Source organism: Zalophus californianus, chromosome 12 (assembly GCF_009762305.2).
Source record: "Zalophus californianus isolate mZalCal1 chromosome 12, mZalCal1.pri.v2, whole genome shotgun sequence".
In the NCBI taxonomy this organism is placed as follows: Eukaryota; Metazoa; Chordata; class Mammalia; order Carnivora; family Otariidae; genus Zalophus; species Zalophus californianus.
The window spans coordinates 8,091,823-8,163,911 of record NC_045606.1 but is presented as its reverse complement, the minus strand read 5'-3'; the positions used below and the strand labels follow the sequence as shown (position 1 = coordinate 8,163,911).

Sequence of the window (72,089 nt, the reverse complement as noted above, 5' to 3'; positions counted from 1 at the left end):
GTCCTCCATTGTACAACTATTTTGCTTCCATTAATGTGCTCAATACCATCCTCAGCTTTATTAATTATAATATCTGAAACTTATCGCTTTGTCCCTTTTCACCGTGAATTTTCTCCTCAAGGGGTGTGGTGTGGTATCTCTTTTTGTAACTTTTCAGGAAGTTTTTGTTGTTGTTGTTTTGTTTTGTGTTTTTTTGTTTTTTGCTTGTTTTACCTTTTATTTTTTCCCTTAGGAGGGTGCTCTAGCTTGTATGTTCTGAGTTTACCTTATCTTTGCCTTCTGATGCCTTTTTTCCTCAAGTAATATTTATTTGGTTTTATAATTATAGAGCCACAACAAATCTCAAATCTCTGTGCAGGGATTTTAGTGCGATTTGTGTTAGGCATATTATTTTCCTGAATTTAATTTTATTCACTCATACATTCATTTGACAAATATTTGTATTTAAATTTTTTTAAGATTTTATTTATTTATTTGACAGAGAGATAGAGAGAGAGCACAAATAGACAGAGGGCAGGCAGAGGGAGAAGCAGACTCCCCACTGAGCAGGGAGCCCGATGCGGGGCTCGATCCCAGGGCCCTAGGATCATGACCTGAGCTGAAGGCAGATGCTCAACCAACTGAGCCATGCAGGCACCCTGACAAATATTTATATTTATTGGGTATCTACTGTTGCCAGGCACTATGTTGTTCTGGCAATATGATGGAGAACAAAACTGACACTATATTTTCTGATAATGTGTTTTTTAAGATTTTTTTCTTCACTCTTGAACTTGACAATTTTCACCAAGTTTTGTATATTCTGATTAGTATACTTGGATTAATATTCACTGTTCTTTTTCAAATGTGAGTAGTTTCTTCCTACTCTGTAAAGGTTGTACTTTTTCCATCTTTTTATTTTTTTTATTTTTTTTTTAAATTTTTTTTAATAGATTTTATTTATTTATTTGAGAGAGAGAATGAGATAGAGAGAGAGCACGAGAGGGAAGAGGGTCAGAGGGAGAAGCAGACTCCCTGCTGAGCAGGGAGCCCGATGCGGGACTCGATCCCGGGATTCCAGGATCATGACCTGAGCCGAAGGCAGTCGCTTAACCAACTGAGCCACCCAGGCGCCCTCTCCATCTTTTTAAATTATACTTATATTTTATACAGATTAAGACTTCTTTATTTTTTTTACCTATCTTCTCATTATTGTTTTCTTCTGACATCTTTAACTTTTACATTTTTTTCTCTGACATATGTTTCTTTAGCATCCAGCCTGATGTCCAATCACCCTATATAGGTTTCTCCATAACCATTGTGTAACTTCCTTGTCTTTGTATTGTTTCTTTTACATGATAGTTTACTCTTCCTCATTATGGCAACATTTTCTAAAAATTTCTTATTTTTTTAAAAATAAATTGTTATAAATAAGAGTTTGGTTTGATTTCTTAAAGTGATATAGTATTCTAAACTGCAATCTCTTTATGTATGACTACTTTCTCTTCCATCTCACCTTTACGCAAAATCACTTGTTTTTATCCCATATTTAATATTGAGATGTTCTTTCCACACCATTTCAAAGGTGTGAGTCTAGGGGAAGGGGATATGAAGACATGAAGAATATTTTTAATTTACTCTTGTTCTTTACTGCCTCATAGATATAGCAGTCTAGGCGCTTGTGGAAGAAATTCCATACCCAATCAAGAAAGTCACTGGAAGGGTATATGCCAAGGAGTATTCCTGCATATTTGATGTGGCACTCAGAATTGATGTGACAAACTTCATCGTCTCATTTTAAAAAATTGCCACAGCCACCTTGACCTTCAACAACCACCACCCTGATCAATCAGCAGCCCTCAACATGAAAGGAAGACCCTCTATCAGCAAAAAGATTATGACTCACCAAAAGCTTAGATGATGGTTAGCATTTTTTACCAAAGTATTTTTTAATAATAATAATAACAAATAGCCAAGGCAGTGTTAATCTCTGGCTAAAACATTTTCATATCACTTATTCATCAGATATAATTTTAACCCAATGTTTATTTGAAAGTCCTTAAACTTTTAAAATAAATATAATGAATCCTCTCTTAGTTGTAACAATATAAACAAAAAGCCGGAAGTTAAAAATAAAATAAGAAGACTATTTAGAATGTGTCCTTAAATTGGATTTGGCTAAAAACATTTTTAGTATAGCTACAGCCTGAATTACCAACAACCTTGAAATTCGAAATATGAAAAGGTCATCCAGATAAGAAGCAACATGGAGTCGTGTCCTCAAATGCTCAATTTGAATGTCAGGCAATGCCTACCAATTGTCTCTTTTGTAGAAATAAGTAGCTCATTCACACGGAATTATAAGGGATCGCAAATAGCCAAAATAATATCGAAAAACACAAAGTTGGAAGACACATTTTCTGATTTTAAAATTTACTACAAAGCTAGGGTAATCAGAACAGTGTGTAATGGCATAAGGATAGACATATAGACCAATAGGATAGAATTGAGAGTTCAGAAATAAACCCAAATATATATAGCCAATTGATTTTCCATAAGGGTGCCAGGACTATTCAATGGGAGATAGAATACAAAAGGATGAAACTGAACTCTTAACCCCATTTCATATGCAAAAATTAACTCAAAATTGATCAATGATCTAAATATAAGAGCTAGGATTATAAAACTGTTAAAAGAAAACATGAGTAAATCTTCTCAATCTCAGATTTGTCAATGGATTCTTAAATTTGATATCAAATGTATGAACAATAAAAGAAAAATATAGTTAAATTGGACTTCATAAAAATGAAAAGCTGTTGGGCATTATCAAGAAATTGAAAAGAAAACCTGCAGAATGGCAGAAAATATTTGAAAGTCATGTAACGGATAAGGGTTAGTATCCACAATAAATAAAGAACTTTAACAACTCAAAAACAAAAAGACAAACAATTTGATTTAAAAAAAGAAAAATGTCTTGAATAGACTTATCTATAAAGAAAATATCCAAATGGCCAACAGGCACATGAAAGGATTTTTAACATTATTGGTGATTAAGGAATTGCAAGTCAAAACTACAGTGAGGCACCGCCTCACACCTCCTAGGATGGCTATAATTAAAACAGTGTAAAATAACAATATTGACAAGAACGTGGAGAAATAGGAACCCTTATGCACTGCTGTTGAGAATGCAAAATGGCTCAGCCACTGTGGAAGACATATGGACAATTCTTCAAAAAGTTAGATGTAGAATCACCATATAACTCAGCAATTCCACTCCTAGGTATATACCAATGAGAAATGAAACCTTCTGACCGTACAGACACAAATGAATATACATATACACAAATGTTCGAGCAGCATTATCCATAACAGCCAGACAGTTCTAGATATCCATCAACAGATGGATGGATAAACAAATTGTGGTATACAAATATAATGAAAAATTATTCAGCCACAAAAATGGAATGAGGTACTGATACATGCTACAACTTGGATAATCCTCGAAAACATTAAGTTAAGTGAAAGAAACTTTACACAAAAGGTCCCATATTACATGATTCTGTTTATATGAGCTATCCAGGGTAGGCAAATCCACAGACAAAAAGCATATTATAGGTTGCCAGGCAGCAGGGGAGGGGAGAGGAGTGTGTGATCATTTAATGGATACAGGGTATTCTTCTGGAGTGATGAAAGCATTTGGAAACTCAAGAGAAGAGTAAATGCACTAAATGCCACTGCATTATAAATTTTAAAAAGGTTAATTTTGTGTCATGTAAATTTTGTGTCACATTTCAAAAAGTGTTAAGAGACCAAAAAAAAAAAAGTTTCAAAATTTGTTTTCTTCTAATCTCCCTTGGTACCTATATATCCTGACATATTGAGCATCATTAGTTTTCAAAGAGAAACTGATTTCTTTCAATGCAATGACTATCATCACAATAAAAGACTTTGCTATTAATAGTAATATACTTCTCAGGCATTTTTATTTTTTATTTTTAAATCACTTTTAAAGCAATAAATTAATTTGTTAACATAATTTCTCTCTCAAATAAGAGCTTTACTCTGTACAAATACTTCTGATTGTTATTACCTATCAATATTTATAGTTTTAATATGTGAGATGCTTTAATGATGCAAAAGTAATAGCAAATTTTTCTCCTGTTTTCAATATAGAGTAAAATTAGAGAAACCAAACTCTTAAAGTAGTTTTAATTAAAGAAAAACCTGGTATGGAAGTGCCCATTAGTTACAGCTAAAAATATTCTTGCCCACTAAAAATGACAGTGAATATGTCAAGCAATATAAAATCATCCAATTGAATTATTCTTCTGAATCCCCCACACAATGTGGGAAGGCACTTGGAACAGTGCAAAACAAAAATTAAAAAAAAAACTGTTGGTATTTTTTAGAATACAAGAAAATTCAATTCTCTCAGCTCTGACTAGAATTACTTCGAATATACACTGCCTAACAGAATATTCCCTTTGACAGAATTCTACTTATTCAGTCCTTTGCAATTAAGGGATTCTCCTGGTATTCGATCAAAGAGAAAGAACAGAATGTAGTACTATTATCTGCTATGGATGATTGTGAACCTAGCAGCCTTTGGGAAGTTTTAGAAAGGAAGCTATTGTAGATGAGCTCCTTTGTGGACTTATTTTGAACTGTGATTTTACATAGAGTACATACTTTATCTCAGATACAAATAAAACAAATGTATTCAATGAATAATGAGGTAAAGTTTTAGTTATATTATTTACCTTTATTTCTTAAAAATAAGGTCAGGAAAAGTAGCTCATTTCAAGGTTATTTTTGGAAACTTGTTTGCAAGTATATATGAGATAATACTATAAAAATAAAAAATAAAGTATATTATGGCCTCAAATGATTTAAAGTTTTTCTAGTAAAAGTGTGTACCTTTTATAATCATCTTTTTTGGGAGGTTGGGAAAGTCCCTTCATTATAGTGTCGGAAGTCTTTTGACCTTGAAAATAAAGTCACCTTATTGAAAGTAATTTAATCAACAGACATATTGAAGCACTTGAAAATGAATTTCGTCCTTTAATTTGTGAAACATTTCCCTTTTGCTGTTAAATCTTATCAAATGACATTTGCAAGAAAATCAATTGTAGTTTCTTAGAGGTGACTTTGAACAAGATTCATTTGAATAACTGTGTATCAGTATATAAGCCACAAATGTTATTTTCATCAAAACTTATGTGTATTAAAAAAAAACACATGGCTCTTAATTCTACAAACAAATGTATCTTATTTTTTTTAGAAAGGACATCTGAAAAATTTAATGAACTTGCCCATACAAATATTCCAGGATAATGACATATGGTGCAAGTATTTTTACATAATCGGTCCTAAAATAGGATTAGCTAGTCATGTGTAACCAACAGATGTGTGCTTACAATGAACATACTTTGAGAACTATTGCCTCTCTGTTAGATGCACATGGATTAAATATTTCTAGACACTTGGCTTGAATTCATAATGCCACTCAAGATTACAAACATGGTAGATGGAATGTTTTTGAAGAACTTAATCTCTGTTAAATGTCAAACTTGCTTTCTTATACTTTTAGCAGATATATTCCTACTTAGTACAATATTTAAGTGGTTAAATAGAATCAAATAAGAACTAAGATTCCAACGTAAAATTTGTTGTCAGGATCATACCCTCTGCTTATTGGGAAGTGTTATCAATGTCTGCTCAGTTGTCAACTTTGACCTTAATCTGGCAGCAATGGCAAATCCGACAGATATTCGAAATAAGCAATTGCTTGACATATTAGAGAAACATTTTGATTTGACAGAAAGGAACAAAAAACATTTTCTTTAATAATGTGAGCTGTCAGTGAACACAGAGCAATACTGACCCCTGAGGATTCATCGTTCATTCGAGATGGTTTAGGGCAGTTCTGGGTTCTGGCAGAAGCTATACTTTTATAAGTCAACTACTCAGATTTAAATAATAGAACTGGTATATTTGCTAGAAAAAAATAAAAACTAGCATTGTAATGTATAAAATGTCAGGCAGGTTATTGACTGATGGATATCTCAGGATGGCTCATACATACAAACTATATCCATGCAAATTTTCCAGTTTTACCTAATACAACAAATGAGAAGTGGCTACTTCTGTTAAAAGGGCCTAACTATCCTCCCGCTGCCCCTTTTGGCCACACCATGGGTAGCTGAGCACACAGGTGAAGCACAGCTGCCAAAGACAAGGCAGTCTCTTGTGCTCTAGTCTTATACACAGAGCAGTGCATCAATATCTAAATATTTTCTCAGTCATGGGGGTGCCTGGGTGGCTCAGTCGGTTAAGCGGCTGCCTTCTGCTCAGGTCATGATCCCAGGGTCCTGGGATCGAGCCCCATGTCCGGCTCCCTGCTCAGCAGAGAGCCTGCTTCTCCCTCTCCCTCTGCCTGCCACTCTGCCTACTTGTGCTCTCTCTGTCAAATAAATAAATAAAATCTGTAAAAAAAAATAAAAAAATAAATATTTTCTTGGTCATGAAGAAAAACAGAATTGCCTGACACTGTAAATAAGGCTCCTGACAGAAGTAACTTCTATCCCAATTTCATCTGAGGAACTAGAAAAGAAAGAAATTCAGACTGAGCATGATTCTAGCCACTGTATTGAAGAAATAGCATTAGTTCGTTAATGAGAAGGAACTAAAGACACACATTTCAGTCCACTTTGAATCCTGTACAGTTCGTCTTATGAGTCTTTATAACAAATTGTCTGGAGTATTCATCACAGGATGTTCAGTCATTCTCTACTTGTTTTTATAAAATTCTAAGTTAAAGAACCCTCATATGTTATGTCAGTATAGATGGATAGATACTGGAGAAGACATATCTTAATAGATAAAGTAGAATCACACTGTGCAAAATCAGGAAGTACCTTTTCATTATTAATCATTTATGGTAGTCCCTGAGCCCAGTGACAGCCTCATCTCATCGTGTATGTCAAGATACCAAATTTGTTTATTTGTCCACTTACTTGTGTTTTTTTTTTTTTTTTTTTTAGATTTACTTATTTATTTTAGGGGAGGGGCAAGGAGAAGGGCAGAGGGAGAGGGAGAGAAATCCTCAAGCAGACTCCCTGCTGAGCACAGAGCCCAAAGTGGGGCATGATCCCAAGACCCTGAGATCATGACCCGAGATGAAACCATGAATTGGATGCCTGACTAAGCCACCCAAGTGCCCTTACCCATTTGTTTGTTTTGATCAAACCACCAGTGAGCTGAAGGAAATACAATATCCCCCCTCCCCTTACCCAGGGTTTTACTTTCCAGAGTTTCAGTACCCCTGGTGAATAGTGGTCCAGAAGCACAGAATCCTTCTGATGTTTCATCAGATGATCAGTAGTAGTCTAATGCTATGTCACAACACTTAAATCAGTCACCTTTCTTCATCTCATTACATAGACATTTTATCACAAGAGGGTAAGTACAATACAATAAGGTTTTTTGACAGATCACATAGTCACCTAACTTTTATTACAGTATATTATTGTAACTATTCTATTTTATTATTAGCCATTGTTGTTAGTCTCTGACTGTGCCTAATTTATAAATTATCATAGATATGTATGTATAGGAAAAAAACAGTATATAGTGTTTGGTACTATCCATGGTTTCAGGCATTCACTGGGAGTCTTGGAATGTATCCCCCACTGATAAGGGGAGGCTACTATATGAGTGAATATTTTCTTATGTCTAAAAGTACCATTAAAAACACAGAATGCATTAAAATGAATATTATTTTTATCATACCATAAAGATAGCACTTATGCAGAGAGAAAAATGGTTGATTCAAACAGTAGTTCTATGTTAAAAGGCTGCTTAGAAAAAAATAAGCAAAAATAGGCAAGGCACTCCATGTTTCAAAATATAGAAAATGAGTTAAAAGCCAGTAACAGTAAACCATACCTAGTAAAGTAAGATGCCAATAAATACTTCTATGGATTTGAAGCTAAAAAAAAGACTTCCCTAAGACCATATATAGGGTATGTCAGAAATTGCCATTAGCACAACATGAAGTCATGTGACGGCTTTGGGAGAATGCAGCACGTGTAGCAAAGATGGTGTCCTTAATGACATTCTCACAAATCACTGCAGGAAAGACAAACACCGCAACAAAACACAGGCAGAGACATTAGCAAGTCATGCACTACAGAAGCACATTGGCTAGTAAATTTTTTTCAAATAAATATTCAAATTCTGTTGTAACTAAAGAAAAGCAACTTCAAACAGCAATTAAATTCTATTTAAGGTCTCTTAAATTAGCAAACACACATAAGAAAATATCCAGTATTGACAAAGTGGATTTTCATACACTGCTATTGGCCTTGAAGATTTGTGAATTTTTCCACAGTTACACTGCAACAGGTACAAAAATATTCTCATAAGTCACTTCTAAGAATTCATCTTAATGTACTCCTGTAGATATTTGTAGTTTAGTAAATCTTGGTACATCCAGATAATTGAATAATTCCTTACTGGAAACATGTATAAGATTACAATCATCGTTGTTTTACAATAATAATAGTTGTTTACTTCTGGGACTAACAATAATTTTTATCTTTTTCTTTATCTATAACTAAGAATTTATCTCAATAACCTCGATTGTGAACACAAGCTTCCATGTAAAAGCTTCAACTTTTTACAATACATCATTAATATAAAGTGTGCTCACACATTCATGCACACATACTCACATATAGATAAATATTATAAAGAGAAAGAGGGCTGCCTGGGTGGCTCAGTTGGTTAAGTGTCCCACTCTTCGTTTTGGCTCAGGTCTTGATCTGGTGGGTTGTGGGATGGAGCCCCACATCTTGCTCTGTGTTCAGTGGGGAGTCTGCTTGAAGATTGTCTCCCTCTATCCTCTCTTTCTAAAATAATAAATAAACAAACAAATAAATAAATCTTAAAAAATAAAGAGAAAGAGTCTGAAATATACAGCATATTTTTAGCTGGGGATGTTTTTGATATATTTGTGTACATATATATATATATTTCAACATTTCTCTCTACTTTAAGCACTTTCTGAAATTCATACAATAAACTTTTATACATAAAAATGTTCTCCTCCCCCAAAATATGTATAGATACTTTTTTTAATGTTGCATTTAATGTATACATTATTAGGCAAAGTTTGAAAAACACACGGCAGTTCTTTCTGTACAATCTACTCAAATTTATATATAATTTCATATGCAGATTAAAATATAGCATAATTAGGGGCATCTGGATGCTCAATCAGTTAAGGGGCTGCCTTTGGCTCAGGTCATGACCTCAGGGTCCTAGGATCAGCACGGCGTCAGGCTCCCTGCTCAGCAGGAAGCCAGTTTCTCCCTCTCCCTCTGCCCTCCCCACTGCTTATACTCTCTATCAAATAAATAAATAAAATCTTTTAAAAAGAAAAAATATAGCATAATTAAAGAAAAATTAATTTCTTTATATTTTTTAATTGTCTACATTATTAATTTAAAATTAGGAAGATGCTATGAAATGAAATTCATAAGAAAACTTTTTTTAAATTACTTAGAGTTAAAACTCAATGTAAATAGTCTATGTTTTATCTGAAGTCCATAAAATATTTCACTGTCACCACATTCATTTGAAAGTAGATACATAAGGGATTTTTTGATGCTTTGGAAGCATTGCCAGATATTGATTTTCAGGGTCACGTGATGACAGATCTTGCTGACATGATTTTTATTTTTTTATGACAAGAAGATCATTATTCAGATCCTTGACATTTAGAATTAGTAACATTTATATTGGACTGTCCATTACATATTTACAGTGTTTCAGGGATTTGTTGAAAATATAAAGCAGTGGAAACCAAACAACATATTATATCTGACAGTATTGTCTGATTATTTAATGGAAATAAAGCCTACAAATTTCAAATATAAAAGTGACTCATTAGCCATGCTAACATTCAGACTGGTCTGCCTTAGTTTACTCTAGTTCTGTGTACATACAGTGCTAATGGAACAACCGGTCCTCAGCTTAGTTACCAGGTTTTTGGTGGATTACCACCTTCTTGTGTCATTGGACAAATCAAATTAGCATATTTAAAACACACATAGTACTCATTAGGCGCCGTACCATTATTCAGTCTTGATGACTTTGTACAGGATTGCATATAGCTTCATTTGGAATAGCAATAAAGATTTTTTTCCCTGAAATTCTGAAGCAGAGATCCAATGATATGAAACTAGAAGAATACATTAAACTTTATTTCTTTGTAATTTTTTCTTAAACAATAGTGTTTTTTTCTTCTGCATTATTTTTTTCTGAGTTAACCTATATCAGTTGTGGTGAAAAGCATACAAAACTTTAAAGCAAGTTATGACACATCACATTACAGCTTTCCTTGCTTTCTTCATTTTATTTCAGACTATATGAATTATTTATGTAATAATTTCTTGTTGAGAAGATTTGTAGATAACGTATTCTTTCAAAAACATTTGACGTGGGTCATACAATTCTTGAAAGCTTTATGTGATTATCACCAAAATGAAGAAATCAAGAAATATTTTTGAATTTTGAAACAAATCTTTTTCTGTTCAAATTTTTACGCTTTTAACAATTATTCATGCTTTTATTTAAAGTAAGCTATTGGTAAATCTGCCAGTTTTCCTCATAAAAAACTCATTATTAAAAGTTGGCAGATATCATTCATATTCTCTTCCTTTTGGCATATATGTATTAAGATGTGTTGGTGAAGCATGGGGAAAAGTAACAGTTACAATTGTTTATTTAAAGAGTATTATTTCCTGTGTGTTTGATTGACCTGTATGAGAAAGCAGGCTTTCTGTGTAGACTGACTTGGTTTATGTGACAATCATAACTCCTGGTGGGGTCGGGAGCTTTGACACCTTCCAATTTCACTGCGGTAATAAAGCACTGTGCTGATATTCAGCCCTTATGAGATCAACACTTGTCTGAGGTAGCCAAACTCAAACTTTTTATTTCAAAGATATTTTCTTATACTCAGTACCTATTATTTAGTGGAAAATATGGAATTTAAACATAATTTTACTAAGATAGCTGGCTAATCAGGTGGGGGAAGTACTCTATTTCAATATTAAAGTTTAGAATAAACTACAGATCAATTTTATTAGGTTTAAAGAGTATTTGCTGATATAAAGGAAAACAGTTAATTTTTGCATATTTATCCTATAATTTACCATCTTAATGGACTCTTATTTATGCTATTATTTTATTTTATTTTTTGGTATTTGGCTATGCAATCATATCATGAATAAAAAATGAAAAAAAATTCTCCTCTGTTTTTGATTAATATACCTCTTCTATTTTGGTCATATTGCTTTGCTAGAACTCCCAGAAAAAAGCATTTAAACTATAAACGAATCCAGGCATGCTTTTCTTAACCTTTAGTTTAGAAAAAATCTTTGGGAAATTTTGGGGTTAAATGTAAGGCCAATGGTAGTTTTAAATTTGTGTTTTATAATTAAAGAAGACATACTTTAAATTATTGGAAACTAAGTGTGCTTTGGTTAGAAATTGATTTGGAATTTTAGTTGCGTATCAAAATTTTGAATAATTCTATTCTAAACAAAATGCTTTTTTTGAATGTTTGTTTGTTTATTTATTTATTTATTTATTTATTTATTTATTTAAGTAATCTCTATACCCAACATGGGGCTCAAACTCATGGCCCTAAGATCAAGGGTTCCATGCTTTACTGACTAAGCCAGCCAGGCAGGTCTTAACAAAATGCTTTTATTTCTGATTTTAACATTAATTCATGTTCATCGGAAAACAAATAAAATATTACAAAAAAAATTAGGAGGGGGGCGCCTGGTTGGCTCAGTCATTAAGCGCCTGCCTTTGGATCAGGTCATGATTCTGGGGTCCTGGGATCGAGCCCCACGTTGGGCTCCCTGCTCGGCGGGAAGCCTGCTTCTCCCTCCCCCACTCCCCCTGCTTGTGTTTCCTCTCTGGCTGTGTCTGTCTCTGTCAAATAAATAAATAAAATCTTAAAAAAAAAAAAATAGGAGGAAGCAATACTACTTATAAGCTCACTTAGAAACAAATTGACATGATATTGTATAGATTTTAATTCTCTTCTATGAAATGTTCATATACACAAGACTTTCTAAATATGGGATTTTAATATTCAAGTTTTTTATGCACTGTTGTTTTAATATCACTATATATTGTAGATCCATATCTATACAAATAAGATACAGACTTACATCATTATTTAATTACTAAATAGCTTTCATTTATGTGGCTATAACCTGTTTATTTTTTAAGTTCCACATTTAAATATTTATGTGGTTTCAAATTTGGCTTTGGTTCCTAGAAAATGTATTTATATTTCCTTTCCATTTTCTCTGTCTATGTCTTTCTCCAGACAAGGCTGCATGTGTGCCCGCATGCACAAACACACAGAATGAAAAGGAAATCCCCAAAGTTTAGAAAGAACACAAACGAGAGTAATAGCTTGATTGTTTACTACGATGACCAGGGTGGGGCAGAGGCTGAGATTTACTACCCACGTAAACTGCAAGGAAAAAAACTCATGAATTCATGTGAGATACAAGAGAGAGTAATGGTTGAATTTGACCTGGAGCAAATGAGTATATTTAGCAATAATAAAATATAATTAATCAGCCTAATGCCTGAGATTTATCTCAATCTGTATATATCTAAAAGACATAGGGTTACCTTTTAAAATTATGGCTACAATCCCTCTACTTTTTGTACAGTGAAAAATATTTGCATGATCGTAGATCTTAAATTCAGCTTATTTGGTTTGAACTTATTGGAAAAAGTATTGAAGGATTCAATAAGTTCTAGAACAGAATATATATATTATGATCTTTATGTTGTGAAATTACTACTCTATAACTAAAACAAGTAAAATAAATTCGGATGATTGGGGTTGGGGAGAAGAGAGAATAAGGAAGACTTTTTTCACCAGATATTTATTAAAACCAGTCTTAGATCATAGTGGTAAATGTAAAGACATAGCGGAGAATAAAACAAAAAGACCATTAAGGAATAAAATGTGTGGATGAGCACAGGGCAATCAGAGAAAAATTAATTCTGTGATGCCATCATTGAATAGGAAGGAAAATAAAACAACTTGAGGCTGAGTTTATGGTAATATAAATAGAAGAAAAAGTAAACTTATGTAAAGAAAGAGAAATTCAACCATTTATTATGTAGAGTGTTTTAGATTTCCTATAGTACTCAGGTGGATTCTACTACTGATCAAGGATCCAACAGTGAGCAAAACAGACAATAGGCACAGAGTCTTCCCCATGGAACTTAGAGTCCGGTGGAAACACATGATTAGCACATATCCTATAACATATTCAGTGATGATGATGCTACGGAGAAAACAAAGCAAGAGAAAAAGGTAGGGAGAGCTATGGGGTGGAGTATAAAGAGAAGGAGTGGCTAGTTTTCACAGGATGGTCAGAGAAGTCTTCTGCTAAGGTGACGGCTGAGTAGGAATCTGAAGAAAGTGAGGGTCACGCTGAGAGAGTTCAAGTAAAATGCAAAGAGCCTGGGATGAAAGAATGCTTGAAGTGTTTGTGGCACAGTTGGGAGACCAGCGTGGCTAAAGAGTGGTAGCCAGTGGGGATAGGGTTGAGAAATGGGTCAGAGAAGTTGTGGCCCTTGGAAACCACTGGTGGTATCTCTGACATGCCTTTGACTAGACGTGATTCCTAACCTTGGCTACACACTGGAATCCTCTGAGGAGTTTATAAAACTATAGATGTCTTGGTCTCACTTTCAGAAATGGGTCTCAGGTGTGGGCTGGGCATGGAGAATAAAGGAAAAAATCCCCAGATGATTATCATTGACAGCCAATGAAGGACTACTGGATAGAAGTAAGGAAAATAAAAGGTATCCAATAAAGGGAAGAAAGGTGAAATAAAAGAAAAATCAAGAGAGAGTGATGTTCTGGAAGTCAAGATAAGAAAGTGACTTGAAAAAGGAGAAGAATTAGTTTTGCCAAATGCTGCCTTTCTTGGGTCCACAAAGTAAAAGCTGACTCAACTATTGGGATTGGCATTGTAGGGATCATTAGAGATTCTAAAGGTTGTTTGCTTGAGTTGTGGTGATGAAATCCTGACTGGCATGGCTTCAAAAGATAAACTGAAGACAGAGAAAGTGGACATGCTCAGTATACATAACTCTTTCAAAGACTTTTCCTATGGAGCTGAGGAGAAGAATGTCCCGTTTCTAAAGCAAGATTTGTGCTTGAGAGATACTAATTGGAAATCAGGCCATGCTTTCTAATAGAAATAATTTAGCAAAGAAAAAATTCTGATAATTAAATGAGTTAATAATTATAAAGCATTTTGTAACAGTGCCTAACAATCACATAGTAAATGTGATATAAATCCTTGTTTAATGAATGAAGGATTCAAGAGAATGGATTGCACGGGGTAGGGGGCGGGGAGGACTTAGCAGAGGAAAATCGGTGAGGAGCCTGAGACAGGTGACTTAGCTCAATGATGGGGAACGTCATGTCCTCAAATGGTTGCTCAGAGTCTTTCTATATGGTAGACTGTTAGTTATGTGATTAGATTTGGTGGAAAGAGTATAAAGATGTTTTATTCAGAATTTCTTAATCTAAGTGAAATAAAAAGCAAAGTCATCTGTTGAAAGTAAGGGGGTAGGAAGTGTTCGAGTTTGGGGAGCCTAGAGACTGAGACAGTGAATGATTTGAAGTTTTGGTCAGGAAGTTAATGTAAGACCACCCAGTAAGGTTGCATACCTCCCGCATTAGACACTGATCTGTATGTTTTGTTTTGTTTTTACAAATACATACATACATAGAGTTCTTCCCAATTCCATCCTAACAATCTACATAACACTTCATGCTAATCTGGGTACACTTCATGTATGAAAATGTATTCCACTCTATCAAATGTAGATAATTGAACTGTTTCCAGTATTTTGATATCAAAACTATGAATAAAACTAATAGTTTTATACATATGTTATTTCATATTTTGCTAGAGTTTATTTGAGAGCTTGTTGGTCACACAGCACATTCTCCAGATGGGAAGATCTTGCTACTGTATCTACAACCCCCATCCACCTGCATCCCCCCTTCTTCTTTTTAAATATAATGGGAGAGGTATACCTCCTCCAAATAAAGTCTGGTCTTTATATCCCTTTTACTTTATCGGAAACCACTCATTATTGATTCTCTCTCCAGTATGTGGAGTCAGTTTCATTAGCATGTAAATTTCTTGAGTTTTCTACATCCTGAAAACACTCTCCATTCTTGACTTCTATGATACCACATTCTTACTGTTATCTTACCACTTTGGGGTCCTCTGAGTACTCTATGTAAGCTTCTTTTCCTCTACTAGGCCATTATTTTTAGGGACCAACTCTCCTCTCTTTTCATTTTGTGATTTCTCCTGGGGCAAATTCATCAATATCCGCAGCCTCATGTAATGCCTAACACTCACTGATGGTACCTAAGACTGAACATTCACTTTGCTAGGTCCCCGATGGCCTTCTCTTCACTCCACATACCTATATTCATTAAGACCACTGCCCATTTTCCTATTTTTCAGGAGTTGAGAATGGTTTTTTAAATCTTTTTAAAGAATTACAAATATAGGAAGGGGCGGAGCAAGATGGCGGAGGAGTAGGAGACCTGGATTTCGTCTGGTCTCAGGAATTCAGCTGAATAGGGATCAAACCATTCTGAACACCTACGAACTCAACAGGAGACTGAAGAGGAGAGTAGCAACAACTCTCTGAACAGAGAAGCGACCACTTACTGGAAGGTAGGACGTGCGGAGAAGTGAATCCGAGGCGATATTCGGGAGGATAGACGGCGGGGGAGGGGGCCTCGGTCAGCCGCTTCTGGCAAGTGCTAGAGCCGCGGAGCACAAAATCGGAACTTCTAGAAGTCCGCTCCACTGAGGGACGTCGCTTCAGTGGCTAAGCGGGGGGTGGAACCCTGTCGGGACAGTGTGGTCTCAGGACCCTCGGGGTCACAGAAAGACCGGGGGTGCCTGAGTGCGGCAGAGCTCCCAGGGATCGGAGCGGGGAAGCCGGCTGCAGAGACGGAGCCGAGGCGCAGGCTCTCAGCTCGGGGTGGCCATAAACTGTGATCCGCGGCCCAGTCGGGCCACTGCTCCTCCAGCAGGGACCCAACAAGCGGCAGAGCCGGGGAGACTCCCCTTCCTCCCCCGGGAGGAGCGGCGCGGGAGCGCACCGCAGGGATCTGCTGGGTTTGGAGACTCCACACGGGGTCGGGTGCCAGAGATAGAAACGCTCGGTCACAGGCCGGGTGAGCACGGAGTGCGGCCGGAGACCGGGGACACGGGAGTGACTGCTTTTCTCTGGGGGCGCACTGAGGAGCGGGGCCCTGAGTTCTCACCTCCTCTGGGCAGAGATTGGGAGGCCGCCATTTTCACTGTCGTCCTCCAAAGCTGTGCCGAGAGCTTGCAGGGAACAAAAGCTCCTGAGAGCAAACCCGAGCAGCTTGCTTAGCCCCGACCGACAAGGGCGGGGCAATTCAGCCTCCGGCAAAGACATTTGGGAACCACGGCAACAGGCCCCTCCCCCAGAAGATCAGCACGAACAGCCAGCAAGCCAAGACCAAGTTTACCGATCAAGGAGAAAGGGGGAAACTCTAGCGCTAGGGGAATACTGCACATAGAATTCATGGCTTTTTTTTACCATGATTCATTAGTTTTTCAAAGTTAATTTTTTAACTGTTTTTTAAATTTCTCTTTTTCCCTTTTTCAACCAACATCTTATCAATCCCTTTTTTTAAAAAAACATTTTTTATTTTTCATTTTTAGAGTCATATTTTATCCCTTCATAGTAGTTACCCTTATTTTTGGCATATATATATATAAGTTGTTCTCTCTTTAAAATTTTGAGATACAGTTTCTTCTAACAGATCCAAATATACCCTAAATCACTAGTGTATGGCTTTGTTCTAGTCTCCTGCCTGATCACATTCTCTTTTCTTTTTTAAATCTTCTTTCGTTTTTCAAACAACTTCTTATCGTATCAATTCCTTTTATAAAACCTTTTATAATTTTCATCTTTACAGTCATCTTCCATCCCTTCATTGTATCAACCCTTACTTTGCACATATATGTCTTTCTTCTTTTAAAATTTTAGGAGGCACTTCTTTCTAACAGACCAAAATATGCCCAAAATCTAATGTGTGGCACTGATCTATCCACTAGCCTGATCATATTTGATCATATTCGGTTTTTTTTTTTGTATTGTTCTGTTTTTGTTTTTAAACTTTTTCTTTTTTTTTTTCTCTCTTTCTTTTCTCTTTCTTTTTCTTTCTTTCCCTTTCTTTTCCCCTGGTTTCAGGTCTTTTCTGATTTGTATAGAGTATATTTGCTGGGGACGTTGTTAACCTGTTAGCATTTTGTTCTCTCATTCATCTATTCTCCTCTGGACAAAATGACAAGACAAAAAAAAAATCACCTCAGCAAAAAGAACAAGAGGTAGTACCGTCAGCCAGGGACCTACTCAATACGGACATTAGTACGATGTCAGAGTAAGAGTTCAGAATCATGACTTTAAAGATACTAGCTGGGCTTGAAAAAAACGTGGAAGTTATTAGAGAAACCCTTTCTGGAGAAATAAAAGAACTAAAATGTAACCAAGTCGAAATCAAAAAGGCTGTTAATGAGGTGCTATCAAAAATGGGGGCACTAGCTACTAGGATAAATGAGGCAGAAGAGAGAATCAGCGATATAGAAGACCAAATGATGGAAAATAAAGAGGCTGAGAAAAAGAGAGAAACAACTACAGGATCACGAGGGCAGAATTTGAGAGATAAGCGGCACGATAAGACGAAACAACATTAGAATAATTGGGATCCCAGAAGAAGAAGAAAGAGAGAGGGGGGCAGAAGGTATATTGGAGCAAATAATAGCAGAGAACTTCCCTAATGTGAGGAAGGAAACAGGCATCAAAATCCAGGAGGCACTGAGAACCCCTCTCAAAATCAATAAAAATAGGTCAACACCCTGACATGTAATAGTAAAACGTACGAGTCTCAGAGACAAAGAGAACATCCTGAAAGCAGCTTGGGAGAAGAGATATCTAACCTACAATGGTAGAAATATTAGATTGGCAACAGACCTATCCACAGAGACCTGACAGGCCAGAAAGGACTGGCATGAGACCTTCAGAGCACTAAACGAGAAAAATATGCAGCCAAGAATACTATATCCAGCTAGGCTCTCATTGAAAATTGAAGGAGAGATAAAAAGCTTCCAGGACAAACAAAAACTAAAGGAATTTGCAAACACGAAACCAGCCCTCCAAGAAATATTGAAAGGGGTCCTCTAAGCAAAGAGAGAGTCTAAAAGCAGCATAGATCAGAAAGGAACAGAGAAAATATACAGTAACAGTCACCTTACAGGCAATATAATGGCACTAAATTCATACCTTCCAATAGTTACCCTGAATGTAAATGGGCTAAATGCCCCAATCAAAAGACACAGGATATCAGATTGGATTAAAAAAGAAGACCCATCGATATGCTATCTGCAAGAGACTCATTTTAGATCCAAAGACACCCCCAGATTGAAAGTGAGGGGGTGGAAAACAATTTACTATGCAAATGGACACCAAAAGAAAGCTGAGGTGGCAATCCTTATAGCAGACAAATTAGATTTTAAACCAAAGACTGTAATAAGAGATGAGGAAGGACACTCTATCCTACTTAAAGGGCCTATCCAACAAGAAGATCTAACAATTGTAAATATCTATGCCCCCTAACATGGCAGCAGCCAATTATATAAGGCAATTAATAACAAAAGCGAAGAAACACATTGACAGCAATACAATAATAGTGGGGGACTTTAACACCCCCGTGACTGAAATGGACAGATCATCTAAGCAAAAGATCAACAAGGAAATAAAGACTTTAAGTGACACACTGGACCAAATGGACTTCACAGACATATTCAGAACATTCATCCCAAAAAACGGAATACACATTCTTCTCTAGTGCCCATGGAACAGTCTCCAGAATTGATCACATCCTAGGTCACAAATCAGGTCTCAACCGGTACCAAAAGATTGGGATTATTCCCTGCATATTTTCAGACCACAATGCTTTGAAACTAGAACTCAATCAGAAGAGGAAAGTCGGAAAGAACTCAAATACATGGAGGCTAAAGAGCATCCTACTAAGGAATGAATGGGTCCACCAGGAAATTAAAGAAGAATTAAAAAAATTCATGGAAAGCAATGAAAATGAAAACACAACAGTTCAAAAGCTTTGGGATACAGCAAAGGCAGTCCTAAGAGGAAAGTATACAGCAATACAAGCCTTTCTCAAGAAACAAGAAAGGTCTCAAAACACAACCTAACCCTACACCTAAAGGAACTGGAGAAAGAACAGCAAATAAAGCCTAAACCCAGCAGGAGAAGAGAAAGAATAAAGATCAGAGCAGAAATCAATGAAATAGAAACCAAAAGAATAGTAGAACAGATCAACGAGACTAGGAGTTGGTTCTTTGAATAATTGGACAAGATCGATAAACCCCTGGCCAGACTTATCCAAAAGAAAAGAGAAATGACCCAAATCAACAAAATCATGAATGAAAGAGGAGAGATCACAACCAACACCAAAGAAATACAAACAATTATAAGAGCATATTATGAACAACTCTATGCCAGCAAATTAGATAACCTGGAAGAAATGGGTGCATTCCTAGAGATGTATCAACTACCAAAACTGAACCAGGAAGAAATAGAACACCTGAACAGACCTATAACCACGAAGGTAATTGAAGCAGTCATCAAAAATCTCCCAACAAACAAAAGCCCAGGGCCAGATGGCTTCCCAGGGGAATTCTATCAGACATTTAAAGAAGAATTAATACCTATTCTCCTGAAACTGTTCCAAAAAATAGAAATGGAAGGAAAACGTCCAAACTCGTTTTATGAGGCCACCATTACCTTGATCCCAAAACCAAAGACCCCATCAAAAAGGAGAACTACAGACCAATATCCTTGATGAACATGGATGCAAAAATTCTCACCAAAATACTAGCCAATAGTTTCCAACAGTACATTAAAAGGATTATTCACCATGACCAAGTGGGATTTATCCCTGGGCTGCAAGGCTGGTTCAACATTCGCAAATCAATCAACGTGATACAATACATTAACAAAAGAAAGAACAAGAATCATATGATCCTCTCAATAGATGCAGAAAAAGCATTTGACAAAGTACAGCATCCTTTCTTGATCAAAACTCTTCAGAGTATAGGGATAGAGGGTACATACCTCAATATTATAAAAGCCATCTATGAGAAATCTATAGCGAATATCATTCTCAATGGGGAAAAGCTGAGAGCTTTTCCCCTAAGGTCAGGAACGCGGCAGGGATGTCCACTCTCACCACTATTATTCAACATAACATTAGAAGTCCTAGCCACAGCAATCAGACAAGGAATAGAAATCAAAGGCATCCAAATCTGCAAAGAGGAAATAAAACTCTCACTCTTTGCAGATGATATGATACTGTATGTGGAAAACCCAAAAGACTCCACCCAAAACTGCTAGAACTCATACAGGAATTCAGTCAAGTGGCAGGATATAAAATCAATGCACAGAAATCAGTGGCGTTCCTATACACCAACAACAAGACAGAAGAGAGAGAAATAAGGAGTCGATCCCATTTACAATTGCACCCAAAACCATAAGATACTTAGGAATAAATTTAACCAAAGAGGCAAAGGATCTGTACTCAGAAAACTATAAAATACTCATGAAAGAAATTGAAGAAGACACAAAGAAATGGAACAACGTTCCATGCTCATGGATTGGAAGAACAAACATTGTGAAGATCTCAATGCTACCTAGAGCAATATACACATTCAATGCAATCCCCATCAAAATACCATCCACGTTTTTCAAAGAAAAGGAACAAATAATCCTAAAATTTGTATGGAACTAGAAGAGACCCCAAATATCCAGAGGAATGTTGAAATAGAAAAGCAAAGCTGGCGGCATCACAATTCCAGACTTCCAGCTCTATTACAAAGCTGTCCTCATGAAGACAGTATGGTACTGGCACAAAAACAGACACATAGATCAATGGAACAGAATCGAGAGCCCAGAAATGGACCCTCAACTCTATGGTCAACTCATCTTTGACAAAGCAGGAAAGAATGGCCAATGGGAAAAAGACAGTCTCTTCAACAAATTTTTGGGAAAATTGGACAGCCACATGCAGAAGAATGAAACTGGACCATTTCCTTACACCACACACAAATATAGACTCCAAATGGTTGAAAGACCTAAACGTGAGACAGGAGTCCATCAAAATCCTAAAGGAGAACACAGGTAGCAACCTCTTCGACCTCAGCCGCAGCAGCTTCTTCCTAGAAACATCGCCAAAGGCAAGGGAAGTAAGGGCAAAAATGAACTCTTGGGATTTCATCAAGATAAAAAGCTTTTGCACAGCAAAAGGAACAGTCCACAAAACCAAAAGACAACCAACAGAATGGGAGAAAATATTTGCAAATGACACATCAGATAAAGGGCTAGTATCCAAATCTATAAAGAACTTATCAAACTCAACACCCAAAGAACAAATAATCCAATCAAGAAATGGGCAGAAGACATGAACAGACATTTTCCAAAGAAGACATCCAAATGGCCAGCAGACACATGAAAAAGTGCTCAACATCGCTCGGCATCAGGGAAATCCAAATCAAAACCTCAATGAGAGACCACCTCACACCAGTCAGAATGGCTAAAATTAACAAGTCAGGAAATGACAGATGTTGGCGCGGATGTGGAGAAAGGGAACCCTCCTACACTCTTGGTGGGAATGCAAGCTGCTGCAACCACTGTGGAAAACAGCATGGAGGTTCCTCAAACATTGAAAATAGAGCTACCATATGATCCAGCATTTGCACTACTGGGTATTTACTACAAAGATACAAATGTAGGGATCCGAAGGGGTACGTGCACCCCAATGTTTATAGCAGCATTGTCCACAATAGCCAAACTGTGGAAAGAGACAAGATGTCCCTCGACAGATGAATGGATAAAGAAGTGGTATATACACACAATGGAATATTATGCAGCCATCAAAAGGAATGAGATCTTGCCATTTGCAACGACGTGGATGGAACTGGAGGGTGTTATGCTGAGTGAAATAAGTCAATCAGAGAAAGACATGTATGATATCACCTCACTGATATGAGGAATTCTTAATCTCAGGTAACAAACTGATGGTTGCTGGAGTGGTGTGGGGTGGGAGGGATGGGGTGGCTGGGTGATAGACATTGGGTAGTGTATGTGCTATGGTGAGCGCTGGGAATTGTGCAAGACTGTTGAATCACAGAACTGTACTTCTGAAACAAATAATGCAACATATTTTAAGAAAAAAGAAAAAGAAGAAGATAGCAGGAGGGGAAGAATGAAGGGGAGTAAGTCGGAGGGGGAGAGGACTCATGAGAGATGATGGCCTCTGAAAAACAAACTGAGGGTTCTAGAGGGGAGGGGGGTGGGTGGATGTGTTAGCCTGGTGATGGGTATTAAGGAGGGCACGTTCTGCATGGAGCACTGGGTGTTATGCACAAACAATGAATCATGGAACACTATATCAAGAACTAATGAGGTAATGTATGATGATTATCATAACAATAAAAAAATAAAAAAAAAAGAATTACAAATATACAAAAAGCAAGTAATTAAATAGAAGAATATATACTAGGAACTGTATGTGGCCTGCAGAACCCCAAATATTTACTCTTTTGCCCCTCACAGACAAAATGTGTTAACTGCTATTTTAGATGTTTCAAAGTCCTTTAAAATTCCATAGACTAAGACAGAATTCCACATTACTAAACAGTGTTTCCTCAGTGAATGACATCATTATTCACTCATGCAGATACATCTCAAACCTAGTGCTTATGATTGTACACTTTTACCTCTCATGTCCAATCTGTTATTATGCTTTATGTTCTAAAGCATTCTAAAGTCAATCTACTAGCTTTTAGTTCCATATTATCATCCTGGCCCAATATAGTATCATCTTGCACCTACGCTCTCCTCTGTCTAGCCGACCCTTCCACTGCCCCTCATATTACTAGAATCACTTTCCTTAGTAAATTGCTAACTATTTAACTCCTAAGTAATACTCTTCAATGATTTCTGGATGACTTTAGGATTATAAAGACTCATTACATTGTCCTCTAGGGTCTGCATGGTTTGACTCCCATCCTGTTCACTAGCCTTACCCCAAACCACCCTGTCCTTCCCTTTCCCGGTCCAGCCACATTAGCTTTCTTTCCACAGTTTAGTGAGGCCAGCTCCCTCTAAATACACGGCATTTCTACAGGTGGTTCCCTATGCCTGGAACCTTCCTTTGCTTATTTAATTTAATCCTACTTATCCCTAGACTGCACCTCAACATCACTTCTTTGGAGAAGACTTCCTTCATACCCTATTTAGGTCAGGTTCCATTTTAATATGCTCTCCTCCAATACCCCTTTGTGTGATACTTGGCTAACACATCTTGCCCCTCCATATGATAAAGATCATGAGAGGAGATCTGTCTGTTGTTTGCAATAGTGTTTCCTAAACTTGTCCTTGTGCCTGATAACTATAGCACTGGAAATAAATATGTCATCGATGAATGGATTGAGTCTCTGATATAAAAATTTATTATATAAAATCAGGGGAGAAATGGTATATTAACTCAATAAATAATTAGGTACAATGGACTAATTATTTTTAAAACAAAATTAGGTACTTACCTCACATTATTAATCAAAATAAATCCAGGAAGTTAAATTATTTTATGTAGAAAGAAGCAATGCATTTATGGATGACTTTTTAAGCATAATCCCAAAGGTTGGAATAAAAAAGGAAAAAATGAAAAGATTTGACTGCATTAAAGAATAAAAAAGTCAACACATATCCACATTTAAAAAGTCTTCATGGAAAAGATTAAAACCAATTTTAAAAATGGAAATTAGAAAAATAATCTATAAGGCAGATCATTTCTAGTCTGCAATCATGTGAAATTCACTCCATTGCCATTGTTTGTCACATGCATTTCAGGTGGAATCTAGTAATACAGTGTAAATCTAGTAATAGGTGTAAATACAGATTGCTATGTTTATCTCTATAGCTTCTTGCCTATCCAGCATTCATTTGGACCTCATTTATAATAAATTTATCAATGAATTGTTAAGAATGTAATGAGTGATACACAGTAGTTGTCATCACTGTGAGAGGAATTTAAGACTACTTTCTCAGCTCCCACAGGAGTGCATTATTATTTCTGAGAGAAAGGACTGACAGCAGGCAGAAATAGAAAAATTTTACTCCACTCAGTGGCAATATTCTACTAAGACTCCTTACAATACTTCAAGAAACACACCTCACGGGGCCTGTGTGTTTTATTTCCTAAGAGACTCTTCTTTTCCTACCAAGTAATGATCCCATCTTTTGAGCTTTAGATCATTAAATTTTCTGTGTTCTGTATCTTAAATTCACTAAAGAATTTCATTTCTTCCCCCTCCTTGTGTGTAAATGACTCTATATTGATTGGTTGAAAAGTGAAAACTCCCGTCATTCCTTTAAACATTTTTCATGCAATTTAAACATGAATTGACAGTTCAGTATTTTGTAGGTATAAACAAACACATTGATTTGAACATGAAATAACTATATTATGAAAAGGATGAAATATGCTATTCTTCTTCCATAAATATAAGCAGATTTAAGATTAAGACAGATTTTGAGAATAGCCTTTCCTTGTGCCATAGTAACATTTTTTAAAAAAGAAATGATAGGAGCCATATTTCTTTTGTTTAGTGATTGGCACTTAAATTTTATTATTATGGTGCTTATTTGTAGCATTTTACTTTTTAAAATTTTTAAATCAAAGCAAAACTGAATGTAGTACCAAAAACCATAGGGAAAGTCATGAGCATTGAAATAAATTTCTTGGATTCTTATTGCCAAAATTTAATATGATATTGGGACTTTGGAGATCTATGTGATAGCCTCTTCTTACCTGTGATTATTAAAAAAAAAAACAACTTAGGCCCTCTTGAATTGAGTCCATGTTTTGTTGGCCACATTAGGTTTAGGAAACATGTTATAGAAGTTGAAACCTATCATCATTTCATTTAAATTAATAATGTGAACTGTAATTTGAAAAATAGGGAATTGAATAAAATAGTCCAGAGGCAGGTAGATGGACAAATAAGACCCAGCACAAAATTATGAAGCGTATTAGGAAAGATGCTTATTAAGTAGTTAGGGGAATAGGCTCCTCTTATTGCCTTTCTTCCTTCTATTTAAATAAAAGCTTTCTGGTTAAGAACTCCCTCCTCATCAGAAATTGTATATGACTCAATGTAACAACAAAACAACAATAAAAATTACATTCTAATTACTGCGAAAAACCCACAGCAAACAGGCAGGGAAATGGTTTCTATTATTGCTTAATTTAAAACATGTATCTGCAACAGACTCTGTTGTACTAAGTTCAAATCACAAGTCAATGCGTCATGGAAATCTTAGTGGAGGTTAAAGACCTGGTGTTTTGGTTTCATCAACTCAGTTGAATGGCCAGCTTAACTTTAGCACTGTCTGTTACCTATGATATCTTCCCAGTCAGTCTCAAGTTAGCAATCTCCCTTCTAAATCTAAATGGGTAGATCAACAATCTAGTTGACAATTTTTCACTGTTAGAAATGGCAATTTCATATGGTTTAACCTAATAATGAGAATGCAGACAGTAGAGGAATTTCTTTCTCTCTCTCTCTTTTTTGAAGATTTCATTTATTTATTTATTTTAGGGGGGATAGGGGGAGGGGCAGAAAGAGAGGGAGAGGGAGAATCTCAAGCAGACTCTGCATTGAGTGCAGAGCCTGATGCAGGGCTCGATTTCAGGGCCCTGAGACCAAGAGTTGGACATTTAACTGGCTGAGCCACTCAGGTGCCCCAGAGGAATTTCTTTCTTAAATGTTGTCATTCTGATAGATATAAATACATCCATTAGACAAATTCACATAGGATACTGGGTTTTCCTTGAATTTCCTTATCTTTCTAAATGACTGGGTTTACAAAGTACTGATTACAAAATTTGAGGTACAAAGAGCCTTGGAAAATATATACTTTACAAAATGCTTCTGCATAAAATATCTCCTTTAATTTTTGTAAAAACCCTATGATCTCAGTATTATCATTATCTGCATTTTCTAGCTGAACTAAGATCCAACTTTTTTCAGATTTCTTTGTCCATGCTCTTCACAGCTGAACTGTACTGCTACCATCTGCCAACCCATTGAGATAGACTTCTAATGTTAACTTCATTTTTCTAGATGAAAAAAACTAAAATCAAAAGAGGGTATGCCCTTAACCCAGGTCACATTTTCTACTCTGCTCCAGTTCTGTTCACAGCTGGGTCTAAAATAGATTTAATTGTCAGAGCAGTGTTCTTTCCCATAAATACATATTTAACTCAAAATAGTCTTCTATTTATTGTTTCAATCACATCAGATGATAGTATCTTAATTATATGCAATTTTGCAATTCCTATTTGTCAACTAGGGCTTTTTAATGTTACAAGTAGTCAAAAGAAATAAAAAAAAAAACAATGCAAATAGGTTTAAATAAACAAAAAAATTGAATTGAATCACAAGTAGTCAAAAGAAATAAAAAAAAAACAATGCAAATAGGTTTAAATAAACAAAAAAATTGAATTGAATCACTCATAAAATTGTGACGTCCACAGATAGGACAAGCTCTGGGTTTGTCTTGATTTAGTGGTTACAGGTAGACAAAGACCTGATTTCTTTCTCTCTCCAAGTGTGGTAGTTTTTTTATTTGTTTTTGTTTGTTTTGTTTCTCCTAAGGCTGGATTCTCACCTATGGTTACAATTCCAGGCTTTAAATTCATGACTTCTAGTAGCTCTTTCAGATGATCAAGGAATATTATTTTACTAGAGTCTCAGCAAATCTTCTTTCATGGTTCAGTTTAATTGGGTCGATGCCAATTCCTGATCAATTCTTATAGCCATAGGAACTCTGTATGTTTAATGGCTTAGTGCTGATTAGGTTAGTTCAGATTTTAACTAAAGGTGTTACTGTGATCTGATCGAAACAATCAGTGTTCAGCCAGGGAACTGGGTCAATGCTATTCCCATCCCCACCCACCAAAGAAACAAAACCAAAGACTGATACTTAGGAGAGGAACAGGAGGATTGCTGTTGAGATATAAAATGCCAGCGGGGCGCCTGGGTGGCTCAGTTGGTTAAGCGACTGCCTTCGGCTCAGGTCATGATCCTGGAGTCCCGGGATCGAGTCCCACATTGGGCTCCCTGCTCAGCAGGGAGTCTGCTTCTCCCTCTGACCCTCTTCCCTCTTGTGCTCTCTGTCTCTCATTCTCTCCCTCTCAAATAAATAAATAAAATCTTTAAAAAAAATAAAAAATAAAAAAATAAAATGCCAGCAAATCTATGGCCCAGGAAATTCAAAATGTGACAGTGATTCTTTACTAAGGATGCACCCTGGGTACCTTCTGGAATCTTTGTGTTATTGTTTTTATGTCTTAGCCCTTTAATTGTGAAATTTAATTTACACACTGAAAAGTCCATTAAATATAAATGCATGACATCATTAATCATTGTAAGTAGAACCTCGGTATAATCTTTATCTAGGTCAAATAAAAGCACATTGTCAGACCTGAAGAAGCTTCCCAGGTACACCCTCATAATCACAATCCCTTCTGACTTCCTTGAAGGTTACAGTTATTACCTGTTATGGTAACCACGTCCTTTCTTTACTAAACCCTTCTACTGCCTACCACCTCAGTGTGAATCCCTAAGCATTATAACTTAGTTTTTCCCATTTGTAGCACTTTGCAGAAATTTAATTGTACAGTGTGGGGGCTGGCTCTAAAAGTCCGTAAAATTCTTTCATGTTGTTGTGTGTGTGTTCGCATCCCACTCAGTGAAACTACCACACTTTATTTTTACATTTTACTGTTATTGACCGTTTGTGTTAACTACCATGAACATTCTTGAATATGTCTCTTGGTACACACGTGACTTTATTTCTGTCAGATATATGCCTCTAGATTCGTTGGGTCATGGGAAATACATCTGTTTAGCGTGTTAGATACTGCCAAAGGGTTTCCCAAAGTAATCTAACCATTTTATTGTCCTGCTAGTAGTTGGAGAGTTTCTCTTCTTCCATTCCCATTGCTAAATCATGCCACTGTCAGGTGGGCTTCAGACATTCTGGTGGATATCCACCAGGGATCTCTCATTGCAGCTTTACTTTGCACAGTCCTAGTTAGAAATAAGATCTGCTGGTCTTTTCTATGTTCTTCTTTGTTAAATGACTGTTGAAGTCCTTTGCACTTTTTTTTTAATCTAATTGATTATCTGATTTCTTTTGCACTTAGAGGTTTCATATATTCTGTTATGAGCTACTTGACAATTATTTTTGTATTGCAAATATCTTCTGCCACTCTAACTTCATTTTCACTTTCTTAATACTTCCTTTGACAAAGAGTTCTTAATAATGTAGCCAAATCTACCAGTCTTTTAATTTATACCTACTGATTTTTGTGTTCTACAAAACTATCTACGATCAAAAACTCTTTCTAAATTATTTGTTTTATTGTTTTATTTTTTCTTTGATATATACAGTTACAACAAACTTAGAATTGCTACTTGTGAATGGTATGTGATATTATTTTATGTATCATTTTATATTTATCTTTACATATAATCTCCAGTGTCACAGCACCAGTTTATGGGGAAAAAAAAAAATCTGTTTTGGCTATTGTAGATAATGCTGCAACAAACATGCAGGTTCTCTTCAAACTAATGATTTTATTTCTTTTGAAAATATAATGAAAAGTGGAATTGTTGGATCATATGGTAGTTCTATTTTTAATTTTTTGAGCAAAGTCCATGTTTTCCATAATGACTGTACCAATTTATATTCTCACTAAAAGTGCACAAAGGGTCCTTTTCTCCATCCTTGCCAACACCTATTTCTTGTCTTTTTCATAATAGCTCTTCTAACATGTGTGAGGTGACATCTTATTGTGGTTTTGATTTGCATTTCCCTGGTGATGAGTGATGTTGAGCATCTTCCCATGTACCTCCTGGGCATTTAAATATCTTCTTTGAAATAATGCCTACTCAAGTTCATTGCAGCATTATTTACAATAACCAAGACATGGAAACAACCTAAGTGTCCAGTGATGGATGAATTGATGAAGAAAATGTGGTATGTATATATACCATGGAATATTTTTCAGCCATAAAAAGTAGGGACATCCTGCCAATTGTGGCAACATGGATGGAACTTGAAGGCCCTGTGAGTCAGACAAAGAGAGACCAAATAATGTACGATCTCACTTATATGTGAGGTTTAAAACAAAAACAAAAACAAAAAGAACTCATTCTAACAGAGAACAGATTGGTGGTTGCCAGAGTTGGGGGAACTGGGCGAGGATGGAATGGGTAAAGGCGGTCAAAAAGCTCAAACTTTCATGGGGTGCTTGGGTGGCTCAGTCAGTTAAGTGTTAGACTCTTGATTTTGGCTCAGGTCATGATCTCAGGGTTGTGAGATCAAGCTCCTGAGGGCCCCACAGTGGGTGTGGAGCCTGCTCGGGATTCTGTCTCTCCCTCTCCCTCTGCCCCTCCCCTCCTGCTCTCTTGTTCTCCATCTCTCTCTGAACCGGGGGGGGGGGGGGGGTGGGGAGGGGTGGGGGGGCCCCCGAGCACAAAATTCCATTCCTAAGATAATTAAGTTCTGGGACTTTAATGCACAGCATGGTGACTATAGTTAACAATACTGTGTTGTATATTTGAAAATTGCTAAGAGATTAGATCTTAAAAGACCTCATCCCAAAAGAAAAAACTTTTGTAACCATGTAAGGTGATAAATGGATGTCACCTAAACCTAACTGTGGTAACTATAGTTATAGCTATATATACAATGTTATATGTCAGATGTATTTCTATAAAACTGAAAAAGAGGGGTGCCTGGGTGGCTCAGTCATTAAGCGTCTGCCTTCGACTCAGGTTATGATCCCAGGGTCCTGGGATCAAGCCCCGCATCGGGCTCCCTGCTCAGCGGGAAGCCTGCTTCTCCCTCTCCCTCTGCCCCTCCAACTGATGTTCTCCCTCTCCCTCTCTCTCTCTCAAATAAATAAAATCTTAAAAAAAAAAAAAAACCCTTTCCAATCTTTTGCACTGCTAATAGTTCCCAAATCTATATTCATATATGTGTGGATCTGTTGGAGATCCTCAATTCTGTCTTGTTAGTTCGTCTGTTTCTCCTTGGTTTGTCAGTTGACAACTTTAAAGACTGCAATTGTATAATATGATTTGATACTGGAAACACCGAGTCTTCTTCGAGTCTTCGAGAGTCTTCGTATCTAAGTTTCCACCAAAAGTAACTTAGCTCTTCTTGGCCCAGAGTATTTTCACCACAGTTTGTAATCAGCTCATAAGAGTCTACCATAAAACTTCTAACGAGTGAAGATACATTGAATCTATAGGTCACTTTGGGGAACATTTTCTTCATTGTAATATTCAAACTTCCACTGCATGAATGTGGTCCATTTTTTTTTTCCTTTTTCTTGGGTCTTCTTTAATTTGAAAGAATTCAATGTTATTTAGTAGTTTCCTTCATATTTTGTACCCAACTTAAAAAAATGTTAGTATGTTTTTGATACATTGAAGCTATTGGAATGGTATGTTTCTTGAATCCTCATTTTTACATTTTGCTGCTAACATATCAGTATGATTTATAAATTGTATCCAGTAGTTTTGTAAAACTCACTAATTCTATTCACTCATCTGTAGATGATTTTGTCAGTGCACCAAATGTGCCTCTTTAGGAATTTCACAATTTTTTTTTCCTGTGGAAGAAGTCAGAGAGATGATTGCCTGATTTTTTCCCTTTCAATATTCATTCATCTATCCATTCACTCATTCATTCATTCATTGTTTTATTGTACTGGCAAAATCCTCAAACACAACATGGAGCTCAAGTATTGTAGCCAAACATCTTTGTCTTGTTCTATGTCTCAAATGAAAAGTTTTCAACACTTCACCGTTAAGGAAGATAACTGTTTTAGGTATTTCTATGTATGTTTATCACATTAAGAATGTTCCTCGCTAGTCCCAAACTGCTAAGGTATTTTACTATGAATGGATGTTTATTTTTACCAAATACATTTTATGCCTCTATTAGATGATCACAAGATTGTTCTTTTTATTTTGTTTATGTGAAGAATTACACTATTTGATTTGCTACTTTTCTTTAGGTGGATATCCTCTTTACTGGATTTTTCCTCCCCCCGAGGTAATAATCAAAATAGTAAACAACTGACACAACAGAGGCACCAATAAATCAGAATGGACAAAGTCTACTCACGTAGGACAGCAGTTGCTTGTTCCACACCTCCACCTGTTAAAGTACATAACCTGTACCTGGGCCTGTGGTCAGGCCTCTTTGTTTCCTTGTTTCTCGTTGATTCCCTTTCTTTCTTTCTTTGCTTTTTTTTTTTTTTTTTTTTTTTTTGCGCCTAGTACTTTTAATCCAAACTTTCATGCCAGGTATAGGCTGAACTTCCTTACACTATTTTTTTATTTTTTGCTTATATCTGTTTAGAATTTTTGCACTTAAGTTTATAAGGGTAGACTTGCATTTTTTTAAAATATATACTTTCCTTTTAAAAATTTTGTGAAGCAAAGTGAAGATAATATGAACTGAGGAGTATTTATTTACTTTCCTATTATTAGAGGTGATTGTGCAATTTGAAAATACTTTGCCCTTGAGTGTTTGTAGAACTATCTAGGGAAGCCACTGGAAACTAGAAATTTTGTGTGGGGTGTGTGTGTGTGCAAAGGTTTTTGATGCCTAATTCAAATGAACAATTATAAGCAAATTCAAGTTTGCTAAGTTTTCCCAAGCCCAGTCTTGGTCTTGATAAATTACACATTTAAAGAAATTTGCATATTTCATAAATATTTTAATTCACTGGAATAAAAGCATAAGTTTGTCTATATTTTCATCTTATGTTATGATGGCTGCGTGATCTGAAGTGATGTACTCGTATTCATTTCAGACATTGTTTATTTGGACCTCATTCTACTTTCTTTGGGTTTTTTTCCCCCCTAACTTTTTGATTTTTGCAGCTTGTTTTTTATTCTAATACATGTGTATAAGGTTATAAATTTCCCTCTAAATGCTGTTTAGCTCTACCAGTCCTTTTGATGGTGACATTTCTCTTAGTATTCAGTTTAATTTTTTTGACCTGAGGTTTATTTAGAGTTATACATTTTAATTTTAAAACACTTGTATTTTTCATGTTATTTATTTCTAATTTAATTAAATTGTCATCAGAGAAGTTACTGCTATGGTTTCAATCTTTTCAATATTTTGAAACGAATTTTATACTTTAATAAGATATTCAAATATTTTACATGTGCTTGAATAGAATGTATATATAAAATATAAGTTCATTTGTGTGTTCATAAACATCTATATACATTTTTATTAGGGGAAGTTGATGGTATTGCTTAAATTTTATATATTTCAGCACTATTTTTGATCGTTTACTTAATCAGGTGCTAAAAGAGGGAAAATAAATCACTGATATGATTGTGGATTTGTCTTTACCTGCTTGTATTTGGTCAATGTTTTGTTTTATATAGTTTGAGGCCATGTTTTTAGGTGCATACTACTTTAGAATTGCAAAATGCTTCTGCTGAATGCATTCTGATAAATAAAACAATTTCATTTTTAATCTCTGGTATGCTTTCAGCTTTATTTATTTATTTTTTTCTGAACTAATATTTGTACTTTCCTGTGGTTGGAGTTTAAATGATGTATATATTTTATTCTCTGACTTTCAAGCTTCCTGCTATCTTATGATTTAGGCATATTTCATTAAAATAGCATAGAAAAGTTTATTTATTTTTTGTTTTTTTTATTTAGTCTAACACCTTCCTTTTCGTTAGAACTTTGAGTCCACTCAAACATTCAATTTAAATGTTTAGATACTTTATTTTAAATCTACCATTTTACTCTCCATCTCTGCTTATCTCTTCTGAGTTTCTTTTTTTCTCTTTTTTATTTTTTCTTCTTTTTCTATTGACTTCTTTTGGCTTATTTTTTTCTTTCCGTTTTTAAAATTTAAAATCAATTTAATTAACATTTACTGTATTGTTAGTCTCATAAGTAGAGTTTAGTGATTCATCACTTACATATAACACCCAGGGCTCACTACATCAAGTGCCCTCCTTAATGTCCATCACCCAGTTACCCCTTCCTCCACCCACCTCCCCTGCCAGCAACCTTCAGTTTGTTTCCTACAGTTAAGAGTCTCTTATGGTTTGTCTTCCTCTCTGATTTCATCTTATTTTATTTTTTCTTCCCTTCCCCTATGTTCATCTGTTTTGTTTCTTGAATTTCACATGAGTGAAATCATATGCTGTTTGTCTTTCTCTGACGTATTTTGCTTAGCATAATACTCTTTAGCTTTATCCATGTCATTGCAAATGGCAAGATTTCATTCTTTCTGGTGGCTGAGTAATATTCCATTGTGCATATATATATATATATATATATATATATATATATAACATCTTCATTATCCTTTCACCTGTCTACAGACATCTGGGTTCTTTCCATATTTTGGCTATTGTGGACATTGCTGCTATAAACATTGGTGTCCATATGTTCCTTCAAATCACTATGTTTGTATCCTTTGGATAAATACTTAGTAGTGTGATTGCTGGGTCATAGGTAGTTCTCTTTAACTTTTTGAGGACCCTCCATACTGTTTTCCAGATTGGTTGCACCAGTTTGCATTCCCAAGTATAAGAGGGTTCCCCTTTCTCTGGATCCTTGCCAACAACTGTTGTTTCCTGAGTTGTTGATTTCAGCCATTCTGACTCGTGTGAGGTGATATCTCATTGTGGTTTTGGTTTGTATTTCCCTGATGCCGGGTGATGTTGATCTTTTGGCCAATTTTTGTATTTTGATGTCTCCTCTTACAGTTTGTGAGTTATAGATTATTATTTCCAGAGATTTCAATATATATCAAAATTTAGATAATATTAATTGGTACTATTCCCTTCTCCTCGATCAATGCAAAGGCCTTAGAAAGTGTTAACTCTATTTACCTCCTCCTGATATTAATTTTATTTTTATTTTATTAATTTCATTTATTCTCTCTACACACACACACACACACACACACACACACACACACACACAGTAGGACCAGTGGAAAAAAGAAGGCTTCACCTTTGTATTGGGATGCAATATGTAAAGGAATGGACCTTCAGTGATACCATCCCCTCTCTTCACCTGACCCCTCCCTTCCCAGGGTGATCCCTCTGCCCAGGTGAAGGCCCTGTTCTGGATAATTGGAGGAATCCTCAGGCAAGGGGGCAACATGAGAAACTCCCTCCCTCAGGAAGCAGGGATTGGACTTAAAGATTGTCTCTTCCTCTTAGTCCCAACTTGCAGGGGGCCAGGGCAACGTCTGCCCCATCTTTCCTTCCTAAGTGAGTGGCATGTTTTAGTAAATCTGTTTTCATTTTGGAAAATATTTATGAATAAGTAGTTTTGTGTTAAAAAATAATATAGATAGAGTTAGATTTACAGTTGACCCTAGGACAACATTAGGATGGGAAGTGTTGGCCCGCATGCACTCAAAAATCTGTCTGTAACTTTTGACTCCCCCAAAACTTAACTGCTAATAGCTTACCATTGACCAGAAGCCTTATCAATAGCATAAATGGTTGATTAATACATATTTTGTACATTATGTGTATTCTAACAATAAAGTAAGCTGCAGAAAAAAATGTTAAGAAAATCATAAGGAGGAGAAGATACATTTGTTGTACTATACTTATTTATAGAAATATCACATATAAGTGGACACACACAGTTCAAACCTACATTGTTCAGGGTCAACTCTACATACATCTAAATCTGTATTTATGTCCATCATCTGATATATATCTACATATTCTATATAGTGAGACATAGATATACACACATAAACCCACATATATGTTCATATAAATACACCTATTTCTGTATGCATCCATATAGTTCCTCATAAGATATTTTACTATTCTTGTTAAGTATTTAATCAGTCACAATTTATATATATGTATATATGCACATACATATTTTCAATTACAATCATGTATTTTTCTATTTTGATTATTCTTAATTTCATTCCTGTATTTCTTGCCTTTATTCTGGATTTGTGTTTTTCTGCCTTAAAAATTATGCCTTTGTGTATCTTTTAGTATGAAATGCTAAAATGCTGGTTAAAATTTTCTTAGTGTTTTTTCCCCTGAAAATGTCTTTGTTTTACTTTCATTCGCAAGGTCTATTTTTTCCTGGATATTTATTTCTAGGTTGGCAATTATCTTCTCCACACTTTAAAGATACCATTCACTATACTGTGGCCTCAACTATTTCTGTAGAGAAGTCATTTTTGTTAATGGTTCTTCCTTTTAAGCTCTTCTATGTTTTACTTTTGGCTTCTTTAAAGATTTTTCCTAGTAATTTATGTCTTACAGTTATACTATAAATGTCTCTAGACATGGTTTTTATGTATTTTAATCATGCTGGAGTACTTTGGGCTTCTTGAATCCCTAGAATGGTGTCTTGCGTTATTTCAAATACTGCTTCTCATGTCCACAATAGTCAAGGTATGGAAAGAGCCCAGATGTCCATCGACAGCTGAATGGATAAAGATGTGATATATATATATATAAAGAAAGAATGAGATCTTGCCATTTGCAAAAAAGTGGATGGTACTAGAGGGTATTATGCTAAGTGAAATAAGTCAATCGGAGAAAGACAGTTATCATATGATCTCGCTGATATGTGGAATTTAAGAAACAAAACAGATGAACATAGGGGAAGGGAAAGAAAAATAAAACAGATGAAATCAGAGAGGGAGGAAATTTATGAGATTCTTAACTATAAGAAACAAATTGAGGGTTGCTGGGGGGGATGTGGGTGGGGGCTGGGGTAACTGGGTGATGAGCATTAAGGAGGGCACTTGTGATGAGCACTGGGTGTTATATGCAAATGATGAATCACTAAATTCTACCTGTGAAACTAACAAGACGGTATATGTTAATTAAAGAATTCAAATAAAAACTTAAACAAAAAACAAGACCCAACAAATGCTGCTTCTCCCCCATTCTCTCTGGTCTCCCAGTGGGACTCAGTCAATGAAAAAAGAAGTTAGTTTTTCTCATCTTTTTCCTTTTCTTGGTCCTTTTACAGTCAATCATCTTTTTTTTTCTATCAGTCCTTCTGTCTGAATAGGTTTTTTATCTATTTAGTTATTAATTTTCAGCTAACTTTTCTAATCTGCAGTCAACCCTACATTTTGAAATTATAGTTTAAATTATTGCAAATTTTTTGTAGACCTTTTAAAATTTAGATTTGCCTGTTCTTGTGCTCTTTTCCAATGAATTATTTTAATTTTTTCTATATTTAAATTTATAGTAGCAATAATAAATTTAATATAAAAATGTACAGGTAACGTAGTTTGCCTAATTATTTATTTATTTACTTATTTCTTTTTTATATGAAATATTTAACATTTTATTATAAAATAGAATTTGTGTTAAATGATTTTGCCCAACTATAGGCTAATACAAGTGTCTGAGCACATTTAACTTTGGCTAGGCTAAGTTATGATGTTCGGTAAGTTAGATGTATTACATGCATTTTAGAGTTACAATATTTTTAATTTATGATGGGTTTATTGGGTTGTAACCCTCTCAAAAGTCAAGGAGATATATATTATCGAATTTTGTTCTCCACTTTTAAAATTGTGCTGAAAATTGTAATTCTTTTGTATTTCTCATGTAAATTATAGAATAAGCTTGTCAATTTGTACCAAAAAAACTCACTGGGATTGTGACTGGGATGCATGAAATCTGTAGATCCATTTAGGGACTTTAAAATCCCCAAAATGTTGTCTTCCAATCCCTGAACTTATAAATCTTTCTATTTATTTCAGCCTTTTGGAATTCCTTTACCAGTGTTTTGTACTTTTCAGCATGAGATTTATAGCTAAGTATTTCATATTTTTGGTGCTGTTATAAATCTTATTATTTCTTAAATTTCAATTTCCAGTTTTTCATTGCTATTATGTAGTAACATAATTGATTTTTTGTATATTGACCTTGTATATATTGATCTCATTAAGCTCACTTAACATTTCTAACCACAATTTTTGTAGATTTTTTGGGTTTCTCTATGTAGATAATCATATTGTCTGTGAATAAAAAGTTTTATTTTTAAGATTTTATTTATTTGACAGAGACACAGTGAGAGAGGGAACACAAGCGGGGGGGCGGGAATGGGAGAGGGAGAAGCAGGCTTCCCGCGGAGCAGGGGAGCCCGATGTGGGGCTCGATCCCAGGACCCTGGGATCATGACCTGAGCCAAAGGCAGACGCTTAATGACTGAGCCACCCAGGCGCCCCTGCCTAATTATTTAAAATTCTATTCTTTAGAACTCCAATAGGAGAGGCTTTGTTGGTCTATTTCAATGGCAGATCCATTTCTGTTGATTGGCATTTGTCTCTCTTTGTGTGCTGGTTATTTTTAATTGTGTGCCCATTTATATAAGTTGCTTATAGAAATTGTTTGTAGAAGTAACTTAAGGCCTAGTTTGATGTTATTATTTTCTTTCAAAGAGAAATTCTGCATTTCTTCTAGGTTTATGGTTATGAAGACATTAAGTAAAACTTTATTTCATTTTTAGGCATTGATGGAGCTTTTCTGGGTTAGTCACATGATTTGAAGCTTGAATGTAGTCTGGGCAAATAATTGCTTCATTTTTAGTTCTTCCTTATCATATTATTCAAACCTTTGGCATTGTACTACACAGTTCCTCAGGTGCCTTTATGGAAAAATAGCCCTTTCCAGATGCTGTGCTCACCATTCTGAAGCTTGTTTTCTCTTGCATCTTGATTCAGTGGTTCATCCCTAATTTGCTAACTGCCTGATGCCTTTGATCCTTCTGTGCACATCTTATTTTTATTTGTTCAGTATATTAACTTGAACCAATAAGATATATACTATAGCAATTGGTTCACATGATTATGGATGTGAGAAATCCCAAATCTGCCATCGGCAAGCTGGAGACCCAGAAGAGTTGATGGTGTAAGTTTCAGTCCAAGTCTGAGTCCCAAGGCAGAAGAGGACTGACGTCCCAACTCTAAAACAAGCAGAGAGAACGAATTCTTTGCTAACCTTTTATTCTATTCTGGCTGCCAATGAATTAGATGAGGCCCATCCACCTGCTTTACTAGGTCTACTGATTTAAATGCTAATCTCATCCAGAAACACTCATAGACACACCCAAGAAGAATGTTTGTTTATTTATTTATTTATTTATTTATTTATTTAAGATTTTATTTATTTATTTGAGAGAGAGAATGAGAGAGAGAGAGAGAGAGCACATGAGAGAGGGGAGGGTCAGAGGGAGAAGCAGACTCCCTGCCAAGCAGGGAACCTGATGCTGGACTTGATCCTGGGACTCCAGGATCATGACCTGAGCCAAAGGCAGTCGCCTAACCAACTGAGCTACCCAGGTATCCCCCAAAAATAATGTTTAAAGAAATATCCAGGCATTCCATGGCCCAGCCATGCTGACACATAAAGTTAACCATCATACCAAGGTTTCCAAACTCCTGAGGGGGAGTTTGTCTAAATTACCTTGTCTGTCATTATTGGAATTAGAAGTCTTCACAGAATCTTTTAAAAATATGGATACACTCAGGCGTGACTGGGTGGCTCCAGTCATTAAGCGTTGGACTCTTGATTTTGGATCAGGTCATGATCCCTGGGTCCTGGCATAGAGCCCCACATGGGGTTCCCTGCTCAGTGGGGAGTCTGCTTCTCCTTCTTCCTCTGACCGCCCCCGCTCGTGCTCTCTCTCTCTTAAATAAATGAATAAATAAATAAATAAATTAATTAATTAATTAATAAAATATGGATACACTCTGTCTTCAGGAATTTGTTTTCTTATGACTGAGAGATACTGATACAGCCATGGCAATCTCCAAATATCCAATATAAATGAAATAAAAATGTCATTGAATTCTATCTTTTAAATGTTCCATGAAATAAACATCTTTTTCTCTTTCAACGCTCCACTGAGACTAAAGAATTCTCAAACTATGTGCTATAAATCTTCTTTGCAACATTTATGCTTAAACAGGTCATTATTACTTCATAATCTTGGAAGGCTGACAGTCAGGCAGAGTTCCTTATAAAATAAGAAGTATATTTCAGTACAAATTTTTTCCTTAAAAATATATTATCCTTTTAAGTTTCATTACCTAATAATGTTTCTAACAAAAATATGTGATTTTGATGTACTTTATTCAGAGGTAACATTGTCTTTTAACGACTAACTTAAAAAATACTTTGCCCTTTGATCTCAGATGCCGCAGTCCTTGATCTTGACCTATCAGTTATTATTAACATCCACTGTTATTATCACTTACCACCTAAATCCTTCTTACTCTCCCTTCTGTGCCTATGCACTTAGAAACTTTGAAAAGTAAGTCAAATTTAGAGTCATTAAGTTACAGTTAAAGTTTATCACTAATGATGAGACTGTAAATAGATGTCCAATTTACATTCCTTAAATATTAACGTGTAGTGGAACTAAGTTCTATAGCTTTAAAATGAATAATAAATCATCTTTCATATAATATTTTAGTCAACCTTTGTAAAATATCTCATCATGTAATTATAAACTAATAGTTATGTAACACTTATTATAATTTACCATGGGAATACTTCTTCCTTGAGTGTCATTTTAGGGATTTAGAAAAAAGTATACTATCAAGAAATAAATTTTTACATATATTTGAAATATGTACATAAACATTTAAAAATTATATATTTATGTATTCCCAGATATATACACATCTTCAATATAAAATATATATTTTAAATAATATTCTGCAGGAGTATTTTCCCTTCAGTATGCTTTATCAGTAATTTGCAATGGGAGGAAGGTAGTATTTGCCTTTGAGAATCACTGCCATATGGCACCACTGTATGTTGGTATGTGTGGTTCCTATTCCTCACTTTTTTTAAGTGCTGGTAAAGAAAAACAAAAAAAGATTTTGGACCATTGTTCTATAATTGCACTGTTACATTCCTGAGGACTTAAGTCCCAAAGTTTGAGTTGATCAAGAGGTGTTTCATTTAAAATCAGTTAGATCACAATCTGATTTGAGTGTACAAAGTCACACATATATATATGGGTACTCATTTTCTTGAATCATTTCAACAGTACATGAAAAATGAAATAATGTTTCAAGGTCACAGGAACTGGTTGCAAGCAGCAGCTATCCTTATGACCTGGCTAATCTTCAGTGCAGAAGCAAGTGTGTAGGCTGAAGAGATTGAGTGACATGCCACCTCACCTTGCTGATCAGAAAAATCCCTTGGTAATTGCTACACTGACTCTGTAACCCCCAGCTAAGTTTACCTCAAATGGAAATTTTTTTCTGGAAGTGTTGGTTCACCCTTAAATTTCATCACAGGAATCAAACTGATCTAAGCTATACCATTTGGGACAAGCTACCTTGCTTCACTTACTGCATTTCTAATTGAATTATTGATGGTGATTTATAAAGATATCAGGAACTTTAGTGGGAAACTTCTTTGTGTAGTAAACGCCACTTTTATTCTATGGGAAACACTGATTTAATTCTTAGTGGGAAAAGAAGACCCTAGAAATGTCAGGATGTTACCTTGAGGTAAAATATTTGTTTCCATTTCTTCTAGATTACTGCCTCATGGATTTCTCACCTAGAAAATCTGTACCTGTGCATTATGTACCCATTTACCATGTGTGGGTTTGTTTGTGTACATTTTGAAGATATTTCTGAATATGTCCTATTTATGTAATCTGTATTTTTATTCTCTGAGGATTATTCATTGTTTCCATTCACCTTTAGGTAACCGGTAAATGATTGCTAAGTAGTACACTGATATTTCATTAGTTTTAATTAAAATGATTTGATAAAACCATGAAAAAGTGCCTAATAAAATTCTTTAATAAAGATGGCTCCATGCTTTCACCTGTAAAGAACATTCCTAACAACCATTCCCATCACCCACCCTCACTCCCTAATAATCAATAAATTAGCCATCAAATATAGCTGTGCCCAGGAACCAGATATATCTTTATGAAGTAGAAGCTTAGGCCTGGAGTTACAGGCCACCTGGACACTGGGGCTGACATAGGAATTATAAGAACAGTTCGCCTCTTTGGAGGAAATAGGTTGCAAAATGGGGAAGAGAATCAGAAATCCCTGTGTAAAGAAGGAAGCTGGAGCAGATCCTTCTGCCTATGAATGAAGGCTGGAGATGATGGTGACCACAGTTTGGCACACCCCTTGAGGAGAAGCCACTATCCTGAAAGTGGTATAGGACAGGGAAGAGCTAGACAGCCCTCAGATTGGCAATTAGGCCAATTCAGTGGGTGAGAGCTCTCTGCTGCCATCATGATATCTGGTGCTTAACTGGGGGTTCTGAAAGCCTGAATAAAGGTAACGCAAAATTCCAAGAAATGAAGACATGAACAAGAAAAGAGAAGTTCCACTCAAGATTATATCCAAGTAAAAATTTAGAGACAAAACCATATATATAAAAGTCATATATATATATATTAGTTATATATATATATATTAGGTATATATTTCATATAGAAATCATATTTATATCTATTTTATATGCAAAATCCAAACCAAGAGAAATTGTTCCCTAGGAAAGAAAACTAAGGGATATAGAAAATGACTCTAAAATCATGTTTACAATCTTTAAGAAAATCAAGGCAAGAGCAACTTCCATTAAAAATGGGAAAAAAAAGGACAATGGAGTGGCAACAACATAGTTTTAAAATCTTTCCAGATCCCTGCACACTCTATTAGGCAGGACACCTTCACTATGTACAGTATAGGAAAGCCAAAGACCCAGGAATGCCACCTACAATAGTATGTGGTGTTAGGGTAGCCTTGTGTTCCCCAAATCACAGGAAGGTGGAGACAAACCTGGGACAACTGCATGAATCATTTCTGCAAGTATGAGCAGAGAAGTGGACGGAAAGTAAAGTGACTTCTAATGTCCCTGTGAGCCAGAAGACATAATATTCATTAACAGTTAATGTCCAAAGGTGAAACATGGAAAGCTGAGGAAGGCAACAAAATTGGCCGTGAAATCTGCAAGCTCCAGTTTGCAGGTGAGTGAAGGATTCTATAGAGAAAGTTGGTGCTGGGGATGTCTGGGCCCTAAAAGCTCTGAATTAATCAACTTAAAGATCCCACCAAGGAAAAGCCCATGGGGAGGTGAAATTTCTGTGAATGGAATCCACATAAGAGGGACAGAGACAGTAGGGGCAAAAAAGAAAAAATGGATCCTGACCAAAGTTGGGAGAGATAACTTTCAAAAAAGTTTAAAACCCTATTTTTGGGCACTGTATTGTAACAATAAAAGGAAGTTCCAGAATCTAGAGCTCGTGGTGAAGCTAAAAAAGTTACCAAGATCCACCTCCTCTTCTAAGAATAGAGGAAAAGTCACCTCCTTTAAACTTGAACAAGAGAAAACATTACAGTTCGACCCCATAAAAGTTTCATCTAAAATATAGGATGAATAAAGAGTATAAGAGTTCTAAAAATGACAATGCTTTACCAGAAAGAGAAGACTTCAAAGCAGACGCAATCTGTCAAAGTGAGTTAGAATAAATTATAAAACCAATAACATTTATGAAAGCAAAGTCCATCTTAGAATTAGAAATACCCAGAAATAAGAAGATTGAAGAAAAGAGAGATTTGAAAAAACTAAGGAAGAATTGCTAATGAAATGAGTAAAAACCGTTTTTGAATAAAGATTAAACTAGATGGAACAGAAGAGTGAGTTAACACCAGAGTTAATGCCATAAGATAAATAAAACGTGGATAAAAATGATTTGACAGAAAGCAATAGCTACACAAGAGAGCATTTGAGTGAAGGGACACACTAAGAAGAGAACCGAAGCAACAGAATGGAACAAGAGGCAAAAGCTATAACCCAAGGAAAGTTTCCTGACATAGAGATGACTTGAAAGTAAGTGTGTGTTGAAAGAACACACACATCATACTTGGGAAAATCAACTCTGAGTGGCCAATGCTTGGGAACTCTTTTTAGGAAAAATATTTCAGGAAAATTTTGAATTCTAAAGTAAAAGAGAGGAAAAAATATCCTCGGAGTATCCCAGGAAAAAGTCTAAATTGCTTTTAATTCGAGTGACCAGATAATTTATTATCCAGCCCAGGAGACTGGAGAAAGGAATGAAAGCACAGGGCAACTGTTGTAAAGCAGGAATATCCTGGCAGAAAGGAACATTTGATCCTCCTATTTAGAAAAGAAAGAAAATCGAATCGACATCAACCTTTATGACATCCGTAGTTTTTGCCTGGAGACAATGAAGTAGTGAATTTAAGTCCATCAAGGAAATAAAATAAGAACTAAAGATTTCATATTCAGCCGGATTGACTTCAAAATGCCAGGAGGTCTATAATAAAACATGCAAAAACTCAGGAAGTATTTTTCCCTTGACTCACTTCTGATATACCAAAAGATCTATACAGAGGAAGAGATAAAACAAATAAAATAGCTCACATAGACTACAATCTAATAAATTAAAAAAAAATAGAACCAAAACCAACCATTTGATCAGATAAACATGGATTTTGCTTATTTAAGTCACCAATTACAAAGATTTTCAGATAACTAACAAAGTAAAATCTGACATTTTACCATGTATAAGAGACACCCATCTTATAAAACAGTATTTAGGAAGTTTAAAAATAAAAGGACAAATATAAACCAAGAATAGGTAAATGAAAAGTAGAAGAGGAGTCTCATACTTGATATTAGAATTCAGACCAGGAAGCACTGAAAAAGCAAAGGTCACTTTATAAAGCTGAAAGGTTCACAACGAAAATATAACAATTACTCTCATTATTTATTATCGCTCCCAGACCTTACTGCAACACCGTTCTTAACGGAGAGAATACAGAGCTACAGATGCTTGGAGGAATAGAATCAAACTAATAGTCGGAGAAATTAACACATGCCTCTCAATGCAATACAGATCAAGGAATATAGCCCTAAACAACATAACAGACAATGCGGATTTTACAGGTAGGTATCAAAGTTGCAATACAAATAGCAGAGAATATCTGTTCTTTCTAAGTTTATGTGAAACATTACCCTAGTTTTGACTGCAAAGAAAACCTTCATGAATTATAAAGGATGCAAATAATCCAAAGAGCATTCTCTGACCAACATACAGTATCATAATCAATTTTAAATAAAAGGCTTTTTTCTTAGAAATTAAGGGAACAAAACTAACAAAATACATTCTGGGAGAGCTCCCACCTCACAGGCACGCCGCAGGCTGCGCTGCTATGCCCCAGCCACAGTCTGTCCACGGGCGAGGCGCAGGGACCCTAGAGACGGTCCCAGGGTCCCGCAGCGTCCCGGGGAGCGGGGAGGGGAGAGGCTGCGAGCCCTGTGCCCTCCCGCCGCCGGCGCCCCAGCCTGGCCAGGAGCAGCAGGAGGAGAACTGCCCGCAGGCTCCCCAGATGGAGGTGTCACTGAAGGGTTACCCACACCTCAAAGCACTTCTAGCGCTGATGCTCGTGCAGATGATGAAGATCGACTGGAAAATGTTTAGTATCCCCTACCCACTCTACATTGCTCCTTCTGCCCGCAGTACGGATCCACCAGGCCCACAGGGTCCAGACAGACCCTTTCAGTGTCCAACCTGTGGGGTAAGACACAGCGGTATTCAGAACCTAAGAGAAGCACGTGCTCATCCGTTCAGGAATTAAACCATTTCAGTGTGACCGCTGTGGGGGTAAGTTCGCCAGGGCTTACTCGCTGAAGGTGCGTGGCCTCAAGCTTGAAGGCCGACGCAGTTTCCAGCGTCAGATTCGTGCCATCACTTCCTTCAGCGATGTAAACGCCACGTGAGGGCTTCCCAGCATGTTATCCGCAAGCCTTGGATTTACCGGTGCAAGACACGCGGCGCCCTGTTCGTGCACCTAAGGAGTCCGGACCGTGAAGCAAGCTACTTCCAGAGCCCTGATTTCCTAGTAGTGGACTGTTTCGACCAGGAGCAAGAACAGGCTCTTGTTGTTCTGTGTAATCTTGGAGAGCACAGTTTTGAAAGCAACTGCTCTGTTCAAATGCCTGTAATTTGCCAGGTCTCCTCGACCCAGAATTGTGAAAGCACTTTCCCCTTGGGGTCTGTTGGAGGGCTGGCAGAAAAAGAGGAAGAAGAGCCAGGGCAACCAAAGACCAGGGCTTGTGCCAAGGCAACCAGAGAAGACCCCCCATCCCCGCCCCCCCCCCCCCCCATCAGAGCTGTCTTCTGTAAGCATTGAGTGATTTCACAGTTTGGCTTCATTTTTCGTTTTGGAAAGTGCCTGTGCTTGGTCTTGTACATTTAATTTAAATTAAATTTTTTAAACAAACAAACAAAAGTTTGGGAAAGAATTTTTCATGACTGAGAGACTGCTTCGGTGAGTTGACAATAACATATTGTTGAAACATAATTGAAACTATGAGACTTAAGGAAAACCAGTTGACTTAACCCATAGATCAGTTTCTTCTTCCATTGTTAAAAGTAAGCTAAGGAGATCAGTAGATAAAGGGGAATTCAGATGATTATTGACCTTCCTGAGGTGAAAGAGTTCAACAGAACAAATTACTGAACAGAATTCGCCAGATAGCCTAAATAGATGTTTACTCCCATACACAGGACATTGTACAATATTTTATAAAGCCTGATGGTTTTGGAAATATTTACAGTAAACTTTCTTAAAAACTATTAGGGTAGGTACTTCTGAAACCCAGTGTATTTTTTTTTTTTTAACTTTGTCATTTCTATTATTTCTCATGGTGAAAATTTGCTGTTGGGATAGGCATTTCCTGAACTTTTTTAGTACCGCTCCAAATAATCTTTCTTCTACTTTCTCTGCTTTGCAGAGACTCATGATTTAGAATAGTCAGGCTGTGCATGAAATGTGATGAGTGGAAAATGAAGTACATACATCTTAGTTTTACAGGAACTCTTGCAATACTGACTAAAACTGTGGTTTACCTGGTCTTTGAATGTTAATGCCTAGCTAATTAGGTCATTGCCCAAATCATTTTTTCTCTTGCCCCATGAACAATACTTTCTCTTACATATATTGGAATGTCGTATGAAGGAAAATTATTGGAGATTTTCTATATTTTATGGAAAGTTTTATGTATTGTCGGAGATGTTTTAATTGTGCTGATTTGGACAAAATAAAAAATTCTCTGTTAAGGAGAACACAAATCCAAAATATATTCTAGGGGAAATAGAATTCAATTATCACAGAGGAAATAGAGAAAATGTTTAAAGAGCTCCTTCATAAAACCCAGCATGATTCAGTTGCTTTCACACGGAAATATTTTATATGGATTTTCCTCATATATGTGGTAGATGTACTGCTGGGAAAATGAACTGGTTTCTCTTCAACGTACTATTAGTCCTGGACAGTACCTAGCATTGTGTCCTGTGTTTAATAATTGCCAGTTCTTTTGTTTTATATTGAAAAATTTAACTTTTGTGATTTCTGTTTTTATGAATTTATTTAAGCTATGATTCTCTAAGTGGCCATGTCTCTACAGTAAAATTTGGAAATTACTCAACTCTTCAGTGTCTCAATGACTGAAAGGTATAAATATGTTTAGTGTATGGATGTGAGGTTCTAGATGGCCCATGATCTTTGAGAAAATCTTTTCTGTAAAAGAATTTTCATGCATCCTGTGTAACAGTAAAATGTCTCCAGAACATTCATGTATGTAAAAAAACTGTCCATGATTATCCATTTTTGATATCAATAAAATATGTTTTGAAGTATTTATTATATAATGAATTGTCCAGGTATGCATATAGATATGTTTTGCTTGGAACTTTTCCAAGAATTTACTATTTTGGAAAATTATGTCAATAACTAAGTATTTGAGCCACTAACTCAAGAAATCCACGTCAGTCTTCATTTTTTGTTGTCACATTTGTGATTATTCTCTACATAACCATATTTTTGAAAACTTCTTTCATAAAGTTTAAGAATGATATTCTATGAATAATTGAATTTATTTTTATATCTTTGTGCACAGTTCTTTCTATGCCAAAACATTGTTTTTAATTAAGCAAGGAAACTGTCAAGATTAGGTAAATATTTTGCCCACATTTACCGAAAAATTTTGAAAAGACTTATCTTACTTCTGACTTACAGAGGGAAACTGTTGAATATTATCTTTGAAATGTTTAAAAGTCTTCTAATCAGCAAGACAAAAGCATCAATTTTACGTAAAAAATAGCAAGAAGTAATAACCCTGATAAGCCATGGAATATTGGAGGAAAGTTAATCTTACTAAATGTGAAAAGGATTATTAATACACTGATAAAAAATTCAAATGAAGTTATATCTCTGTCCAATCAAGCAATGATACTGTTTTTAAGAATCAATGAGATGTTAAAACATTTTACAAATAACCATGTAACAGACTATAGTACAACAAATTTTTATTACAATTCATTGAAATCATCCTATGTTACAAATGAAGTTTAACTAATAGCATATATGAGTTGTTTAAGGAATGAAAAAGTCATAGAGGAAATGCTATTTTAACATAGTTATTTATGATGGATACAATGGCGTTGCTAGTATACACACTCCTTAAAGATTATTTCATAGAAAAAATAATTCCTTTTACCAATGTCATCGTTTCTATAACAGAGGAAACCACAGTTATAATTGGTCCACAACATGGATTTACAGCACTTTGGGAGATAACATCAAATATTTTACTTATTTATTCCATTATTACTGATAATGTTTATTTATTAAAAGATCTTAGTAAAATACTTGACAAATCATGGGATGACATGACATGACTGCTATCAATTAATATAACATCAGTCCTTTAAATGACAGATTATTTGGTAAATTCTAACAACAATGAGGAAGATGTTAACATCTTATCTTACATAGAAGTAAGATGGGTCTCTAAAGGAAATTGTTTAAATATATAATGTTAATAAATTATAATAATGACATTTTGTGTCATTAGTTAAAAATTAAGGATACTATTTTCACTTCTAGTTAGAATGTAGTAAAATGTTAACGATTGTCACTTTTAACAAAAAGAGACAGAAAGATTAATGGATAAAATAAAATCATACATTTCTATGACACTGCTAAAAAGCAGTGGGTACAAGAAAGGTTTGGTTGATTAAATAGAGAGAAGCACAAATCCTTCACATGTTAGCAGAGAACCATGGCATCATCTATAGATTAGGTATGCAGAAAAGTAGGTCTGTCATTGACTGGAGACTGGAAAATTTGCAGGACTGAGAAGACATAAATCAAGCTTTGAGTGTCAGCACAAGCTAGAGGGATGGGTTGATATCTAGAGAACCCCAAAAGGGAGAATAAAGCTTAATCACAAAGTTTCTCTGCCACCCTCTCATCAGACTGTAACCAAGGAAGCAGTAGTGAAGAGGTAGTAAGTCAGAAAGAATTTATGTAATGTCATGTATTCTCGATGTGCTTGGATTCTGGGTCCTGACAAAATTGAATACAAAGTTGAAGAAAAACTATCTGAAACTGGGACAATACCCTCTTGGCTCAAACCATGTAAGATCAAAAGTTTAGCCTTTTGGTGATGCTGGCATAGAGTTTAAAGACTGAGTTCACTTTAAATGTACTCAATAAAAGTGTGGTCCAGTTCCAGATCAGATCAATCATGGAGGAATCAAAATATCTCCTCATCATAACTGCCAGCTACAGAATAAGGCTTGTGATTTCTGTGAAAATAATTAGTGAAATTTAAAAATATACTCAATTCTGCACTTTTTAAATCTTTAAATCATATTTGAAATAAAAAATTAAAATAAACAGAAAGAAAGAAGAAAATGCAACTCAAATAAAGAGGGGGAAAAAAAGCCGATAAGCAAATTCTGAGTACCTGGTCATTGGAATGACTGTAAAGGACTTTAAAACAAGTATTAACTTTCTTTAAATATAGGAAGGAATGGGTGAAGAAATACAGAATTTTATAAGAGAAATGAAAACCCTAAAAAGGATCAAATAGAAGCCAGAAAATAATAAAATATCTAAAATAAAAATGTTGGATAGGCTTAACAGCAGATTGTACACTACAGAAGAAAGGATCAGTGTAGTTAAAAGCAGATTAAGAAATGGTCAATTAGAAAGTACCCAACTTCAAGTTCACGGAGAAAAACAACTGAAAAGTCAAAGTAGAGTCTGTGACCTGTGAGCCAATACCAAGCAGTCTAAATTATGTGTAGTTTGAGCCCCCAAAAGAAAAGAGAGAGCCTGGGGCAACAACCTTTTTTTTTGAAAAATGATAGGTATAATTTATACAACTATGATGAAAAACACCAAACCCAGATCCAGAATCCCAGTGAAGCCCGAAAATAATAATTAGAAAGAAAATATCACTTAGGGACACTAGAGTCAAACTGATGAAAACCAAAAAGGAAGGGAGAATCTTAAAACAAACAAAGCAAAACAAGCCCAAAACAGAAAAGAACAACACACTACATACTGTAGAGAAACATTAAGCTTATCCAGAGTTAGCCAACTAAGAAGTATCAGGAATGGGATTTAAACCCAGTTTTAACTGGCACCTGTATTCATGTTTTTTTAACACTATGAAAGTATGGTTTCTTCTATCAGTGAAATTTCCCATGTAAATATGTCAATGATAACATATCAACATATCTAAAAGATACTATGTAATTATCTCCATAGACTAATAAAATATTTTTTAAAACATCCAGAAAAAGTTTATGAAAAATAAAACTGAAGGGGCGCCTGGGTGGCTCAGTCAGTTAAGTGTCTGACTTCAGCTCAGGTCATGAGCTCGGGGTCCTGGGATTCAGCCCTGCATGGGCTCCCTGCACAGCGGTGAGTCTGCTTCTCCCTCTCCTTCCGCCCCTCCCCCGCTCATGCTCTCTCTGTCTCTTTCTCAAATAAATAAATAAAATCTTAAAAACAATATAAAATAAGTAAAACGTAAGAAAATGAGAATAGATGATGTAGATTATTCTTATTATTTTAATATGCTGCTTCACTTTATGTACTAAAATTTTATTGAGGATTTGTACATAAAAGATTGTTCTGTAGTTTTTATGGATTTTTTTTTTTTTGGTAGTATCTTTGAACTTGCTACAAGTTTATATAGTAGAAAAACATTTTGGAAACTCTTTTTTCTACATTCTGAATAATTTTTAAAGTATTAAAATTGTTCTTTCAAGCCTTTTTAATCTGAGCACATAGCTATTCATGAGATGATTTTTAATAAATTACTTTATACATTATATGACAATTGGATCATTCAGATTTTTAGTCTCTCTAAGGCCAAACTTGATAATTTATAAAGCTAGGAAATGATTCATTTTCTCTGTTTCAAACTTGTTAGCCTAGAATTGAGCAAAGTAGTCTATGATACTCCTGTTGATTCGAATCATACATTTGGCTGTTTCCACATTTAATTTGTTATTTCATATATTTACTATTCCCTTTCCTCTTTTTCTTGATTAAGTTAGCTGACAGAATAACTCATTAGTTATTTCCCTCAAAGAAATTGCTCTTGAATGAATTTATTAGTTTTATGATTTTCATCTGTTTTTCTTATTTATTTCTGTTTTCTTTATTGCTTACTTTTGCTTCTCTTGGGAATATTTTGTTGTTCTATCTCTTTGAATTTTCTACTTCCAAAACAAAATAGTGTGACAGGTGTGAAATTAATAATTAAAAAAACATTAGAATGGAGTCTAAATGGAGGCTGGCAGTGGAGTTCTAACTCCCTTAACCAGTTGTCAACTGCAGACCCATTAAGAAGAGACCTACCTTGCAAATCCGCGATACTTTACTATCCCAGCAGGAAGAAGAAAGGCTTTCTCTTCTCCCTGGTAACAGACCAGCCAATGAGAGACAGTCACAGCTCAGCCAATGAGAAGCCACTATACTTCCAGCTCCCAGTTACACCAATGGATTTTTTGTTTATAACAGCCCCTGTGAACTCCCATCTTTCCTCCATAAAAGAGGGCTGCCGTCCTCTGTTGTGCGGACATGCCTGTGGTTTTGCCATAGCCTGCGTGTCCCAGACTGTAATTCTCTGTTATTCCCGAATAAACCCATTTTCTGCTGGTAAAATAACTGCCGGCTTTATTTTTAAGGTTAACACAGGCATAGAATAGACATTTCCATTCCAAAAGGGTGGGGATAAAAGGAATAACAGTGTCACTAGTGCCCAGCATGTCAAAATTTGTTACGTTTCAAGACCTAAGAATAATTTTCCGTGGCTTGATGCTTTGCTCTGTGCACTTGGAGGCTTGCTTGGTCCTGCCTCTAGCCTCATCTCCCTGGCCTCTTCCTTTTAACTAAAGTTCAACCCTGAGAATTCTTCTTCCTTTTCTGATACGCAGCACATGTTTAGAGCTTAGTTGCTCTATCATTCCATTTCCTGCCCTGGAATCCCAGAAATTTGACAGTTTTCCTCTATTTCATCCCATGTCTTCCCTTTGAGTCCTGACAGCAGGGTTCTAGTGGTATAATACCTCATTAGTACCCTTACAGATCTTTTCTTCTTCCATGTCAAGGGGGTCTACAACATTAGACAAGAGTGCCTTTCACGTATTTTTCCTGGGAAATCCCATCTTTTCCTGGTTTCCACCAAGAAGATTGATTAGATTCATGACTCGCACACCTAATCTCTTCCGTGAAGGCTTTCCAGCCACACTTATGGCCTTCTATCCAGAGCAGCTTTACCAGCAATGGGGACTTGTTCGTTTTAACATCTTTTGTGATCTGAACAGGCTGAGAACTTACAAAGTCAACAAGTCATGGTTCCTTTTCCTTAACGAATTTTTCCTCAATCTTTCTCTTCCCTCTCACATTTTGCCATAAGCAGGGAGGAGAAACCAGTTTGCACCGTCGGCACTTTTTATTCTTTCGCAGTTGTCCCAGAGGCCAGAAGTCCAAAATCAAGTTGTTGGCAAGGCTGGTTTCTTCTGGAAGCTCTCAGGGAGCATCACTCCATGTCTTCTGTTGGCTGCTGTCAATCCTTGGCCTTCCTTGGCTCTGGCTGCCCTTCCATCTCTTCCTTCGGTTTTACATGGCTTTTGTCTCCATGTGTTGCTGTCTTAAATCTGTGTCTTTTAAGGACGCACATCATTGGGTTTAAGACCCACTCTTAGGCACATCTGCAAAGACCCTATTTTCAAATAAGACAGGTACCTGGAGTTAGGACATGGACATATTTATTTTAGAGCCAATATTCAACCCATTACATATATAGGTATGTATATCTTTGTGTGTTTGTATATAAGTGTGTGTTCCATTATTATTATTTTTGAGAAATTCCCTCTCTCGCTCTCTCTTTCTCACTGTCTGTTGTAACTACTCTAGTGTGTAGCCCAAAAATCAGAGTCTCTGTTATAGAGTATCAGAACTGTTTGGTCCTAAGAGATTTGGTAGAAATTCCCTGTGAAACCATCTGTAGTTCCATAGTAAAATTTTCTGTGTCATCCAGACATTAGCTGTTTAGGCTTTCTACCTCTAATGGGTTAATTATCTTAGTCTGTATTTCAATAAGAAATTATCCCTTCCCAGAGAGGGAGGCAAACCGTAAGAGACTCTTAATGATAGAGAACAAACTGAGGGTTGCTGGAGGGGAGTTGGGTGGAGGGATGGGCTAGATGGATGAGGGGCATTAAGAAGGGCACTTGTTGTAATGAGCAATGGGTGTTATAGGTAAGTGATGAATCACTAAATTTTACTCCTGAAACAAATACTACACTATATGTTAACTAACTTGAATTTAAATAAAAAAAAGGGGGGGGGCACCTGGGTGGCTCAGTCGGTTAGGCGTCTGCCTTCAGCTCAGGTCATGATCCCAGGGTCCTGGGATCGAGCCCCACGTCGGGCTCCCTGCTCAGTGGGGAGCCTGCTTCTCCCTCTCCCACTCCCCCTGCTTGTGTTCCCTGTCTCGCTGTGTCTCTCTCTGTCAAATAAATAAATAAAATCTTTAAAAAAATTACTAAATTAAAAAAAAGAAATTATCCCTTCCAATGGGATGTTCACATTTATGTGCATAGAAGTCTTACAAATAGCTTAATATTTAAAAATATATATATTTTCTTCTATATCAATGGTTATTTGCCCTTCTTGCTTATTTCTTATTTTGTATTTTTGTGCTTTGGTAATATATTTTTAAAAATTAAGCAATGACTTGTATATTTAATCATATTTTTCAAGCACCAGGATTTTGAGTCATTCATTATTAGGTTCACTCTTTTTCTAGTCTCTGTCACTTTAGTTTTTTCTTTTATTATGTTCCATCTTGTGCCTTCTTCGGGTTTACTTTGTCATTCCTTTTCTAGGATTTTGGGCTGGGAGTTTAATTCATTTATATTCATTCACTTTTTTTTTTTTTACTGACAAAACTGTATAGTGGCATCAAATTTCCTCTGATCAATGCTTTTAATATATTCTATAGGTTCTGATATATTTATTTTCCATTACCTTTTTTGTTAGAAATTCAATCATTTTATTTTTTATATCTTCTTTTTTTAATTCTATTTTTTATAGATTTTATTTATTTATTTGAGAGAGAGAATGAGATAGAGAGAGAGAGCATGAGATGGGGAAGGGTCAGAGGGAGAAGCAGACTCCCTGCTGAGCAGGGAGCCCGATGTGGGACTCGATCCCGGGACTCCAGGATCATGACCTGAGCTGGAGGCAGTCGCTTAACCAACTGAGCCACCCAGGTGCCCTATATCTTCTTTAATACTTGTTTAACAGAGGGTGACAATTGATATTTTTAAGCAAAAATTATAAACATGTGCTATGGTTTACTTGGAAGTAAACCATATGAGATTGTAGCACAAATAATGGGAGGACGTATAAATGGAATTATAATATTTTAAGGTTTATTCATTCTACAAAGAGTGATGTGATATTAATTCATGGCAGATTGTGATAATTTAAGGGTGGTTGTGCAATTTCTACAGTACTAATTTATAAACAAACAAAAAACCCAAGGTGAAAGAACTAAAAAATAATAGAGTGGGTAAAAAGAATACTGACAATAAGCATTTGAATAATCAAAACAAAGCTGTAAAGGAGAAAATAAATAAAACAAATGGAAAACAAACCACAAATTCAACCACATATATAATTGCATTAAATACAGTTGGACTGAGCAATTAAAAAACAATTAAAGTCCAATTAAGAAGTTTTTGTTTATCTGTTTGTTTTTAAAACAAGACTCAAGTAATTCTATTTAAAAAGAGGTACTTGATATATGAGGACACAGGTTGAAAGTGAAAGTAAAATGACTGAAAAATATAGACCATGCAAACTTCCAGCATAAAAAAGGCTGGTGTATTAATATCAGAAATAAGCACTTCAAGATAAAGAGGAGCATTTTATAAAGATAAAAGGGTTGATTTATCAAAAAAAACATAATAATTCTAAATAAGTATGTACCTAGGAGACTCACTTCAAATCAAATGAAGCCAAATCACATCCTTTTACAATTATTTACAAAGAAACTAAATTACTTATTATAACATTTCTTAGTTACATATTTGGTTGAAAACAGTTTCAGTGCAGTTGTACAGTTAATGGAGAAACAAATCAATTTGAGAGTCCTTACAGAATATTTAGAACTAATAATAAGTTACCATCAATGAATATAAGAATCTCTTTAATTTTACTAATAACTATTAAATCAAAATTGTTATTTTCAGCATATGTATTTGTATAGTTATTGAAGCAGAATGAAAGAAATCTGTTCTGAAAATTAAATGTTATTGTTTTTTAAATCCCAGGGTTGTCTGTTATTCTTCAGGCTTATCCTGGTATTATCCATAAGGTTTCAAATGAAATTGTCTATTACCTCTTTTCTCCCCTATCACCTATTTAAAATATCATCCTCAAGATTAAATGTATTTGGATATATGTGATAGGTCACAAAGTATGAAAAAATATTTCCTATTATATTTTGTTACAATCATACCTCATAACATGTTAAAGAAATTTATTTTGATATTATACTTTAAATAAGGTCCAGATCATATGCAAGACCATCTTATTTTTTCATCTTTGAAACTAATTTGTCTTGGCTTGTTATTCTTACTTAAGTGATTTTTCTCTTATTATACACAAAAATGAATGGCTTATTCTTACTTATTCTCAAACTAATTTTTACTCTAATGTCTAATATTTATTTAATTAATTAATTTATTTATTTATTGAGAGTGCATGCCTGTGCAAGCAGCAGGAGGAGGGGCAGAGGAAGAGAGAGACTTTTAGGCAGGCTCCACGCCCAGGGCAGAACCCACTGTGGGGCTGGATCTCATGACCCTGAGATCGTGTCCTGAGGTGAAATCAAGAGTTGGATGCTTAACCGACTGAGCCACTCAGGTGCCTTTCTAATGTCTAATTTGAAATCTGCATCTGCTCTTCCATTTCTCTTTAATTTTTGCAAAAAAATGCTATATGTCATTTTACTTCACTTTAAACTTACTCATTATAGATATAAGGTTCTAACTGTTATTTCTTCTAGTTTTGAAATACATATTTTTTCCTGGAAAGTATTTCCTATAAGACCTTACATAATAATTTCTGGAATTATTGTAGAAATTATTGTAGAAATTTTTGTAGAACTTTTATTGTAGAAATTGTTGTAGAACTTTTATGTGTAGATAGTTTATTAGCAAATTCTATCTAAATTTCAGTGTTAAAACAGACATTACAAAATACTGGATAAATGGGACGGTGTGTTGGGTCTAATAATATTGACCTCTAATTTAGACTTTCTATCTAGCAAAACTATGGCTAAGTTGTCATAGTTCTAAGTTTTATTTTCATAAATTTCTTAAATATTTCTCTAATCCTCTACTATCACATATTTCAGTTTCTTTTTTTCTCTTTCTATGTACTTTAAATAATTTATTTTTAACTGTTATTGAAGTATAATTATGATTCATTGTTAAAGAGTTTCATGTGTACAACATAATTATTCCACAACTGTATACATTACTCAGTGTTCACTAAATAAGTATAGTCACAATCTGTCATGAAGTGACATAATGACAATCTTATTGACTATATTCCCTATGTCGTACTTTCCATCTGCATGACTCATTTATTTTGAACCTCTTAAACCCCTGTATCTATTTCACCTATCTCCTGATCCACCTTCCTCTAGTAACCATCATTTCGTTTTTGTATTTTTGAGTCTTTTTTTCTCTTTGTTTCTTTGTTCATTTGTTTGTTTTTTAAATCTCACATATGAATGAAATCATATGGTATTTGTCTTTTTCTGCCTGATTTATTTTACTTAGTATTATTCCCTCTAGATCCACCCATGCTGTTGCAAATGGCAAGATTTTATTCTTTTTTATGGCTAAGAAATATCCTAAGGTGTGTGTGTGTGTGTGTGTGTGTATATATATATATATATATATATATATATATATATATATATATATACCACATCTTCTTTATCCATTCATCTATTGATGAGCACATGGGTTGCTTCCATATCTTGATGACTGTAAATAATGTTACAATAAACATAGGGGTGCACATATCTTTTCAAATTGATGTATTTTTTTCTTTGTGTAAATACCCAGTAGTAGAATTACTGTATCATATGGTATTTATCTAATCCTCTACTATCACATATTTCAGCCTCTATATTTAATATAGTGGAAAGGGAGTAGATGAAAAGCCACAACATCCCTTTCTTGTCTGATTGAGTAGAAGAGTGGAAGCGTCCCTTAGTAAAGAACAATCAGACATGTGGTTGGTTGCTAGGAGACCTGTTTCTGCCACCCATCCTATCAAAATTTCACAGTAGATAATAGAACCAACAGACACTTTTTTGTGAAATTAGAGTAGGGATAATTAATGTTTCATTCCAGATAATTACAACACGAAGCAGTAAATCTGAGGGATAGTGTTTTAGAGATACCCTGAATTTCCTAGACCATTACCCTAATGTGGGTGGGCAACCATGCTGCTGAGAAGAGTCTAAAATTAGTTGAAAGAAAGAGTTGATGCTAAAACATGGTCTTGACCAGGATGCAGATAACAGCAAAGAAGCTTACAAGATGGAGTTCAACTGAATTTCAGCAGATACTCAGGTAGAGAAGAACTAGCTACTTCATGAGTACAGTTGAGTTAGGCAAAGACCAGAAGACCTAACTGTACATTGCACAGTTGTGCATTGTGGAAGATAAAACTGCAAGATGACCATCTTCCAGATGCATTCTTTGATTCAATGTTATGACTCAGGACTCCCAGAACTGAGATGTCTTTTGGAGGAAGGAAAAGCGAGAAATGAGGAATACCTAATATTAGAATTAAAATAGAATAACTCCAAAAACTCTTTTAGTGCAATTCAATTATTTTCTATTATGCAGAAATCAAGACTCAAACTAAAACTTCAGGAAAGTTTTAGAAGAAAACAGTTATATAATTTTTGTAGAACCAAAATTCTAGTCTAGGAATTAATCCTTATATTAGAATGAAAATCATCTCACTGGAATATGTGCTTCTTTCTGGGTTATAGTAGACTCCTTTTAAAATCAATTTCATTGGATAACATAACAATTAGATAGTGAGCATCTCAGGAGAACAGCAAACTCTCCAGAACAGGCATGATAAAGGAAGGGCCAAAAAGTTATGTAAAGGCTAATAAAAGGCCAGTAAATCTAATCTTCATTTTGTGCTACCCTTCTTAAGACTGAGTTGTCATTGCATAGAGAGTCAGATCCAATTGGAAACAGGTCAACAAATATTATATTTCATGTGTATATGACATATTATATGTATTTGCTGTATTTCATAACAAGTCACTTCTCACTTATGATAATTGTAATCTAATTTTTTAAAGTTTTGCTCAACAATATGTTTTGTAGAAATATTTTGAAATGTTGACTTTCTAAGGTAGCTATTTTTTTATCAGTTTGCATACATATATCCCATACATTTAAATATATAAATATGTAATACATAAGTTGGAACTACTAAATACAATTAATGAATTAATGGCAGTGTACATTATGTGAAAAGGAAAAATTGATTTCACATTTACCTCCCTTGATGAAAGCCTGAAACAGGAAGATCATCTTCTCAAATTCCTATTCACTTTCCTTATTGTTCTAGTTCCTTGATTATAGATGACTATAATTATGGTGGATTTAAAAATCTTGTCTGAAAAATCTGTGTGAACTATCACCCATGACATTATGAAAAATTCAAAATATATAGGAATCACCCAGGGATCTTTTTACAAGGTGGATTTCTGGGTTCCAGCCACAGAGACTGTAATTCAGTAGACCACATACTGCTGATGTTGCTCATGTTTGGACCACACCTTGAGGAGTACTGGTCCAGTTCACAGACCTACACTTTATTCCTAAATGGAATAACTAACTCTGATGGAGCATGCACTTGGATTCCACTTTTGCTCATAGTTTTTTTGTTTTTTTTTTTGATAAGATTTTATTTATTTATTCATGAGAGACAGAGAGAGAGAGAGAGAGAGAGAGAAGCAGAGGGAGAAGCAGGCTCCCAAGGAGCAGGGAGCCCAATGCAGGACTCAATCCCAGGACCCTGGGATCATGACCTGAGCCGAAGGCAGATGCTTAATCATCTGGGAGCCACCCAGGCGCCCTGCTCATAGTTTTTGTAACCTCTAAGAACTGACTTCATAAACTATTTCTCTCTTTAAAACTCTCCTCTTTTAGCTCTTTCCTCTAAGATTGGAAACATCTTATTGTTAAACAACAGCAATAACAATATCTCCTTTCCCTCATTCCACCTTCCTTTCCTGCTGCTGCTTCTCTCTGCCTGCCCCACCCCTACCTTTCTCAACCAATCTTCTTATAGGCAGAGCCTGCTCTTTGACCTCATCCCTCTCAATGCCTGATAACTCAAGGCATGAAATCTGCCATAATTCACCCTGCAGCGCAATAACTGACAAAAATCATCTGATGCTCAACACCCTGTCAAGTACAATGGGCTCTAGCTCTTCTTATTTTACTATACCTTAGTTTGACCAAGTTATTGTTTATACTGTGGGCCACTCACTCATTGCAACTCTATTCTCTTGATCCCATTATCAACCTCTCTCATGGTTCTTCTTACCCTTTAAGTTCTCACTTTTCTGCCTTTTCCAAAAGATCCTTCACTTCCTCTTTTGTGGATAACACATCAAATTCTCCAACATTCTGTCTTTAGCCCATCCTTTTCCTAATTATGTGCTGTCTGACTTCTACTTTTGTCCTGACATCCTTCCTGAGTTTTGAACTCATATGCAGAAGTATTACCCTGGATTTCCATAATTAAGCTTAAGCATATTTAATAATTCCCTTTCCAAACCTATTCTTCCAGTCTCAATATGTAGATCCATTTCATTCTAGCTCAATCATGAAAGCCAGAAACGTGGCATTCAGCTTCCCACCATCCCCATGTCTAGCCGTTCTTAGTTCTTTAATGCTCCTAAGTCCTGTTCTCACCAGCTTCACATTTACTGTTGAGTGGGCACCATCTCTCATTTGGACAATTACTGTGTCCTTCTAATTGTGTTCTCTGCCTCTTCTCTTGTTTGACTTCTCAATTCTACCTTGTAGACAGGTGAATTAGCTATAATGGGAGTCATGATCACTTACTAAAATTCATCGAAGATCCATCTACCTTATACTTATTAGTGTGGCAAATGTTGAAATTACACTATTTCTCCAGGTGCATTTGTGAATACATCTTACTTTGCCCCTTACCTGTGAGTAAGAGTGAACAAACACTGTTGTATTTTGCCAATAACTCTCTGCCTACTTAGAATATACTTTGCTTCATTTCTTCGTATTAAAAACTTTAATATAGAAAAATTTACAGAGTTATATAACAGAAACATACACCGAGAATTACTTTTTCCTTTGGATTTTTTAAAATTAGAGTTGTGCTACATTTTTAGATTAGAATTTGAAAGTGTTCATTCCACTTTTGCTTCTTACTTTCATTGTGATAGTAAATAATTATCTTTTGCCTGCCTGGTTTCTACACCTTGAAAATGAACATAGTCATTGTGCAATCTTCAGAATGACTTAAGAATTAAATAAAGTACATTTTGTAAAGTACTTGGAAAAGGTGCTTGACACATAGAAGATGCTCAGTAAATATTGGCTTGAATTACTGTTTTTCTTTTGTTGTCTTTAATTATTATTATTAATAATTTTATCAGAATGGCATTTCCTTATTCATGAAATGGGCTATCTCATTTTTTGCTTCATCTTTTATGTATTTCAATGTTTTTATAATTTTTTCCAAAATTATTTTTCTAAGTAGACTTTTTTTTAAGATTTTATTTATTTATTTGAGAGAGAGAATGAGATAGAGAGAGAGAGAGCACGAGGGGGGGGTCAGAGGGAGAAGCTGACTCCCCGCCAAGCGGGGAGCCCAATGCAGGACTCGATCTTGGGACTCCAGGATCATGACCTGAGCTGAAGGCAGTCGCTTAACCAACTGAGCCACCCAGGCATCCCTAAGTAGACTTTTTTGATAGGAAAAGGTAAAATATCTTACTGGCACTTATATTTTTCTAAGTGGCTACTGCTTTTACAATGCTGTCAGTATTCCCGTTTTTAAATTTATCCATCAAATCAGCATGCTCTACAATTTGTCTGTAGAGTCCTTTGCATTTTCTGGATAAACAAAGTAAAATTTTAGAACAAGGAAAAATTAGCTTTTTCTTTTCAAATCTTTTGCTGCTTTTTTTCTTGTTTCGTTGTCTGTCTTGTATTTCTAATAAAATATGGTGACAAGATGCTGTCCTCGCCCAACTTTAGTCAGGTTGTATTTGACAAGGTCTTGACCTTGGCCCCTATCCTTGCCAGACGTGCGTAGTCTAGTTTTAGCAAGAACCCTGATGTTAGTTTAGATGGAATCTACCCCAACCTTATTAAGTGATGAGTCTCAATATCTAGTCAAATTCCTCATCCTCCTCTCCTCAGATCTGGTCATCCTGGCCTGCCTCCGCAAGAATCTCCTCTGATATTTGATGTCTCTTTTTAGTAATTTTCCATACGCTGAACCACACCCTCACACACATCTGAAAAAAATCAGTCTTTATCCTTTAAGGAGAGTCTGGAGCTGGTTCTGTTTCGTTCTGTTCACACAGGTGTGATAATGGTTATGACTGGTTTCCACCTGAATTTAATTGGAACACTTCTAAAATGGAACCTTAAGTGTGAAGTTTACTATAGGTTTTATAAAAAATATTTTTCATTTCAAGTTTTATTTTTTTCCCTCTACTCAGAATTTTTATCACTGGTATGTATTAAATATCTCAGAATATTTCATTGTTAATGTTTGCTAATTTTATTTTGTATATATTTTCTTATGTTCTCCTAATCATTTTTTTAATGGATTTAAGCATTAAATCCATTAATGGGGTGATTTACATGAATAGATTTATAATGTTGAAATATTTGTCTGCACACCTTAGGCCAAATTTGCCTAGTAATGGTTTTTCGAGTTTTAATTTGCTATCTTTTTTTTGTCTTTTAGGATTTTTTTCATCTATGCTCATAAATTAGATTGGGCCATAATTTTCTATTTTTTGTCTCTATTTGTCTTATTTTGGTATCAATGTTACAATACCCTCATATAATGAAATGGATAATTTCATTCCTTTTCAAATTCTCTGAATCATCTTGCAATTATTTCTTCCTCATCTTTCTTGAGGTTGGCAGAACTTGTTTATAAAGCCACATCTGTAATGAGATCTTTTTGGTGAAAAAGTAGAGGTGACAACAATTTAATTCCTCTATTTCATTGATTTACGTAGGCATTCTACTCATTTAAAAATAAATACTTTTAATTTGTAAATTTCTAAAGACTTTTCATAACAAAATAAGTTCAAAATAAAATATTGGCCTAATTTGTTCAAAGTATTCTTTAATAATTAAAAATATTCTAGCTATAGTCATGCCCCAGTTTTATTTCTCATAGTGTTTGTTTAGGCATTTCTATTCTTATTTAATTATTTCTGTCTGCAGTTTATCCTTCTGATGAGTTTTGCTGTGGCTTCCCCTGCTGCTGTTGTTTTTGCTGTTGTCTTTAGAACCAGTTTTGGTTTGTAGAGGATGAAGGACTTTGCAGATTGCTACTTTGTATCCATTCCCCTTCAACATTTCCAAGAGATCTCCAACTTGTTCAGTTGTCTATTCTTTTCCAACATTGGGACTCAGAGACGTTAACCCTAGCTTCATCTACCGGGATGGATCTTGTCAGACTAGGGTCAATTCTATCTTTCCAGAGAGAGATTAATTCTCAGATGAGTATGTGAACACATTTGGCCCAATGTCATGCTAGCTGGTATTTGGAGGGGGTTTGAGCGCGTTCTTGTTTGTTTATTTTTGTGAGCTAGTGAAATCTGTGTTTTTCTTCTTCAGGATTTGTACTGCAGAAATGAAAGAGAGTTCTGGGAATACTGTGGCATCTACCTGTTTGAAGATAAAGAAAAAACATGGATGGGAAGAACCAAGAGAACTGAAGAAATGGACCTGAAGTCACTAGAAGCAGCAGCCTTGAATCCCATTTCAACTCTGCTTTCATGTGCAAGTGTGATGATCAATATTAGGTTTCAGTGTGGCTAGATGACGGTGACTGGTTGTTTGGTCAAACACTAGAAGCTGATGAGAAGTATTTTTTAGATGTGATTAACATTTAAAATAATTTTACTTTAGCTGAAGGAGATTACTCTCTATAATGTGGATGGGCTTTATCTAATTAGGTAAAGGCATTAAGAGCAAAGACTGAAGTTTCTCAGAGAAGAAAGAATTCTACTTCTAGAATGCCACATAGAAACTCTGCATGAGTTTCCAGTCTTTGAGTTTAATACTAGCATCATATTCTACCTGAATCTTCAGGCTGACAACTTGCCCAAGATTCAGACTTGCCACCAGCCCCTACCATTGTATGAGTCAGTTCTTTAAATATTTCACTCTTCTTCTTTCTTGTTTCCAATATATATCTAATCTATACCTACATCTGTATTATAGAGAAAGAGAGAAGAAATAAACTGTAGCATTAATACTGGACTTAAAGGATATTTTTATGCTAAGGCTATTATTTAGAGCCTTAGGTCTTTGGTTTCAGTGAAGCTTTATTAGCCAGTACTGAAATTTAAAAACAATATTTAGGAAAGCACTTCCGGGGGTGCCTGGGTGGCTCAGTCCTTAAGCATCTGCCTTTGGCTCAGGTCATGATCCCAGGGTCTGGGGGTGGAGCCCCGTGTCGGGCTCCCTGCTCAGCGGGAAGCCGGCTTCTCCCTCTCCCACTTCCCCTGCTTGTGTTCCCTCTCTCACTGTGTTTCTCTCTGTCAAAAAAATAAATAAAATCTTAAAAAAAAAGGAAGCACTTTCAGAATAATGGGGTTAGTTACCTCTGAAAATTTACTCCTCTATAAAAGCATGAGAATGCTGGCAAATATTATTAAAATCAACTTTTACAGAATTCTGTAAATTAACCAAAAGCTGGCAATAATCCAAGGGATATTTATTCATGACAAATGGCTGAATCTCAGTAAGATTGAGCTTTGTGAAATGTTAAATTGCCCTTTTCCCCTTCTGCTGTCCCTAACTCCAAGGGAGACTTACAAACCAAGAGTCTTGTAATAATGGTAGCCATGAGAACCAGCAGCCAAATACCTGTTAGAGAGAGAAGAATAGGTTTGGAGCTTTCCCAACCACCCAAATAATTGTTATTATTTCACTTATCTGGCAGTTACTTGAAATACCTCACACTGGGCTGATTTGTATTAGAAGTGATTTAGTGTTTGTTCAATTCTTTTCCATGGCATGTTTGGGAAAAATCAGTGTCAATTGGTTTAACATTGCAACTGCCTCAGGTGGTGATGTAGCTTGGGTGAACAAGAAACTAACTGAAAAACTTAAAAGGAAAAGCTGTGGCATGAGACAAACATAAAGAGCTTTGAAAAGTTTTGACATATTCTTGGGAATCTAGAAAACCACATTCATGCACAGGATTGGGCACATGCTGAAAAGAGATCCGAGACTGTCCTAATCTCTTTCCTCTGGCTGATCTTGAGGTTCTGTGCAACTAGGAAGTGAAGAATAAGGCAGTGTTATAAACTGTCTGCCAGAGGATTGAATGCATGCCACAAAAACCTTCAGCAAAAGTTAGGAGTCTTATTATTTTAAGAAAATCAATTTCCAATCATTAGTTTATCACTGACCTAATTGAAGAGTCTTCAGTGGCTATACATGATGAAGAATATAGACTTTGCAGAATTAGTATAGGAAAATCACTAAGCAAACAAACAATAATAACAACAACATGAAAAAAAAGCAACAAGAACAATAAACTCTGAGAAGAGGGGAATCTGATTTCCAGATTTGCTACATTATATCACTTTGAGCATCCAGTTTAAAAAAATATATAAGAAAAAATAAATAAAAAATAAATAAATAATAAATATATAAGAAATGCCAAGAAGTAGGAAAGTATGGCCAATAAGCACACAAAAAAATAAGTCAGTGGAAATTGTCCCTGAGTAACTCAAACATTGAACTCACTAGACAAGAATTTTATGTCAGCTATTTTAAACATGTTCAATTAACTAAAAGAACCATAACTAAAGAACTAAAGGAAAGTATCTGAACAATATCTCACCAATAGAGAATATTGATACAAATGCAAATTATAAAAATAAACCAAACAGATATTCTGGAGTTGAAAAGTACAATAAATGAAATACAGTGGCTTCTGAATAGCAGAAGATTTAGTGAACTTGAAGGAAGGTTAATTGAGATTATCTAGTCTGAGGACCAGAAAATAAAATAAAAATAAAAAATGAAGAAAAAATTTTAAAAAATAAATCTTGGAAATCTATGAGACACCATTGAACATATCCACATACAAATTTTGGGAGTTCCAGAAGGCAAGGCAATAGAGAAAGAATACTTGAAGAAATAGTGAAAATTTGTGAATAGTGAAATAGAAGAAATAGTCAAAAATTTCTCAAATGTGATGAGCACTGTTACTATACACATACAAAAGAAATAAAAAAAAAAAATCTCCAAGTAGAACAAATTAAAAAAGAGTCACTCCTAGACACATCATAAAAAAACAAAAACAAAAACATCAAAAACCAAAATCAAGTAGAGAATCTTGAAAACAGCAAGGGCAATAAGACTCTATGCAAGGATCAACAGATGCAATAGGATTAACAAATGATTTATCATAAGAAGCCATGGGAGAAGGGTGCTTGGGTTAACCAACTGCCTTTGGCTCAGGTCATGATCCCAGGATCCTGGGATCAAGCCCTACATCATGGTCTCTGCTCAGTGGGGAGCCTGCTTCTCCTTTCCCTCTGTCTGCTGCTCTGTCTGACACTCTGCCTACTCATGTTCTCTCTATCAAATAAATAAATAAAATCTTAAAAAAAAAAGAAGAAGCCACAGAGGGAAAAAACAGTAGGATGGCATATTTAAAGAGCTGAAGGAAAATGACCACCAACCAAAAATTTAATATCCAGCTTCAAAGATGAAGTAGAAGTTACAACATTTCCAGATAAAGAAAAACAGAGGATTTGTCTCAGATCTGGTTTACAAGAAATAATATAGGGAGTTTTTCAGGCTGAAATAAAAGAATATTATATAGTAATTAAACCCATATCAAGAAATAATAACAGCAGGGGTTGGTGAACACGTGGAGATTTAGGGGGAGATACTTGTCTGGAGAAGGCATGGAAGGTCTATGCTCTGGAGCTATGCATCTATCTGACTGTTCCTGAGCTACCTCCGCTTTACAATAAATCAGTGATCTAAAATATGGCTACACAAAACTTTTTGCAGGAGAACTTCTTCTTGATGAAAGGAAGAACCCAGATACACAGTATGGTGAACTCACTGAAAAGTACATTAAAGATGGAAAGATGGTGCCAGTTGAGATAACTATCAGTTTGTTAAAGAGTGAAATGGATCAGACAATGGCTGCCAATGCTCAGAAGAATAAAATCTTAATTGATGGTTTTGCAAGAAATCAAGACAACCTTCAGGGTTGGAAGAAGACCATGGATGAGAAGGCAGATGTGTCTTTCATTTTGGTTTTTTACTGTAATAGTGAGATCTGTATTGAACGATGTCTTGAGAGGGGAAAGAGTAGTGGTAGAAGTGATGACAACAGAGAGAGTTTGGAAAAGAGAATTCAGACCTATCTTCAGTCAACAAAGCCAATTATTGACTTATATGAAGAAATGGGGAAAGTCAAGAAAATAGATGACTCTAGGTCTGTTGAAGTTTTTGATGAAATTGATAAGATTTTTGACAAAAAAAGGTAATTCTGAATGTGAAAGCATCCTCGAAATCATGCTGGAATGTTGCTTTTATAACTGCTATTACAACCCCTTTTTAAGGCAATTTTAATCTTTCATAATTACATCTCAATTAACAGCTGGAAGTATGTAATAAGACAAATTAAATTTTTTATCCTAGATTTTTTTTGGTTATAGGAGTAGATGGTGAATTCTGGTCTAACTTCATCTTAGCTACGGTGTTCAGAAAACAAAGAAGGATATCAGCTAGTTCTTTGTTTTTACTCAGAAAGCATATCCCTCTCATAGATTGTGCTTTCTGTGAGCAAAACTTTTTAGTAAGTGTGTATATCCCTTTAATAATTACAACGTTAGGATTAGGGATTCCCCACTTTCCTCGTTTTCTTGCAGGTTTCAAATTTCCAACCTGTTAAATGAATTTGTAGACCAAATTCCAAAGGAAATTTTTGTGTAGTTGGTTCTTGCAAAATGTGTTTGATAAACTCATAAAATGAATTTCTAGAAGTGTTTTAGTATTTATCAAATAACTGACCATTTCCTATAGAAAGGTAAGAAAACTTAAGTTTTGTTTTATTGCAACTTATACAAAGTAGTGTGACAGGGCATCTTCTTTGCTTCCAGGGATTGGGATGGGGTCACTGGGGTTCAGAGCCTGGTAGAATTGTCAGCTTTATTCTGACATAAATCTGAAGGTAAGGGGCAAGATCACATCTAATGACCTGTGTTCCTATGCTCGATTATATAGTGTTATTAATGATTAAACTGATCTTAACAAAATTCCTAGCAGTGGAACTTTGAAATGTATATACTAGGTTTATGGTCAATGATTTGGTTAGTGTTTTAGTAACACTTCATTCAAAGTGTTTTTGATTGTTTTCTAGACTAGATGCAGGGTTGGTATGAAATAAAAACATCTAAGGGTTAATTTTCCATTGTGTTTTATTTTCTTGAATACTTTTTTCAGTTATTTGTTTAAAGAGTTTTAAAATCATTGCATTTTGGTCAGAAAAATAATAAATATATCTTATAAATGTTGAAAAAAAGAAATAATAACACCATAAAGGTAAATATAAGAAAAATATAGAATAAAGGGAAAAATAATTTTTTCTTATATTTACAGCTGAATAAAACAGTAAATATAAAACTGTGTTTATGGATTTATAATGTATAAATATGTAATTTTTATAACAATAACAGTATAAGGGAAAAGGAGGGGATGGAGCTACAAAGGAACAAATTATCTAATAATTAAATCAAATTGGTATTAATCTGAACCAGGTAGATTTACATTAAGATGTTTACTGTAGCCTCAAGGTCAACCACTAAGAAAAAACTAAAAATTACATAGTAAAAGAAATGACAAGGAGATTAAAATGGTACACTAGAGAGTATTTAACACAATAAGAAATACTAATGGAGAAATAAAGAACAACAACAAAAAACCCACGAAGATATATACAAAGCAAATAACAGTGGCAGACATGAATACTACCTTATTGGTAATTACATTAAATATAAATGAATGAATCTTTCCAATCAAAAGGCAGATAAAAAATAAACATGACTCAATTATATGCTGCCAGCAAGATTACATATTTCATATTCAAAGACAGAAATTGGTTAAAAATTACAGAATAGAAAAGATATACCATGCAAACAACAACAAAAGAGAGCTGGAGTAGTTATAATAAGAAAAGAAAGTAGACTATAAGGTAAAAACTGTTGCTAGGAACAAAGAAGGATGTCTTATGATGATAAAAATGTCAATCCATAGGAAAGACATGTGCCTAACAATCGAGACCCAAAATATCCAGAATGAAAACTGATAGAATGAAGGGAAAAATAAACAATTTAACAATAATAGCAGAGAATTCAATTTCCCACTTTCAATAATGAATAAAACAACTAGACACCAATCAATAAGGAAGATTTGCGCAACTATTTAGTCCTAACAAATATCTGCAGAGCACTCTGCCCAAAAATAGCAGAATACACAAATTTTTTTCAATCTTATGTGGGACATTACCCAGTATAGATTATATGTTAAGCCACAAAACAAGTCTCAATAAATTTAAGATGATTAAAATCATACAGAGTATCTTACCATGATCAAATAAAACTAGAAACCAAAAACATTTGGAAAATGAGAAATTAAAAAAATACATGGAAATGTAAAAATAAACTCCTAAATAAGTAATGAGCCAAAGAATAAATTGCCTAAGGAGTTAGAAAAATATTTTGAGATAATTGGAAATGAAAAAAAGACATACCAAATTTTATGTGATGTAGCTACTGCAGTGTGAAGAGAGAAATGTATAGTAGGAACCTATACTTTAAAAACTCTACAAATCAAACTGAGGGTTGTTGGAGTGGTCGGGGGTGGGAGGGATGGGGTGGCTGGGTGATGGACATTGGGGAAGATATGTGCTACGGTGAGTGCTGTGAATTGTGTAAGACTGTTGAATCACAGATCTGTACTTCTGAAACAAATAACGCAACATATGTTAAGAAAAAAGAAAAAGAAGAAGATAGCAGGAGAGGAAGAATGAAGGGGAGTAAGTCAGAGGGGGGGACGAACCAGGAGAGATGATGGACTCTGAAAAACAAACTGAGGTTTCTGGAGGGGAGGAGCGTGGGGGGATGGGTTAGCCTGGTGATGGGTATTGAGGAGGGCACGTTCTGCATGGAGCACTGGGTGTTATGAACAAACAATGAATCATGGAACAGTACACCAAAACAAATTATGTAATATATGGTGATTAACATAACAATAAAAAATTTAAAAAATATATAAAAAAAAAAAACTCTACAAATCAATAACCTAACATTCTACTTTTAGAAACTAAAGGAAAGGAACTAACAAAAAATAAAGCAAGCAGAAGGAAGGTAATAATAAAGATTAGAATGGAAATAAAGTAAAATAAAATAATTGAAAAATATACTACCTTGAGAAACCAAAAGTTGGTTCTTGAAAAGACCAACAAATTTAACAAAACTTTACATAGACTGACCAAGGAAAAGGTGAGAAGACTGAAATCATTAAAATTAGGAATGAAGTATAGAACATTATTATGTACCTTATAGGAAAATAAATACAGAATAAAATATAATACTATGAATAATTGCATTTCAATAAATTATATAACCCAGATAAAATAGATAAATTACGAGCAATACATAAACAACCATAACTGAGTCAAAAAGGAATAGAAAATCTGAATAGACTGAAAACAACTGAAGAGATTTAATTAGTAATTAGTTTTTTAAAATGTCAAAAGAAATTACCATGTCCAGATGGCTTCACTGATTAATTCTACTAAATGTTTAAAGAAAAATTAACACTAATCCTTTAAAAAATTGTCCCAAAGATAGAATAGAAAGAACATTCCCTAACTCTTTCTATAAAGCAATATTATTCTGATGGAAGAGCCCAGAAAAGACCATAGAGGAAAACACAAGTACCTACCGAAAACTCATGTGACTATATATGCAAATTCCCCCACCCCAAATAATAGCAAATCGAACCCAGTGCTATGTAAATAAATGATTTCAAACCATGATCCAAGTGAGATTTATACTAGGAATGAAAAATCATTTCAAGAGATGAAAGTCAATCAATGTAATATACCATATTGATGGAATAAAAAAGAAAAAGACCTTGATCATCTTAATGCAGAAAAATCATTTGAGAAATACCAAGACCTTTTCATGATATAACATTCTATGAACTAGGAAAAGAGGGGAACTTCCTAAACTTGATAAGGTGTATCTACAAAAAACACACAGCTAATGTCATACGTAACAGTGAAACACTGAATGCTTGTCCCCTAAATTTGGGATCGAGACAAGAAGTCTGATCTTCCCATTTATATTCATTATACCAAGGATATTAGCCAGGGCAATTAGGCAAAAAAGAAATAAAAGACATCAAGATTTGGAAGGGAAGTAAAACTATCTCTATTTGCAGATGAGCTGATCATGTATTTATAATATCCTAAGGACACCACTAACACAATTAGAACTCATATATTCATCAAGGTTGCAAAATACATTATCAATATACAAAAAATAGTTATATTTCTACACCTTCCAATAAACAATCTAAAAATAAAATTAAGCAATTTCACTTACAATAGCATCCAAAAGGATAAAATACTTAGGAATAAATCTAAGTGTTATGAACTGACAACTACAAGACGTTGTTGAAAGAAATCAAAGTAAATCTGAATAAAGGGAAAGATACCCCACATTTATTGATCAAAAGACTTAAAATTGTTAAGGATAGCAATACTTCCCAAACTGATTTACAGATTCAAAACACCTCTATCAAAATGCAACTGTCAATTTTGCAGAAAATGATAAGCTGATCCTAAAATTCATATGGAGATGCAAGAAGTCAACAGTAGTAAAAACAATGCTGAAAAAGAAGAATAAAGTTGAGTGATTAATACTGATGACTTAAAAATTAATTATGAAGCCAGATAATCAAAACAGTTTGATATTAATAAAAGGATAGACATAGAAATCAATGAAATAAAATTGAGCTTTCAAAAGCAAACGCTTACATTTATTATCAATTAATTTTTGGAGTTTCTAGACCATTAAAATGGGAAAGATCTTTTCCAAAAACTGGTGTTGGGACAATTGTATATCTATGAGAAAGAATGAAGATGGATCCCTACTTGAAATGCTATACAAAAATGAACTCAAAATGGATCAATGACTTAAATGTAAGAACTGAAATAAAATGTTTAGAAGAAAATATAAGAATAAATCTTTTATCCTTGTATTAGGCAATTTTGTCTTAGAAATGACACCAAAATTACAAGTGACAAAACAAAATATGGAGAAACTGAACTTCACCAAAATTAACAATTTTGTGCCTCAAAAGACACCATCAGTGAAGTGCATAGACAACCCCTGGAAAGGGGGGCGGTATTTGTTAGTCATATGTATGAGACAAAATACTTGTATTCAGAATATATAAATAACTCTTACAATCCAACAATAAAAAGACAAACAACCTAGTTGAAATAAATGGACCAAATACCTGAATAGACATTTACCCAAAAAAGATTTAAAAAAATTCCAATGGTAAATGTGGATATCAATGAACTCTTTTATATGCCTAAAACTACCTTAATATTATTTTCATTCTTCAATACTTATTTTATTTTATAAGATCTCTGAACTGACTGTTACTTTACCCTATTATTTGAAAAATATTATTCTAATAACTTCCAGAATCTGTATATTCTGGTATGTGGGATGGCCTCATTGTGAAGTTCGTTCCTATTTAAGTGACCTATAATAAATTTCATTTTGCTTGCTATTGTGCATTGTCACTAGATGAGTCCAAGTACGAATTTGGTTGTATTTACCTTTTTCAGGATACAGTATGCTTTATTCTGTCTTAGAATATATGTCTTCTTCAATTAAAAAAAAATTCCTATTTTTTACTTTCAATGTTGTCTCTTCAGATGTCCTAATTTT

The 72,089-nt window shown here is 35.1% G+C and overlaps 1 protein-coding gene and 1 pseudogene across 1 annotated transcript; both read left to right on the top strand.

Annotated features, from left to right (window-relative positions):
* The first annotated feature begins 42,272 nt into the window (after positions 1-42,272).
* Positions 42,273-45,542, top strand: LOC113910892 (annotated as a pseudogene).
* Positions 45,543-61,060: 15,518 nt separating this feature from the next.
* LOC113911127 (UMP-CMP kinase-like) lies at positions 61,061-67,050 on the top strand. The gene is made up of 4 exons (XM_035723391.1): positions 61,061-61,102; positions 62,692-62,885; positions 66,083-66,598; positions 66,987-67,050. Exons 1-4 carry the CDS (start codon positions 61,061-61,063, stop codon positions 67,048-67,050), a joined length of 816 nt encoding a protein of 271 aa, XP_035579284.1.
* The last annotated feature ends 5,039 nt before the right edge of the window (positions 67,051-72,089 follow it).

What these genes read in the sequence shown, in the direction of transcription:
- LOC113911127 (XM_035723391.1), top strand. Translation starts at nt 61,061, where the DNA reads ATGCTGTCCTCGCCCAACTTTAGTCAGGTTGTATTTGACAAG. An exon ending in GTCAGGTTGTATTTGACAAG is followed by an intron (nt 61,103 to 62,691) that starts GTCTTGACCTTG and finishes TTTCTTCTTCAG; the next exon opens with GATTTGTACTGCAGAAATGA. An exon ending in ATGATCAATATTAGGTTTCA is followed by an intron (nt 62,886 to 66,082) that starts GTGTGGCTAGAT and finishes ACAATAAATCAG; the next exon opens with TGATCTAAAATATGGCTACA.